The sequence below is a fragment of the Amblyomma maculatum genome, chromosome 9 (genome assembly GCF_055883805.1).
Source record: "Amblyomma maculatum isolate TAMU_Amacu chromosome 9, ASM5588380v1, whole genome shotgun sequence".
NCBI classification, from domain to species: domain Eukaryota; kingdom Metazoa; phylum Arthropoda; class Arachnida; order Ixodida; family Ixodidae; genus Amblyomma; species Amblyomma maculatum.
The window spans coordinates 73,170,372-73,242,460 of NC_139352.1; the positions used below are offsets into that span (position 1 = coordinate 73,170,372).

Sequence of the window (72,089 nt, forward strand, 5' to 3'; positions counted from 1 at the left end):
TACATAGTATCAGAAGTCTTTCACACCATAGACGGACGGTGTTTTAAAAATTTTTGAAATATTTCGTATACAGATAACAAGCGTGGAACCTTGCGCGTTCAGATACTCGCTTTTAAACTAAGCTGCTTGCATATACATCCCTCGTGCGATCAATCATAGAGTACAACATAACATGCTGGTTCACTCACACAAAGAATTTAATTACCAAACTTTAAAGCATCCAACGCAAGGTCATAAGGTTTGTCTACATGTAGGTATCGCCGACTTGACTCTCTCTCCGAATTTCTTAGACAGGCTGGTCTTAGCCCTATTAGTACCCGAGCAAAAAATACAGGACTGAAGTTTGTTTACTTTCTTCTAACTGGATCCCTTAAAATTGATCACAATAGTTACATTTCACTCTCACCACAAAGAAACGATTGAACATGACATTCCAAACGTCTAGTCCAGCATCGCGCACACAGCGATACATTCGTGTTCTGTTTCTTTCCCCTGGCGGTCCACGAATGGAATAATTTAGCTGATGAAGTGGTTAATTGCTCATGAATAGAAAGTTTCAGTTCACGGCTGGCAACTGTTTCTTGAGGACCCTATATATGTCTAGCCCGATGTTTGTACAAATATTGTGAAACATGTGCCTTAAGGGTGACTGTATTGTACCATATTCTATTGTATTTCATTGTATCATATTGTATTGCATTGTATTGTATTGTATTGTATTGTATTGTATTGTATTGTATTGTATTGTATTGTATTGTATGGTATCGCATCCTTCTCTTCTTTCTATTTCTTGTTCCACACTGCCATATAGAATTGTGTAAAAAGTTAGCAAGTGTGGACTGTCAAAATTTGTCATTTTGTGCTTTCATTTTATACCCCAAACCTGCAACAACGTCCGCAAGGAGGTTAACAGTATGTATCAAATAAATAAAATATAAAATTAGAGGAGGGGGGGGGGGGAGGGCGCAAAGTTGAGTTACCCATCAATATACCCGGGATTAACCCCCTCCCATTATATGCCTCCGGTAACTCCATGTAGTATTGCTCTCTAAACAAAATAATAAGGTAATTACTCGATATTACTAAGCTAAATCTACCCTAGCTGCCAACCTGCAGTGTCATTACGTGCGCCTTCCTCCTCTAATCACGTCCCCACGTAGCATTGTCACATTTTCATTGCTTTCGATATAGCAATATCTAGAGGATCAACCATTTCGTGAGCAATGCTGCTTCCATTGGAATCCACCAATCAAAGCTGATGCAGCACATTGTCGCCATTTCTGCAGGTTTATCACCAGGAACCTCCCTTGCCACAATGTTATCATGTGCCTACCGACCACAATATAACCGGGAGCTGAAAGCTCCGCTTCAGTGCACAGTTGACAGGACTTTACTTCAAAGGAGGTGGCTGCGTTGGTCTCGAGCGGGAAAGGTATGTGAAATACTTCGCTTTCGTAGTGATATTCAGTAAAATTCACTGAATATATTTAGCATTTTTGTAATTTGACACACGCGCAAGAGCATTCCATATGACTGAACTGTCGCGCCTGTTAGGGAATCACAAGGCTCCCAAGCATATTTTATAGGTTAAATTCTCCCTCACTTCAAAAACCGTGACTGCAGAGAGTCAAATGCATTTAAGGGAATACATATTGTGTAATGTTGGTTTAATTATCTATTATCTGCATAAAGAAAACTTTGATGACTAATTAATTACTCCGATACTTTGCATAGAGCAAGCCTTTAGAAAAACGTTATGATCTTCAAAAGCGCATGTAGCATATAAAAACAAAACAAATTAGGATCCGTATTTCACCTCAAACTTTTTCGTTTCGGAAAGCGTTTATTTCTTTCGAATTGTAGAGATGTGACTTCCGTTACAGTCTCAATTCAGCAATGGCGGCTGTCTGCGGCGAATACCATGAACTACAAAGGCTATTGTGGCGTTCAAATGAAAAAAATTTGCAAGGCCTATTGCATTCATCTATCTAGGGGTGCGTTCAGATAAAAACGGGGGTCGAAGCACTATGACCATTTTTTTTTTTTCAGTGAAATTTATACGATGGGCAATGTGTCGACACAAAAGAATGAACGTTAGTTTTGCAAGATTCGCTGCAGTTTTCTCGGAAAAAAAAATCGCATACCACAAAAGTCGCAAATTTGGAGCCCTGCAGCTTGAGTGAAACTGTGTTGTGCAAAATGTTTTGTTCCATAAATAGATGACTAAAAATAATTTTTTTTTGCCGCCATAGTTCTTACAGGAAAGAGCGACACGCCGCAAAAAATAAATATTCAATGAAACCCTCTGGCGTGATGCAATAAGGAGTTACCACTGAAACATTCTATTTTTGTATTAGGAAGATTATATTCTTTATTTATGAAAAACGCGTATCTACAAACCAGTAAAAGTTTCCTCCGCACCGCTTTCAAATTCGGCCAAATTGCAAAAAGATAAACATTGAACATCACCTTCAATTTTTCTAAAATTGCACTCAACAATTCTAAAGAGTTCATAATTATTAGACACAATAATGCTTTGCAATATTTTGCCTATTATTACAAAAATAGGGAGGAGGAGGAGAAAAGGAGGGCGGAAGGCAGGGATGTTAACCAGAAAGAATGAATTCCGGTTGGCTACCCTGCACTGTATGGATGCGAGAGTTGGACTGTGAAGAAGGCTGACCGCTGAAGAATTGACGCGTTTGAATTGTGGTGCTGCCGGAGACTCTTGAGAGTTCCTTGAACGGCCAGAAGATCAAATCAGTCGATACTGTCGACCATAAACCCTGACTGCTCATTGGAGGGTCAAATTCTAAAGTTAAAGCTCAGCTACTTTGGTCATCTGATGAGAAGAGAGGAGTCGCTGGAGAAAGATATGATGTTGGGAAAGGTTGAGGGTCACCGGAGAAGGGGTAGGCAGCGAACGCGATGGTTAGATGGCATCCTCGAGGCGCTGCAGATGAAGTTACGATGTTAGGAAGATAGTGAGAGACCGTAAAGCGTGGCGTGATATGGTCCATAGGGTCACGAAGAGTCGGACACGACTGAACGACTCAACTGAACTGAACCCTACACTGGGGACGGGGAATAGGGGATTAAAGGGGGAGGGTAGAAGAGAAGAGGAGGTGCTAAAGTCACAGTCTGTCAATCAGGCTAGTCTCTCTTAAAAACCGAAGTGCCTTGTAGGCTTTGAGCGCAGATGACGTTTGCGGCCATTGTCCCAAGATCTTCCCTTAGCGTCCAGACGATCCAATGCAGTACGTAGCGTATGTCGTTCAGTTGAAAAAACAGGGCAATAACAAAAGAGGTGCTCAATGGTTTCATCAACGCCACATAATTAAATAAAAGTTAGCCTGAAAAAAGTTAGTTTGCCCTACTTTCTAGCAGGATTCGATGATGTACGTGATGCCGCTGAAACTTTCTATATTTGCAGGTCCAATACTACATTTCAGATAAAATTTGTAGATGTAGATTGGCTATCGCTTTCTCCACATCGTTTCAAAACCTGCCCAAGATGTAGAAACATCGAAAGTTAGACAATTTTGATCACAATTTAAAGGCAAACTACGTCTTAGATTTTTATCACGATTGCCGCGAACAATCTTCTGTACTTCATAAATATCAGACAGCAAAACGGTAGTGCATTATGTAGTTTAAGATATAACAAAAACTTAAATCCCGGTTCATGACCTTGGTTTATAGTATTGCTTATCGCTCGCTCTTATCAGGGGAAACTCTCAAAAGTTTTAAATAGTGCCTATGAATACATTACAGTGATCCAATACTCAGTGATCAAAGTCATGTGTGCACTTTTTCAGTTTGTTTTCCGCTATAACGTGTCACTAAAAGCTTGTTTAGCTGCTGCCGGCGGAAACCAGTGAAGAATCGGGCTGCTTTACACTTTTACTTGATCCAAGAGTCAGCCTTGGAAAATTTGTTTATTTTAAGGCCGTTCATTCAGTGAAATGTCCACATATGCCAGTGTGCTGGCCAGCAAGCAGGAATTAGGAGATAATAGACTTCACAAACTAACAGAACATGCTGGTAATGCAAGAATATATTAAAACCGAAAACGCGACAAGGCGGAAAAAGTCAAAAAGTAAGCTCCATCTACGAGAGAAATGTACAATAAAAGCATACATTACGTTAGTAGCAGTAATACATCGGAGTATAAACTAGACATGGAAAGTAAAGGTCGAGCAGGGAGTTCAGAAATAGGTATCACGCCAAAAATTCCGTGTGAGGTGATCGCCGACTTGGTGTTGCGAGCAAACGCGCACTCGACTCGGTAATTTGGCTCCAACGCTACAGTAAAAACCTATTCAGCCTCCTGTTTTCCACCGACTGTGATGTCGTCATTCACAGGGCTCTTAACGGACCACGCGCACACGTTCAGTGAAGGGCCGAGATGCGAGACTCCCGATCGCTGCGAAAGCCTCCCTCTTTTTAGTGCGTAGCACTACTAGCTGCAATCACGGATTTCGCCGATGTCTGTCCGAAGCCGCTCACTCTCTCTCTCTCTTCGTGAACTAGAAGTGTAGAAAGAGAAGGTGGCGACGCACTTGTCGCGCGGCTCAGCATTTAGGAGGCGGTGCGGTCGCACAACTGCAGCACAAGCCACTCTCTCCCTCTCTCTGTCCATCGTCGCTGCTTGAACTTGAGGAGGAGGAAGGGAAAGTGGCGAACGCATTACGCGACTTAACACTGAAGGGGCGGAGTGGCCGCATAGATGCACATAGTGAGAGAGTAAGACAGTGAGAGAGGGGCGTGTCAATTGTGGACGAGGCAGCCGTCACTGGGCAGCGTTGCACAAGCGTGTGTTACGCCGGAGTGAGCAGTCGTGTGTCGCTCGCGCGTCCTCAAATTCGACATCTCTCCCCTCGCATCAGTCACTCCTCTGCCTTCAAGGACAGCAGACGTGCACGCGTGGTACTCCGTTGACCTCGGCTCCGTGCCGCTCGTCACGTCGTGAAACAGCGCGTGCTTACCTCCACGCCTGAGCATTTGATTAACTATGCAAATCAGCGGTAAGTTTTTCATCACGCTCCAACTTGAGTGTGGAGCACTGAGCTAACACGTGCATCGCTAGCACACGCCTCGACTATAAAATTGTGGCGCTGGTCTGCGACACAAAGCCACCATGCTGCAAAACGTTTTGCTTGCAATAGTACATAAGAGCACATTGCGAAAAGCGACTTCAGAATATATTGTCGTTAATTTTAATAGGCTAGAAATGAAATACTGTACTCGTATTTAGAAACTCGACTGAATATCATTGCACCTCACAATGCAAAATTTACGGGCTGGACAAATAGTTATACCGCCACTTGCCTTTTATCATGAAATTACACAAAAAAGCCAATTTATTCTGTTTTAAGCTCTCATTAGTTCAGTTCCGTTTATTTCCCTCATGTACAATGGCTGAGAGAAAGGAAAAAGGTCACGCACGCGGCTTGACAAAGTTCCCATCTCCAGTGCGATTCGACTTGGCGATAACAGATAAAATAAAAACAGACAAGAAAATACATAAAAAAAAACAATTATGTGCAATCTCTTCATAACAGATCATCACCATAATCTCAGTACTGTTACACTAAGACCAAAGGGGGGCAGATTAATCCCATCACTTAAATACTTTGAATATTTTACGGTTTTGAGCGCTTCGCCGTGTTGGCTTCAAGTCTGCCGAAAATTTGAGCAAGCAAAACAAAGACGTCTCGTACATCGCTTTGACCGTCTTCCGAACACGGCGGCTACATCATCCTGCGATGACCTGACCCCTTTGCACTAGCCCTCCAATCCCACGACCGTGACTCGGATCGTCCAGAGAGAACTTGAGGCCCTAACTCCTGCACCGCTCCCGTCTCCGCTCCCCGACACCGTGGCCATGATACAAGCCGTTGTCCGCCAGGAACTTGCAAATGTCGGCTCTCCTCCAGCCCCGTGTCGCCCCAGCCACCATCGCACCCTGTTCCTTTAGTGGCTGCTGCAACCACCAGCCCAGCCTCCCCACGTCGCTAAGTTGGTCACAATCCTGCAGAGTGACGCACCTCAGATGAAAGGCCAATCTGTTTTATTTGCTGTCGCGCCGGCCACACTTCGCGTTATTGCCGTAGCCATGCCTTCCCCACCCTGTGTGTGATTATGTGCGTGTGAAAGTGTGTGACACCGATTCTCTTTTTTTCTCATTTATTTCCCCTTCCCCTCCCACACTCTGTCACCCTCAACCCTCATCAGGAGTAGCATGCTAGGCTTACCACCAGGCAGACATCTCCTGTTGTCATTAAAATATATATATCTCTCTCCCCACCCTTCGCCCCTATTACAACGCTGACCGTCGGTATTATTATGGACCTCGACGCTTTTCTGCCCAACCAGCCGAGCCCCATCCCGCCTATGATGGACCTGGACACATTCCTCCTCAACCGGATCAGCCTCGCACCGAAACCGACCCAACTGCTCGTCGCCCTAGTCGATCTCAATCTCCCCGCGATCGTCGATCCCGTTCACCGGTACCTCGTCGCCGCTCCTCCCCATCATACACCTGCATCTACTCGGGAAACTAACGAATGCAGCGCCCGGGAGTGACGCTGCATTACCGACACGGACTGCCAACTCGGCACTGACCGCCGCACCTAGACGTAACATCATTGATATTCTAGTGGATGGAGTCCCAATTTCTGCACTTATTGACACTGGCGCCCACATTTCTGTCCTAAGTTCATCGCTCCGCCGACGCCTCAAGAAAGTCCTGACACCCGCTACCTCACCTACCATTCCGTGTTGCGGATGGCAACACAGCTACTGTTATTGGTATGTGTACTGCACGAATTAGCACTGCCGGCCGCAACATCCCTGTGTTATTTACAGTCCTCACCAGTTGCCCTCAAGATGTTATATTAGGCCTCGACTTTTTAACTGCACACTCTGCTCTTATTGACTGTTCTTCTGGACTGCTTCATCTAGACCTGCCGCTCTGTCCTGACGAACAAGCTCATCAAACTTCAACGCTCCGTCTTCGCTCCGCTGCATTTACTCGTCTGCCACCTGAAGCCGCTGTGTATGTGCTCATGTCACCTTTTCCCTCCCTTCCTGATGGCGACTACGTTGTTTCCCCCTTAACCGACGTTACTCTGCAGCCTAGCATAGCTCTCCCACATAATATCGTGCACGTAGCCAATAATCACACTTATATTCCCGTCCTGGACTTCAGCTGTTTTGTACAAGGTCTTCCTGAGGGTATTTCGCTCGCCGAACTGACCCCACTGTCTGACTTTAATGTGTCTGCACTTTTACCTGACACTACTGCTGGAGGATCGACACAACCTGCAGAGTCCCCGCCTACAGAGGCCCGCATATCAGGAATGGTAGCTCCTGACTTGTGTCCTGATCGTTCTCAAGTACTTACGCGCCTTCTGACTTCGTACAGTGACATATTTGATTTTGGTAACCGACGCTTGGGACAAACATCCCTCGTTGCTCATCGCATCGATACAGGAGACGCCAGACCAATTCACAGAAGACCTTAACGAGTCGCCATTTCTGAACGTCGCGTCATACAAGAAGTAGACAAGATGTTGGTAAGAAATATTATTGAGCCTTCGATCAGTCCTGGGCGTCACCTGTAGTGCTTGTTAAAAAGAAGGACGCTTACCCCCTTCCCAGGATAGATGATGCCCTCGACTGCTTGCACGGTGCCAGTTATTTCTCTTCGATTGATCTTCGTTCCGGTTATTAGCAGATCGCGGTCGACGAACGGGACCGAGAGAAGACCGTCTTCGTCACACCCGATGGCCTGTACCAATTTAAGGTGTTGCCTTTTGGCCTGTGTAATGCGCCTGCTACATTAGAGCGCATGATGGACTCTCTTTTACGTGGTTTCAAATGGACGACGTGCTTATGTTATCTCGATGACGTCATTGTCTTTTCTTCGAACTTCGAGAGCCATCTTCACCGCCTTGATGCCATTCTTGGAGTCTTCCGAAGAGCTGGCCTTCAGCTGAATTCAAAGAAGTGTAGCTTCGGCCGACGTGAACTCAAAGTGCTCGGACACCTGGTCGATGCCCACGGCGTTCAACCCGACCTCGACAAAATTCGCGCTGTAAGTGAATTTCCTACACCCCACTGTACCAGTGACGTTCGTAGTTTTCTTGGCATTTACTCGTATTTTCAGCGGTTTGTCCCCAACTTTGCGGACACGGCTCGTCCACTCACACTTGTTCTGAAGAACGACGTTCCGTTCTGCTGAGGCCAAGAACAATCTCAAGCCTTTTCTGCGCTCATCGCAGCCCTCACCAACTCACCCGTGCTGGCACACGTCAACCCCTCAGCACGAACGGCGGCACGCACCGACTCCAGTGGCCACGGTATTGGCACCATTCTCGCCCAACAGCAGACGGGCCGCACTCGCGTCATTGCTTATGCCAGTTGCCTCCTTTCAGCGGCTGAGCGGAATTATTCGATCACAGAACGTGAGTGTTTAGCCCTCGTGTGGGCCATTACAAAATTTCACCCTTACTTGTTTGACCGCCCGTTCTCCGTCATCACCGACCACCAAGCCTTATGTTGGCTTTCTACGCTGAAGGACCCTACTGGTCGTCTGGGGCGTTGGGCGCTGCGTCTTCAGGAATACTTTTTCTGTCGTTCACAAGTCCGACCGGCTACACACTGATGCCGATTGCCTGTCCCGCAACCCGGTAGATCCGCCGCCTGAAAGCGAGTGTGACGATGATACCTGTGTTGTCCATCTCTGACCTTTTAAACATTCGTCATGAGCAGCGTTTAGATCCCAAGCTTTGCGCCATTATCAACCGCCTCAGCACTGATCACCCTGACGCCACTCTTGCTTTGTTTGTGCTCCACAACGGCACTTTATATCGGCGAAATATGCGACCAGATAGATGGTACTGAGCTTCTGCTCGTAGTACCCGAACACCTGCGTGCCACCGTTCTTCAGGAGCTGCAGGACGCGTCCACAGCGGGTCATCTTGGCGTATCTCGTACTTACGACAGCGTCCGCCGGCGCTTCTTTTGGCCAGGCCTCTACCGCTCTGTTCGTCGTTACGTGGCTTCTTGTGAAAGGTGCCAGCGGCGGAAGAAGCTCTCGGTTGTGCCTGCTGGATACCTACAGCCGATCGACATCCCAATAGACCCATTTTACCGAGTTGGCCTTGATCTCCTCGGGCCTTTTCCTCTATCTGCTTCGGGGAATAAATGGATTGCGGTGGCTACGGACTATACCACGCGCTATGCCGTTACACGAGCGATACCCACCAGCTGTGCAACTGACGTGGCTGCGTTTCTCCTCCACGACGTTATCTTGCTCCACGGTGCTCCACGCCAGCTACTCACTGACCGTGGCCGTTGCTTTCTTGCTCGAGTAGTCGAAGTAATTCTCCGATACTGCTCCATTAAGCACTACTTCACCACCGCTTACCGCAAACGAACGGCCTCACCGAACACCTCAATCGCACACTCACGGACATGCTGTCAATGTATGTATCGGCTGATCACCGTGACTGGGATATTACTTTACCGTTTGTTACGTTTGCGTATAATTCATCCCTTCACGATACAATGGGCTACTCGCCCTTCTATTTTCTGTTCGGCCGTGACCCCTCTCTTCCGTTTGACAGCGTACTGCCTCACACCACTGATACCAGCTCCTATGTTCGTGACGCCATATCCTGAGCTGACGCCGCCCGTGTTGTTGCTCGCCGCCGACTAACTCCTTCCCAGAACTCCCAAAAACGGCGCCATGATTCTCGACATCGCGATGTCCACTACTCTCCGGACTCGCTCGTCTTACTCTGGACTCCCGCTCGTAGAATTGGACTCTGTGAGAAGCTCTTGCCGCGGTACACAGGCCCCTACCGTGTTTTACGGCCAGTCACTTCTGTGACATACGAAGTCAGCCCTGCGCACCCACGCCAACAGTTCGATATGCCACGTTCCGAAATCGTTCATGTCGCTCGCATAAAGCCCTACCACTCCAGATTTAGTTCCTCGACGTAGTACACACCAAGACGGTGCTTTTCGTGGCGGGGTAATGTTACGTATATGCCACCGAAGAGGACGACGATAGAAAATAGAGTGAGAGACGACGAAGCTGAAGAAACCGTTGGGACTTGCCTGAACACTTGCTGTGTTCTGCTCTGCTACGCTGTGAACACTTGCCCATCACCTGCTGTGGTTTCCTGTGCTAGCCTTCTGCCCCGTATCATTATTATAACGGCACTAATTACTCATTAGCGTCCACACAGGATCATGCACACAGACAGAATAGATTATTGGGCCAGGTCAAGGATCTCTCCGCGGCACAGATGTATCAGGCTGGACAAGGGAAAAGTTATAAATGAAATGTGCTTAATAACAACTAACACTGAGTTTGAGAAAAATACGATAATGAAAACGCCAGAGAGAAATCGGAGAGTACTAGGGGAAGAAATGTCGGCCGTCACCCATATCGGCCGCAGCCAGGAGACGACTCGACCGTTATACGGCGTTTGTTGAGGTTGTGGAACATTTCAGTAGCGTTTGGCGTGATGTGGCCAGTTAGGGATTTGCTCAGCTGCCGCCATATTGTACCATCGCGAACGCATTAATATCACCTACCGCCAAACTCTGCCGGCCACTACTACATCGCTCTTCCGTTGAAGTGCCCGACGTAAGGTGAGGTTGTCGTATATCCGCTTCAACATCCTGCACCTTCATACTGGCAAAGATAGACGCCGCACAAAAGGCTGTATATCATTTTGGCCCCGGGGAGTTTTCCGCGGAAATTTGATTTCGCAAAGCATGTGAGGGTTTAAGAAAGCATACTGATATACGGAGCACAAAGCGAGCCTTCTTGTGAATGAAGTCTGTAGAGCTAAGTAGACTCCAAGTGTTGCAGCCAGCAGAGGGCGCTGCGTAAGAGACCGCACGTTCTACATCAAAGGGCGAATATGTGCCCAGGCTGCCAGAATATTGAAAAATTATGGGCACCCCGAACAAGACAAATGCCTCGTCTGGACACCGGGACATCAAGGCGTGGAAGGGAACGAGTGCGCCCATGCCGCTGCCCGAGCTCTCCTCCCCCGGGACTCGACCCCTCCATCCTCCACACCGCCCTATCCCGGCCCTCTGGCGACGTATGCGGAGAGGTTACAGCACTGCAGACTCTCTCGCAGAAAATATCCACCCCCAGCCAAGGGGCTCTCCAAAGCGGAGGAAGTTAGATGGCGACGCCTACAGACAGGTACATATAACACACCAGCCCGTTTAAACACAATACACCCCGGGTTCTGCGACCCCAAATGCAAATATTGCGGGGAAAAGGCAGGCCTGCACCACATGGTGTGGACCTGCCCACACAATCCTCCAGATGATCCGAATGCAGTGCCAACAATTGAGGGGTGGGAGGCTGTCCTATCCAGCTCTGGACTAGAGGCCCAACGGGCCCTCGTGACACGTGCGCGGGTAGCAACGGCAGCCGCTGGATTCCCGGACTAGGGACCCCACCTACACATCCCCCTCCCTTAAATATACTTAATAAAGTTTTTCACTCATTGTGCTGATCCGTTGCGAACCGCCAAAAGATCTGTGGGTATCGGCTTCACACTGAAGCACGCACACACGCACGCACGTACGCACTCACACAGAGAGGTAGAGAGAGAGGGAGAAAACATGACTTCTTCGCTGAAGTGGGCGCCGCCTCAACCGCGTACGGGCGAGGTTTGTGCCGAGAAAGCGGTGCAGCACTGATTGCAACAAGCGCCAGTGTTAAGCTGCCGCCCGGCGATGCACGGCTACAAGGAACATAAGGCTGTAATTTTCGCTCTTGCAGGGAGAAAAAGAAAGCCAGCATGGGCGGGCGTTTCCACATAGCGACAGCGCTGCTCTCCCTGCTGATGAACGCAGCGTCTTTGGAGATTGACACTGCAGATGGCGGATACAAGAACCTACTGATTTCTATCCACAAGGACGTACCGTACAACGAGTCTATCGTCACAAACATTAAGGTAGAGAATGCAGGATTTCCCTTTCACTTTTCTGCCTCAGTTGCTGATGTCAAAGTGCCGGGCATTTCGTTGGATTTATTGAGGGAGTATCAAATGATTTGTATGATTGTAATGAAGGGACGTACAAGGATCAGTGTAACAAACTATATGAGAATTATTTAATTTCTGTGTAACGCAGTTGGTATCGATATGTAGCAATAGAAAAAGCCACGTTCATAGTGCTGCTCTTGAAAACTGTGCCGAAGAGTGGACGCTCTTTTGTCACTGGCATCCGCTGCCATATAATCCACAGAGAGCGCGGTGAAACCACTAAGAATAACCAACTAGGCCCAATTCTCGCCATTTTTCCACAGAGACCCTTCCTCAATAGACTTTCGCTCTCAGGAAACTGAAATGCTTGGGATGATATTCTTTCGCGAGCTTCTTGTTTCATAGCTTTCGCAATGAGCTGAGTACGAGTCATCAGTGTACGTTGGTATACTGAACTCGTGTGTCTTCCAACAGGCATGCGGAACGATAGAGCTAGGCGTTATCATATGCAGGAGCTCTTGCGGTCTTCGTCCGAGTTCCTGCACCATGCTACCAATGGGCGGGTGTACTTCAAGCACGTGATCATTCACTTTCCCAACACGTGGCCCAAGAGGACCAGTGCAAGACCCGTGTCTTCGAGCTCCTTCGACAAGAGTGACGTTCGTGTTGAAATCCCTGGGTCCTCTCTCGAGGACCGGCCCTTCACGAAGCAGCTGAGGCCCTGCGGCCAGCCAGGAGACTTTATACAAATCCCTCCCGCATTCTTTGCCGAACTTAAGGCATCGACTGTCACGAAGTACATCAATCCAGGTAAGATAATGAGTCAGTATCCGGCTGCAACGTGTCTATGCATAAGCACATATATACTGAATATTTCGGCTTCGCACTGAACTGATAGCTGTCGCTGAGTCTTTGGCAAGCACAACACAGATATTATATACCTTATAAGAGCCACCAGATACACCAACGGCAACATGGCTCGATAAGTGTTCAGTGTAGAAATGGCGCCTTGCCCCCCCCCCCCTCCCCCTCCTCCAGACCTTAATACTCTCCTGTGCATTGTTGTTGTTTGCTGTATGTGAGTTCAGTATAACGATCAGGACGACAGTTGAGATCAATAGAACACAGAAAGGAGGGTTAACTCATTCACTTATTCTGAGGCGTCTCACTCAATTTAAAGGATGTAGGCCTCGAAGTTTTCATGATATGAGGCACCTTATAGTCTAACACTCGACACCAACGAAGACCATACTTGTACAACTTTATTTTATGTGTTGTTTACTTGGACTCAAACAACTGGTGGTGAAACAGTGTGATGGGATATACGGCGTGATACGCATCATCTCGGTTGGTTTGTTCGATGAGATGAATTCGGTGCCTGATGTTGAGACCCAAAACATTTTGACCAAACCATTGCTTTTTAACTCCATGTGTTTAGCCCGCCCCTCAGTAGAGCTGTCACCCGAGGGCGCTTGAGGTACCTAAAAGTATATATAAAAGGAGGCCAGCAGGTCCTAGTAAATGAAGAATAATTTATATCTTGATTTATATTTGTATATTTAATGCTATCTAGTATTTCGCCTGCAATGCACAGCTAAATATTTTTGTTCTCACGTACAACTTTCTGGTGCCAATATAGAAACAAGTTATAGCAAGAGAAATCAGGTTTTTATTTTCCTATTTTACAGCTAGTAATTTCGAATTACACACAGATCCACAAAACGAAATGATAGTTAACAGAAAGACCGGTCACGAATTACTTATTGTCTCGTTTATCAGGATGGCGTTGGGGTGAAACTACCCCCACTACCCACAGCCACAACAACAGCGTGCTATGTTGAAGTTATTACAGCACACAATCAGAGGGAGTATATGTCTTTGCTTGGTATCTCAATTAATTAACCTCGAACTTGGAAAGCAGCTGCATGCTAAGTAAGAAAACAAACGTTATCTCTTTATCTGAAATGATACGCAAAAAATTGCTTGCGTCAGAATTTTTATAAAGTTTATAAAACGTCTTACATCACATAGTGGTCCACTAGTGAAGGTATACCCCGGCGCTTGGTGTCCTGACTCGACGCAGCGTATTGCAGTTCCTCGCAATCTGCACCGCTGGAAGTGCCGGGTGCCTCTCAAAAAATAAAACTCAACGTTACGTTTTGTTCGAGCATGAAGCGTAGTACAAAAACTGAGATGCAAAAATAATAAAATAGTGTTATGGATTGACCGCCCCGCCGTGGTGGCGCAGTAGTTATGGCGCTCGACTACTGTTCCCAAGGATGCGGGTTCGAATCCCGGCATCGGCGGCCGTTTTTCCATGGAGGCGAAAAGCATGTCAAGAATGAAAAGATCATGCATGATGATTCAACTAAGAAACTTTAAGCGTGCATATCTATTAGTTAAATGAAAACTTGGAAGAGGTGCTCCAAAGGTGTCAAAATTCACGGAAAGGAAAGCCAATATTTGATTATGCTAATTGATAAAATTCAGAGAACGCGACTGAACAATTTCCTGATTGAAATAATTTGAAAAAGCGGGGCTTGAAAAGAGTCACTACGCTCAGCATGAAAAGTCAATATTTTATGGGACTGCATAAGAAAACTTAGAGTGTAAGTTATTTGAAGAAAGGAGCTCAAAGGCATTCAGATGCTGAAAATGAAAAGGCAATTTTGTAGCGCCAATTAAAATTGAGTAACTGATCAAATAAATAATTAAAGAAATGAAAAACTAGCAAAACGAGGGTTGAGAGGTGTCAAATTGCTGATAATGAAACGCCTCTGCTTGATGATGTCAGTTAAGAAAAGTTACAGTGTGCAGATGATCAAATATTTACTTGATAAAAGAGGGCTAGATTCTCAGAATGTAAAAGAAATGCTTGATGACGTTAATTAACAAAATATATAGTGCTTAGTTGACCAAATCATAAAATGAAAAAAAAAAATTAAGCATGCGTTGAAATGGAAAGCCGCTTGCTGATGCTAAGTACCAGTGCAGAATTTTTTTATTAAATAAACATCGTTCGTGTGTGTTTGGGAAACGCTATCGCGTCATATTCATCAGCGGATCTTAAGCATGCCCTAATAATAATAATAATAATAATAATAATAATAATAATAATAATAATAATAATAATAATAATAATAATAATAATAATAATAATAATAATAATAATAATAATAATAATAATAATAATAATAATAATAATTGATTCACAGGAAGATAAAGGCGCAGTATCTGTCACACTTGCCAAGCTCCTTGAAATGCAGCGTAGTACAGCAAAAAAAAAAAAACGTTCCTCACCTCGTCTTTGTCACACGCCGTAGTAGATCCGCGTCTAAAAACAAGAAAAACTTAAACATATACGGTATGTGCTAATAACAGCATGCCCTGACAATATCTCTGGACACACGGCTTTTTTTGTGTGTGTTTCACTGCCATCAAAATGCAGCCACCACAGCAAGGTCGAGTCAATGAGCCACCATGACCGGTAGATAACAAAAAGAAATTTGGTTTTATTGCTGATGGTCCCGCAAGTTGTAGTTGGTTGCGGATTCATTGCATGGAAAATGTTTTCAAAACATATACGGTATGCGCTCAATAACAGCATGCCCTGACAATCTCTCGACACACGGCTTTTTTTTTTTTTGTTTTACTGCCATCAAAATGCAGCCACCACGGCAAGGTCGAGTCAATGAGCCACCATGACCGGTAGATAACAAAAAGGAATTTGGTTTTATTGCTGATGGTCCCGCAAGTTGAAGTTGGTTGCGGATTCATTGCATGGAAAATATTTTCAACCGTGATTAATTCACTGCAGCCCAAAGAGTGATTAGCGTCTGAAGTGCCCGAGATTAAAAATACCCCTGAATATACAGAGTTCGGAGGCAAGAGAGGCTACGAAAAAAATGAGACGCATTGTCATCGGTTGGTTATTCTTATCGTTGACACCTTTATTCCTTCCTTTTTCGTGTTGTAACTTATCGCAGTTAGTTAAAGGGCTGCATACTAGGTGTGGCTCTCTCCGACACCGCCTAAATGTTTTCTGTTTTACGCATTTGAAAGTCAATTGAAAGTCAGTTGAAAGTCAATCGACGATTTCGTGATCTTTTGTTTTCAGCGTACGTCTTCGTGCACGAATGGGCTCACTACCGGTATGGTGTATTCGACGAGTACGGTAGTCAAAACGACGACGCCTATCCTTTAACTTACTGTGATGATGGCAGGGTGAGTATTTTTGTTTTCACAATCAACGTAATATGACACAAATAGCGTTCGAAAAACCAATGTTACAAAGATATTTTAAAGTGGCTTTTTTCACTCAGTCTCAGTTCTTATAGCAACGAGAGCTAAGCTAGCAATTAGCCATGTGGTTAATCAAAATGTGAGCACTCTTGATGGTCTGTAAGCTAATGGGGTCACATACGGAGTGAAATTTAGGTATACTGCACTGCTCATAAAAATATAACTATTCTGTGTTTAAAGTAAAGGAGAAAAGGCGCCATTGGAGCCATAAGCAAATCACTGTTCAGAACACATAAGCACTCCAAACGCTGTTTTGCCTAGACGGAGTGGTCACAGGTGATGCAACAGTTTCGTCCAGGAATAAATAAAATATCAAATGACTTCTCTCATACGGCTTCGCATAATGTGTATGTCCACGCTGCGTTCCGAAATGCTTTGGAGTTCTCGTCTCCTCATTCACGTGAGAAAGTAAAAATTGAACACAAGTTTTTTATACCGCTACTCAGCACAATTGAAGTGCCATGCAGATAAATGCAAGAGGGACTTACTCTTTATTTATTTGTTAATTTTATTTCAGGTCAGGCTGAATTCTTGCTCGCAGAAAATTCGCTTTACAGCTACAACGGCCAGTGGTGAAAAATGCCAGATAAAATCAAACTGCCAATTCACCGAGACCTGCACGGTGAACATTCATGGGCCCAGACGGAGCGTGATCGAGTCCTCCATCATGTTCATGCCATACCAGAGCAACGTATGTATCTGTGCTACAGACAACCTCTTAAAATGAGTCGTTATGCGTTCAAAATTTTTAAATACTCCTGAGATAATATTCTTGCTCTAATTTACTTCCCAATCTATGCATATTGATTTCTCACTTAGCCAAGTAGAGAACCGGTGCACATTTACGCACTGCACTTCAGAACTGTTCACACAAAAGCGATCGAATGCTCATCTAAGACCCAAAGAAGGGAAAGTTTAGAGGAATGAAAAAAGCCCTTCTTTCTTGGTACGATAGCACCAAATGGAGGATGCGCCTGCTTCAAGGCATGAGAAATCAAATTTGATATTGCCTTCAGCGCCTCCTAAAACGTGCGTGCACCTTACACGAGCGTCAGCTTATATCCGCAGAGTCTTCGTTAAGCATTGCACTATTACGGTTGCTAAAAGCTGTCTACTCCATCCGCTGTCTTTAATATTGCAGACAAATTAGCTTAATTAACAAAACGAGGAGCATGTACGCCAGCTTGTTATTTTTCATTTCGCTTTGGGTTCAAAGTTAACCCTACTGAAAAAAATTGTATGAGGCAATAACCTCACATTTTCTCAAACAGTATCACTGAATTCACGTAACAAATCGCATACATGTCGCAGATAATTTGCGTAAGATCCCATAGCTTCCTGTACATTAATATAAAATATGGAAGATATTTCATGATAATGATGTGCACCGTATGAGAGTATGTGATTTGATGAGATTGTGTGAGGTTATTGCCCTGTAGAACTTTTCGTTTTTCAGTGGGAAATGTTTCAAGTTCAGAATTCAGGCGATAATCGGAGAAATCAAGGACAGAGTGCCTAAGTGATAGCGCGGCGCAAAAGTTTGGGACCTCTTAAAGACCCCGAAGAGTAAAATGCGATAACGGTTCTTTTATGCGAAGCATATTGCTGAAGGTAAACCACAGCCCTTCGTGACGGTTACACGCCGTGCAAATGTGGAATGCTACGTCACACCACGTGATACGCTGACATCACGACAGAGGAGAGACGGGGGACCGGCTCGCGCCGTCGGCTGCGGTTGCACGCCGTGCGGACCACGTGGTATGGTGACGTCACACCACGTGATATGCTTACGTCACGACAGAGGAGAGCTTTTGCTTTGCATACATATTCGCGTAGTGGCAATCGAGTATCGTTGGCCTGGGGGACGACATGTTCGTTGTGCGTGTCGGTAACACAGTTAGATTAGAGATGAACGAGTCATGTTATTACCTAGTTTTATGCGATGGGAAAACATTGTGCATTCCAAGTTTAAACCGTGTAAAAGCACGTGTAACCAAGGAAAGAAAAGTTTAGCCAAGTTTAACCATGGAAAGCCGAGTTTAGCAATCAATATGCTTCGCATCTGACCAGGCTTAACCAAGCTAAGCCTCAGCCATTTGAGATCCTTGGATGCCTTGCACACATACACAAGTAGTAATGCAGTATAAACGTTTGGGACAGCTTAAAGCCCCCGAAGAAATGAATGTGATAGCGGATTACTTTGTATGCGTTGCGCACAAGTACAAGACGGTAAAGCCGAAGACGTGCATACAATCCACAACCCGAGACAGTAGAAATTAACTGCAAAAGGTGACCAGTTGTAACATTTGATGATCGAGCAGTTTCATATGAACTTATGACCCTATATTATAGCTTTTTTTACTTGCTGATTTGTGAAGTGATTAGTACAACCTTGTGATTATCGTAAAAGGAAGAGCTGACATGTGCTCATTGCATTCATTTCCATCGCTCAAATAGCGCTCGCCTTGAGAGTGATCAGAGTTCACACATGTACGTTACGTGTTCAGAACTCAAGCCAGTATGAGATTAGATTGGTAAATTCAAGCAGCACATATTCAAATTTACCCCGAAAATATACCTTGGATAAATTTCGCCAATGTGATTTTGTTCGCAATTTGAGCGCATTCAAATTTTGGTGATGCATTGTTGAGCAGCATTCGACTATCCTATAAGAAGTTTTATGGAAAGTTGACTGTTAACCAGGAAATAAAAAAAAAACATATCACTCTGATCTGGAATTGTCCTGAAACAAATTTCCCAAAATAGATAGCGCTGCTGTAAAGTGCGCGTCTACTTTAAGTACAACTTTAAATCGAAAAATTTGCATTGAAATAATGGCTGCCTTGCATGCAGCGCGTAAGATATATGTAGTTTTGCTTCCTCGATTAAGCAGTGATTGATAGTGTGATTGGTTGACTGATTTATTAGTAGTATATCATTTCACAAGTTTGGAGACTGGAAACTAGAGTTCTTTTGTCCAGTCAAGGCAGCAGGGGCAAAACAAGTAATCCCTATAACATGTATTTTTGTCGAACGATATTTCAAACAATTATGTCACTAACAGGAGCGATAGTTCTTCATTATTTTGGGATGCGCCCCCCCCCCCCCCCTAGAAATATTACGGATGTTTACCCGACATAAGCCCATTCATAACTAGTGAAAGCACTTGCCGCGATAGCTGAGACGCTCGGCTGTTGAACCCAGGTTTGAATACGAGTTCAAACTCAGAAGGTTGCAATCCGCTGCGACGTTTTCATTTTAGTGTGAAAGCACTACGAGAGGTCAGTCACTGGTGAGTCACAGACTCCATCACTAGCTCACTGTTGGCTGGAAAACTTGAAACACCCGTCGGGGAGACTCGTGCGTTACAATTCCGCTATACCGGACTTAGTTTGAAGCACCCTCGAGAGGCCCCGTGGCTGTGATCTCACGAAACAGCTTAGCCAATCAGAGCGACGACACAAACAAGATTGGACGCGATTCGTGGTCGGTGGTGGTACGCGCACGTATGAATGCCTTTGCACTAATGTAGGCGGATGCTACGTTTTTTTTTTATTATTTTTCGCAGCGCAGATACATCTTGCGCATGTTTTACTGAGGACACCATATTAATTATTTTCCAGATCAGCCAGTTTTGCGACTCCAACCCGGGAAGTCGTCTGCACAACCGGTTCGCCCCCAACAAGCAGAATAGGATGTGCAACGGAAGGTCCACATGGGATGTCATTAGCGAAAACGAAGACTTCCAGAAGTATGCTTTTTTCTACGATCTGCCTAGAAAACCAGAATGACGCGTTTTGAATACGTGTGTAGTTATCTTTTACCGTGTATGCAATCATTAACTTCAATTTTTGTATCACTTCATCTACGACAAAAAACAACTGTTCGGCGATCATTCAGATGAACGAAAACTCACAGAGACACATATTTACATTATTTATTTTCAATCGTTGACAGTTGTTGATCGCTTTACTTTGAGGTTTATGTCAATGTTTCATGGCACTGTTTGCTTACCCGTCTGCGCGCGCATAAGCAGATATATTCGGGTCATCCGTCTAGATGGTAGATGTTTCTTTAAAATTATCTAAAATTGACGTACGCCCGGGCACGACGGATATACACCGAAACGTATGACACTTCTGGTCCAGTGAAGTAACAATGTTCGTCAAGCCAATAAGTATTACTTCAGCGGTTGTCGTCACTTCTTTTTAGTCAAGTGGTTCAATTTTACGACAGACGGTAGGTTTTTGCGTTCAGCCTTTTAATGCTCGCGAGTTAAGTTGTTCCGCGGGTAGAAACATTTGTCATTGAAAGATATCCCTAGTGAAAAAAGTCGTATGAGTCACAATAACCTCATGCAAATTTCTCGTACTAAACTCATACAAATGTCATACAATCTCCTGTATTTCTCATACGTTGAATGAGATTTGTATGATATGATATGAGATTTGTATGCGTTTAGTATGCGTTTAGTAGGAGAATTTGTATGAGGGTATTATGACTCATAGAGGTTTTTTCACTGGGGATACCACTATGCTGGCCTTCAGGATGCCCATTCATAAAATAAAGACACGGTGAAAGCGTTAATTCAAAGAGACAGCACCTTCTTAGCGCTGAATGCATTGTTATGGTACAGCACAGTTATTTCAAAAGAGATGGTCGCGAGATCCCTGCAAGGTAACATCATTATGCGTCTACCTTACGTGAAATACATGTTAACCAATGCAATGTTTCAAGCGCTGGTTGCGCTTTAAGAAATAATTTCCATATTATTACATGCCCTCTCAAAGGCCGATATCTTATTTATTTTCATTGATTACTTGCACAATTAAACATACTGTTGTATTTAGTTAGATACATGAATAATACTGTAAAACCGGAATTGAAAACAACGCCCATGCGTGTTTGCCTTCACGCATGCAGGGTTTCGAGATCCGACATGTCCAAGAGGATCCAGGTCTCCTTCGACGAGACCCAGCAAAAAGAAGTCCTGCCTCAACGGGTTGTGTTAGTCCTTGACGTCTCTCAGAGCATGACCGTAAGTTTGAATTTTTTTTTAAATCTTGAATTTATTTGGTTTATTCTGGTTACAGAAACAGAAGCAAAGGCAAAATGTCAGAAGCCTGACAAAGGCCTTTGCTCCGTATGCAGTTCGGGCACGCAAGGATCACACTCGTGCATAACCACAATTGCAAGCAGTACTTACTTTCATTCAAATATACAATGCACATGTTTATTTAATACATTAGGGATAATTTTGAATATTTGGAAATAAATAAAAACCTACGAGAATGCATGTCAGGAAATGTTCTCTGACAAGAAAAAAAAAATTACAAGGGTTCAACGCTGAACCAAATATTGAGCAAAAAGGGTTCTTCTTTTTTTTTTTTCTTCTTCCTCAGCCCACATATAAAGCCCCGCTTTAACTAACCCATACGAACGTGCCTTAGTGGCCCATAGGGGTAACGTGAGTGCCAGGGTCCTAGCAGGCTGATTCTGACATAACCGTTCCATGTGAAACGAGATACCCAAGTTGGCAGCTCCTGCCAGCCCATGTGTCACGTGGGGTGTGACGTCACAGCGTCACGTGGGTAAGACGTAACAGCGGCCGGGTCACGCGAAGGCTTGAAAGTGGAAGTAATATTGCGTTCGAAATTAAAAATATACAAGAAAAAAATAACTGCAAAGTGCATGACTGAATATGGATATCGGTTAGCAATATCACTGACAGTGAGCACAGTATATAATGATGCAATGAAGATATAATACAGACGTATAATTATGCCTTCACGTTTTTGTGGAAACAAAGGGTAGAAGAAACAACACTAAAACACCATATAGGTGAGCAAAACACCGGAAAGCAAATAAGATGGGCTCAATATTTTCTCGCAGTATTCAATTCTTGAGCAGCTTTTTGGGAATTGACTTCTTAAAATCTAGCAGGGTTTCAGTGCGAATTAGCAAACAAGGAATTTGATACGGTATGTGTTGCCTCACATAATTTGTCCTCACTATGGACATCTTCCTACGATGTGTTCAGAATCAAAGAAACCCATTTAATGCACCACTATAGTATTCACTACCGCACCTTCCATGGGAAAGTGAGTCCTGGTGACGTTATATCGCCTTCACTCGACACGATATACATTTGCGCGATCGATCTTTTTAGTCCTTCAGCACAGAGGTCCCATCCACCAAATTCGGCATTGTCTGTCTGGTACATGCAGGTGGCAGCTGGCAGGCAGCTAACATTGGCCGTGCCCGCCTATTACGATTAAGCTTGTCCGGTCATTGCAACAAATACATCGGTCATTTAGCTCGTTCAATAAGACCCCTCAGATCCCCCTCACTAGCATAACTCTGGCAGGTGGTTATTGATAGGTGATTACTGGCTAAACTATAAGGTAGCATTGCACCACGTATAGTTGGCATCAAAGAACAGGGGGCCGCTCTGAAGAGTAGAAGACGAGAGCAGATTGTAACGGTATGATGTCTTGTGTCTGAGTTGCCGATACCGACCGCGAAAGCAGCAGTCGTTTCGTTTCAACAGATTTGGTTTTAAGCAGGTAATTTCCTTTTACTCGGTTTTTTTTTTTCACATTTGCGTGAGAGCAAGGCAGGCTGAGCCAGGTGCCCATTTTCTCCTCTTCATAATTTCTTGAAACTGCCCTGCGATCTTGCATCTATACCCTGCACATGTAAGCAAGAAAGCAACGAGCCATATTAAGTAACTAACTAAAGCATATATTTATGGAAAAGAGATTGTAGAAGCAAGTGCTTTGTCAGAAAGCTCACTTTGTCTAGGCCACAAATAAATACTTCTCATAAACTGAGGTCCGGCGCTCAAACAACCTTGTTGCAAGTACAGCTGGCCACCCTTTAGCAGCATAACAGCATTTTCGAACAAAAATACTTCTACAGCTTTCTGAGACGAAGCAGAGTGGGAAACCGGGATGCAAACAGAATCACTTAACACGAATGGGCTTATTCTCGGTTTATTCGCCACTTCATTTTGGAACAGACCGCTGCATGGCCACTTGTTCGATACTTCGGTAATACTTGTAAAAAATGGTGGCCAGTCTTGTTATCCTTACCCCGACCATCATTCTTTCCCTGAACAGGACCACCATCGCATGGAGTTTCTTCAAGATGCAGCGGAACGCTACGTCAAGGAAATACCGGACGGCTCGAAGCGGCTGGCCATTATTTCTTTCAGCACAGAAGCCAAAGTTGAGCACCCCCTGATGCCTGTGAACGTCAACACGAGGCAGGGATTCGTAAACGCTGTCAGGAACCTGAAGACGGTGTTTTATACATGCATTGGCTGCGGCCTGAGGAAAGCTCTTGAGGTAACATACACGCTCCCTCCGGTATGCTTACCTTTTGTTATGGATCCTTAGTTACTTTGCAACAAATTTTTCCGTCTAAAACACTCTGGGGTAAGCTGTTGCGTTGTAAACATTGAAGTTAAGAAATTCGCACGTGATGCAGGAAACGATCACTACGGGATAGAAGACAGCTGAGTTGTGCCGGCGAATATTTGTGATTTTATGACCACCGGACCCACGTTTGTTGAACGAGTTAGCTGTACAAAGTTTGCTCAGCGGATATTTCTTTTTTTTTTCATTCGCATGAAATTCAGTAATGATCACTAGAACACCGTTGATTGCTTTATCGCGGGTGACATGGCCAATAGTAAAACCCTTTTATATTCTTGAACCTGTGGTTTTCACCGCTTATGGAACAAACCTCTTGAAACTAACACCCAAACTTGTGCCCCATTAAGTAAATTAGTATTCCCCTTTTCTTGCCTTGTAGTCAAGTGTCACATATGCCGCTTGTTTAAGGCATTCAAGATGCTTTCGAGCAATTATTTGGAAAGTGAGGCACACCCATGTGTATACGGAGCAGCCATCATTTTCTTTTTGCTCAGGTGCTCAATACTCACGACGAGACTCCAGAAGGGGGAATAATCGTGCTCATGAGTGACGGCGGGGAGAATAAAGCACCCTACATAAACGAAGTCAAGCCGGAGATAGTGGCTGCCAAGGTCGAAGTGAGTACGATGGCGCTGGGAGGAACGGCGGATAACAAGCTCGAGGAGCTGGCCATTGCAACAAGGGCGAAAGCATTCGCCTTCCAAGACCTCCAAGGCAACACGGCTCTTCAGATGGAGGGAGCTTTCGTGGCAGCGACCACCTCACAAAATGACGAAGCTTCCGGCAGGTACACGCAGGTACACACCACCACCCCGCTTCTCCCACCTTCCTCCCTTCCCCCTTCTCTCCTCGTGCTACAACTCCTATTCACTTCATCACCATTTCCCTTATCGCCTTCTTCCAATGCCGTGACTTGTGTATCATCAAGTTATGTTCTCATGCGGCTCCATTTTTTCAGCTAATCTTGTGTCAAATCAGCATGTTTAGACCACTTTTCTGCGTTTTCATATAAATTGCTTATTATTTTTGTGTAATGCCAATACTTGAAGATAAAAACAACGCTTGCATATCTCAGCGCTAATCTTCGTGCATTCATTAACAGGTCATGGAGGGCCAAGAGGCCTTTACAAGACAGCTGAAGAAAGAGTTCATACTGGAGAGTAGTTTGGGCAACAACACCGTGGTCCTCGTAGAACGCGTCGCAACCAGCAGCGAACCCATTACAGTGTGGCTCCAGGATCCTAGTGGAAATAAGTGCTATGCTTGCAATCAGGACGACAAAGGGGCATTTAAAACGATCTCTATTCCCAATCCTGCCAAGGTAAGGCTGCATAACACAGCAAAATAAAAAATCCTTCCCATTTGAATAAACAGCTCCAAGCTATATTTTAGCAAACGTTTAAAAAATACTAGTGCATATCGTTGGAACTGGATCAACCGAAAGTGAGCCTAGTTAGCTTTGACCTTGACTATGGTCGTCGTCGCGGTACTCACGGTCGTCATGGTCACTCATAGCAACTCACAGTATAACGAAGAACAGCAACACTACGCCTATTTGTTGCCATAGCAACGACGTGCGAAAACCGGAAGTCGCAAAAATATATCCGGCTAGGCTAGAAGGGCCAAAATTTAAAAATCGTTGACGATTCATAAATATCGTAGAATCCAAACCTGCGCGGTGCTCAGTGTCTTGCGCAAGTGCCTTATTGAGGGGGCCGTAATTAATTGTGCAACCAAATTATCCAACATGTTCTTAATCATTTTGAACGCTGAAGTAGAGAGAAGAGGTGAAAAGGTTTAAAAATATAAAAGATGGGTCTTTTCTTTAATTCTCCTCAGAAATTTTATTGTTCGCTATTTTCTTAAACTTAACGCGATCTTATCTCTGTATTGAAACATTATATAAATATGAGGATTAGCAGTTTGTTAGGAAAGTATGCTGAGAATATATTGTGGAACTATTGCTGCTGTACCACAAAACTTTTTTTTTAAATAAAGGCCTGCACAGTAGGTAAAATTTTGTTTCCTAGGCCGATTTTGAGAAATTATATAAGAACATACAAACTACCCAGTAAAGCGAAAATTAAATGAATTGAAATACAAAGGTGCATGTATTTAGTCAGACAAATTTCAGCTAAGTAACAATAATATATTTCGTGTAATTCATAACCAAAGGTGGCCAAAGCAAAGAAGATAAGTGCGGCACTCCATCTTTTGGTCATTACTTAATTCCCAATGTCTCGAATATTTTGTTGGCAGCAAAACCAATTGCAGATCTATTCTTTCCAGTCATCGGGCAACAATGTGTGAAGTTTAATTTTTTATTTATTTATTTACAAATACTGCAAGCCATTACGGCCCATGCAGGAGTGGTGCAAAAACTAGCTGCCAGCTTGATACATCATACACATTGCTCAAGACCATAAAACACCATAATAAATAATAATAAATAAACCATAATAAATATAAAAGGTCGACCGACTATGCTTTGTTCGTTCTTACGTGGAAACACCCAACTAATGAAAAGCTGTAGGCTCGTTCTCACATGTGTATATTCAATTACTGGTTTTTATACGCACGCAGCAGGAACATTTCCTTGAATATATATTGTTACGGGGCGGGGGGGCTGAACCACCCCGCACCTCCACCAAGGTGTTACGGGGTAGTTCAGCTTGTAGCAGAGGGCGGACACCGAAGGCAAGGCTTTCAAACAGACGTTCTCTGTAGGCACCAGCCGACGCTGTTTAACGTCGTCTTTCTCAAACTCACGAGAGTCTTCTTCTTCTTTCCTTATGCGTATGCACCGCCTAATGTGACAATATAAACATGCATCTAAACACAATGAAAACTTAGTTCCTAATATGCTGAGTCAGGCTGCGCTTTAAACAAGTCGGTATTAATTCATCTGATCGAAAGTTAAAAAGCACCCTACTGAAAAAATTGTATGTGGCAATAACTTCACATTTTCTCACACAATCTCACTCAATTCACATAAGAATCACATACATATCACATATAATTAAATAAGGTTTTATAGTTTCTTGTGCATTATCATAAATTATGTACAATATTTTGTGATAATGATCTGCTCCGCATAAGAGTCTATGCGATTAGATGAGATTTTACGAGGTTATAGTCCGGTAGGAGTTTTGATTTTTCAGTAGGGCAAGAGCAGTTGTATTGAGTTGCAAGTAAATAAAGCTTCCTTTTATAAACCTATCCCAAATATTCAGCTTACGTCGAGATAACTACGTGAACTGGCACTCTCGCCGCGGTTCAAGATCCACAGGATTCTCACACAGTTGGCTGTATCTCCTTTCAACCTCTTTCCCCATCCTCTTTGCAACGGTAAAGAAATGCTCTCTATCGTTGAGTTTCGGCGCTTAGGAGCTTTTAATACACAGTAACAAATATTTACACCTGTCATAGCATTTACACCCCACAAGTAAAATCTACAGATCGATTCTTGTATTGAGCTGAGTGAGGTTCAATGCCTTTTTTTCTTTTCTTTGTCATGCAAAAGTGTATTTTATTTAACGCTGCATTACGGCGACCGTCAAAAATATTTTTTTCCTTACATGGGTTGCAATATGCCATTGCGCTTTGCTAATTTCCAAACATCAGTAACTAATACATATGTCCCATAGCCACTTCGGAAACAAATTTGTAGTGATTATTTTACAACTTTCAATGTTTACCTAATGGCTTCGGAGCTGGCTCCTTGCACGCCACCCTTGTTTTTTGTACAGGTGGCATTTTCAGTACAAAGGGAAGGCAGACTCTTGTTTATGGACTGGTCAGAAAGTTTCCGGTGTGGTTTTCTGAGAGCCCAAAGCTCTTATTGACTCAATGATTTGATTACATGAGTACCGCGAGTTTTAGCTTGATTATGCTGCCTTCCTTTCCTTTCCTCTCTCTGTTGTATTCTTCCGTGATTTACCTGCTTATTTTTCTCAAAGGCTGGAACATGGGTGCTATACGTGGAGAGCTCTAGCTATGACGCAGTAGAGGTCAACATTCAAGTCAAGTCTCAAGCAAAGGATCCTAACGAACCCATTCGGGCTGAATGCCGAATGGCCAGCTTGAACGTGGCTAATGCAAGGCAAGCGATTATACTCACCGATGTCAAAAAGGGAAAGAAGGCCGTTCTCAATGCCGAAGTTACTGCAGAAGTCTTCAGACCAAAGGCTCCACACAAGGTTAAGGTTCAACTTTTTGACGATGGCCGAGGTACGAATTTACTACCCTTCTTTGTATTTTGTAGGACTTCGTACGTTTGGTATTACGAATGCGTTCATTTATTAGTTATTTTTTTAAATGACAGATGATGCATAATGATAGTATCTGTATCGTTAGGTGCGATCAGCAGTGTCCTGATCTTCATTGCATCAGCTCACACGTGCCAAGTATAAAAAAAAAAAACATCATGACGTAAAATACAACCACGTCTTCTGTGCAAAACTACAGCAATATTTGGAGTTATAAAATTGGTAAATTGGCAAATTGAAAGGCGGGGGCGAAAAGAGAGAGAGAGAAAGAGGTGCCATAGTGGAGACCTGCAGGACGATTTCGACCACCTGGAGATCTTTAACGCGCACTGACATCGCACAGCACACGGACGCCTTTGTGTTTCGCTTCCATCGAAACGCGGCCGCTGCTGTCGAGTTCGAACCACGTGACTGCGGTTCAGTAGCCGAACGTATTAACCACTGATCTATTGCGGGGGGCCTTAATGCTGGCCATCTTTGTAATGTTCCATGTTGGCGTTCTCTTGAAAAAAAAAAGTAATCAGGAAGCGAAAATAAACATTCGCAGTGTACAGCCTGGCAGAACTCGTTTAATTAACGAGCTTAAGCTCTCAATTGAGGCATTGAGCGCATTCAAAGTATGCTTCTTCCTTGAACCCTTCCTGTGTAGATCCAGATGTGGACGCAAACGATGGTACGTACAGCGGATACTTCACTGCTTTCAATGGCAGAGGGAGGTACGCCGTTACGGCTCACGTGTCCGGCCACAGTAAGACTCGGCTTGTGAACCCGAGGCCTGGTTCCGGCAGTTCGTTTGCCACCACCATAGCCCTGCTGTCGACAACTGCGGGTAAGTTCCTCAGATATATTTCAGGTATGGCAGGTATAAATTCGACGTCCAATTTGAGGGTGAACAATATTTAAAATCATTTAGGAAAATATGTCAGGTTAAATGTAGCCCCGCTATTCACTGTAGAATTGGTTGTCATTAACAATATGAAATGTTTTATGATATGCATAGTATGGATGATGAAAATATTATGGTCCTGCCTTGAATAGTCAGGCCCAGGATTCCGGGCCCCTCATACTTGTGAGGTAACTATGGTATAATATAACACAGTGTCATGCACATGTTGACCGGAATGGTATGAGCTTCCTAAGCGAGGCAAACAATGTTTTCTGCAATTGAAGCGAGTAGTTAAAGCTGTTATAAAAGAAAATGGTTTCCGTACGAGAAAATATGAAAATGAATACGCCTTATGGCAGTATAAATATACATGGTCTTATCCTCGGATTCATAGGAAAAGATTCCTTCTGATTTTTGTACCGTGCTCTCAGTGAGGAATTCACACCTTCCTTATGACGTCAGTTTGTTGTTTTTTTTTGGAATAGTTGTGTCGCAACTGTGGAATAGTGTGGAATACTTTTGTGAATATATTCATAAATATGGAATACGTTTGTGAATATATTCATAAATATGGTCGAACCGTCCGATGTGTGTGAAACTTTTCCTTAATTTTTCCAGCGTTTACCCCCTCCCCCTCTCTCTCTCTCTCTCTCTCTCTCTCTCTCTCTCTCTCTCTCTCTCTCTCTCTCTCTCTCTCTCTCTCTCTCACACACACACACACACACACACACAAATAACTTAGTCTTCAATAGGAAATCTATGCGGCGCGTTTTTCAAAATCGATAGCAAAGAACAAGAACCCGGTCACGGGAAGTTCTGACTGTTGTCGCAATGTTGAACATTTCGTGCAAAATAAGTTTAAAAACTGTTTCTCAGAAAGTGTCAAAACATCTATGTGTCAGAATTTGTGGCTTACCCAAAGTCCATGTCCTTGAAAGAGAGTGCGGCCCCTCTCTCTGCAGATAGTTCCCTATTTATTCCCGCTGATTGTTTGCTACCGCCGAAACCGCTTCATGCTTCGCCGTTCCCACACGCATTCTCCCTTCATAGTATTTTCTGCGAGCGAAACCATGCTTGGCATTCTATTCCTGTGACAGCGACCCTTGCATAATGAAACGATGGCTATATAATGCAAATATAAGTGGCAGCTGTCGGCACGTATATACATAAAAGCCCTGTCAGTCAACTTGAATATAAGGTATAGCGAAGAAAAGAGCAGAGAGCAATCAGAGAAAGGAACAAATTTAACGAAGCAAATACCATCATTGTGGATAGGAAAAGCCGAAGAACCAATTTGGATTAGCCCTAAGGGAGATTGGTCACTTCAAAAGGCTGTGCATATAGCCCATATGATTAAAATCCTTCTTCTTTATCGCTTTCTGACGTTGCCACCGTGTTTAGCTTTCCAAACATAAAATCAATCCGAAAAACTGCCACGTTTTCTGGTTCGTATATATGATCGAAGTTTGCCCACATTGACACAACACGTCCTCCCTATAGTACAAGATCTCTTTCCCAAATCAGAATAGGCCATTATATAATTCGCTGTACAGCCGTATGTTAAGGTAACAAGTCAGGAAATGAAATTAAAGTTTTCGGGAATTAATTAATGAAACGTGAAGGCTAACCAAGAGGGTTCTACTTACGTTGAGGACAACGCAGAGGGCTATGGAACGAAAAATGGTAGGGATAACATTAAGAGATAGGAAGCGTGCAGAGTGGGTCAGAGAAATAACTCAAGTTACTGACAATCTAGTGGAAATCAAGAAGAAATGGGCATGGGGAGGACATGTAGTGCGAAGAGAGGATAACCGATGGTCGCTTAGGGTAACAAACTGGATTCCAAGGGAAGGAAAGCGTAGCAGGGGACGGCAGAAACTTAGGTGGGCGGATGAGGTTAAAAAACTCGCAGAGGTCCAGTGGATGCAGAGCACAGAACCGGGTTAATTGGAGAAATATGGGAGAGGCCTTCGCCCTGCAGTGAGTATAGTCAGGCTGATGAAGATGAAAGAGAGCAGAGTGATTTAAACCCCAATTTCTGCTCAAAAGGTTGTTTTCAGAAGACAGGAAAGGTTGTTTTCCGGGTATGGATAGTTCGTTATTTTCTGTCGACACATTAACACAGTGCTAGGAACAAAGACATCTCCTGTCTTGAATGGCTTCTCCTCGTGTCTGCGTTTTACGGTCCTCAGTAAATTTATTTCAGTAATTTCAAACTGAAAATAGTGCGACATGTTCTTGGTTGCTCAACGTAATGCTAAATGCATATTTCCTCTCCGTTTGAGAAAGCTTCTTCGATAGCCCCCAATTTCTCCCCCTACCGTCTCTTTTTAGTTTCTTGAGGTAGGTTTCAACTACTTAAATCCGTTATCGAGTGAAAGCTGTAAACGGTATCAACTATATAAATGTGAAAGAGCGCAAACCTCAGAAATATTTATACGTTGTCGCGTGCACAAGCGCATGTGTACACGTGCTACACTTTGTGTACTTCGAACCTTCACTGTTCTAACATTAGCTGCAATACTTTCGATATAGATCCCGACCTTGATGCGGACTACGACTATAATATGGACGACTTCATCGTCGTCAACGCAACTACCGAAACAGGAAACGCCACCTCGGCAGGCGAGCAAGATGTGGACCCTTTCCAGAGGGCAGCATCAGGAGGTTCCTTCCAGGTGACGGAGGAACTGCTGGAAGCACAGGTCCCTCCCGGAGACATCCGGGACCTCTCCGTGTCCGAAATGCTTCCAGAACAGAATGACAGACTCCTGGTGAAGCTGACTTGGACCTGGCCCGGAGCTCACTTGATGACCGGGAACGGTAAGCATTGAGTAAAAGGATGAATGAAAGTAACGAAACTTTATTAAGCATGTCGGTAGTTTTGACTTCTGCTCGTAATTTTGTGGAACTGGAGTCGCCCAGAAATATGCGCCATTCTTGAAGCGATACTTTTTTTTTTGACATTGTTGTGCTGAAACCTTGATGGGGAAAACTGAACGAAGAAACAAGAAGCTTGAACAGTGCGCTTTTCTGGCGATATTTCTACATGTGAACGCTTCTTAATCTACTTTCAAGCCACAAGGCGGCCTCCCATCAGTGCCTCTTTGCTTCCTATACTGTCAACGCTGAAACGGTCGAAGTTTCAAGGGTGATCTAAATATACATATTTTGCATTTTTAACGCACATAATCAGATTCTTTTATGTTTCTTGGAAGCTGCCACTCGACGGTATTCTAGGGATGGGTTTTATAAACTGGGAAATAGCAAGTAATAAAACTTTATTTTCCTGTTATGCTGGAGGAACTGAAAGGGATCTACGACGAAATAAATTATGTCTATAATGTGGCTCCAGGGAGTCAGCGAGAGAACATTTCTTAGAACCAATGCTCACACCGAAACGACTTTATTTCGAGCCGAGCAGTAGCAACCATTAGAAATCAAACATTGTATTACTGCAGCAGTTCTCACTTCTCCAAATCAAAATAAGAACCCAGTGCAGGGGAATCAGTGATAATAAGTCTTTGTAATATTACCTGATGCGGTATGTCTTTAATAATCCCTACACAGGAAGCCTGGACATTTCCACTTGCGAAGCGCCTCATTGTGTTTCAAAACGAATGCCAAATAAGATAAAAATATACTACGAGGCAATTTTTTTATCATACTTTGTAGTCTGCAGCCATCTTTGCATGTGTTTCACGGTTCCTGATAAACATGGCGGAACTATGGCCCGCCAATTAAACCTCAAATTCATGATTCATCGTTATGACTTCCAATATCTTATTTTCCAGCATCGTCGATAGAGATCCGCGCGAGCAGAGACGACGCCATGTTGAAAGTCAGCTTCGAAAACCAAGTGAAAATCACAGCAGCCGACGTTGTCGAAGGCAACCTCAACCCACTCCCATCCGGCGTCAAGCACGTAGTTACTGTGTCTCTACCAAAAACCTTCGCCATGCCAAGAGCTGATGGTGCCGTTAACTGGCGCGCTTTCATGGCAGCCCGCGTCTTTAACAGTGATGGACTGAATTCCTCAACGTCCAACGTTGTGGCAGTGTCCTACACTCCTCCAGACGTGACGACCACCGTGGCTACGACCACCACAGTAGCTACGACAACCCAGGCAACGACGACACAGGCAACGACGACACAGGCAACGACGACACAGGCAACGACGACACAGGCAACAACGACACAGGCAACGACGACACAGGCGACGACAACTGTGGCGACCACGACAGAGGAGATTACAACACAAACGACTACAACAGCAGCTGTCACTACAACAGAATTTGTCACAACGGAAGCTGCCACTACTATGGCGTCTTCTACACCTGCTGATAGTGTCCAGGGCCAGCAGTCGTCAGGTCCTTTTACAAAACTATGGGTTTGGATCCTTATTGGCGGTATCGCGGTAGTGATTGTGATCGCCATCGTTATTGGAGTGCTAATGAAAATGAGCGCAAGAAACACTAGAGTATACAACTTCCTGGTCGGTAGACAACACGTTGGTGAACACATGCCTGCATGAATCTCTGTACATCATCTGCAAAAGTGACGTGTGAAAATATGTTCAGGAGCAGTGAACGGAACTATAACCGTGTTTTGAAAGTATGACGTGATCGATATTGCACGTATAGTAATGTTGAATAAAATGCTACTTGTTCTTGGTTAGTATGAAAGTGGCCGAATCGTCGCGGTACTGAGAGCTGAAGCTACGCTAAGAACGATTCTCCGTTCCAGTCCAAAATTAACGACGTGTCAACATGAGCTCGAAAGCTGATTTGTGCCATACTTGAGATAATGTTGTGAAAATTATTGTCAAAATATAAATCTTTTCTTTCTCCTACTAGTTGCAAACTGAAGCCAAGGAAACATCTATTCACCCGAACAACGCTTCCATTCTTTTCTTGTCGCAGTTCAGAGATGGCAGTGAGGTAGAAAAGTAGACTAGAGGATTACAAATGTATCCATGCAAATGTGTTGCAGGAAATATCTAAGTCTTGCAATGCTGGCGCAAAAAAAAAAAAAAATGACACGGAGTCGGTACTAAGTATATATAAAAAAATTATTTAATACAATATAACAATGAACTTCAATGCCAAGGTAGAGACGAACACTGAAGATTACACAACAAGAGCAAAGGTGCCTCAATTGCTAGCTTTTATCACAGGAAAACATTGTGAATAGTTTGCAGAACAAAAATTATTTAGGCGTTATGGACATCGTGTTCCGCAAATGGGAAAACCTAAAACGGGACTAAGACGGAACAATCTCCTAAATAATCAAAAGTACACTAGAAAGCGTAGCATTGGTAACACTATATTTCACCTAGTGCAGACACAAAGCACGATAGTAAAATAAATAGAAGAGTAAGAATTTAGAACTTTTTGCCAGTCATCTGAGGCGATGAATGACAGCTGATAATATGCAATGACAATGATAATAAGTAATAATGATAATATGCAGTATGGGGCTGTTTCCCCTGTGTGCAGATAGTATGGGGCTTTAAACCTAGTCATGTGCAAGTACGCACCTTTTGTTCGGGGTCCTTTAGTTTCTGTATGAAGAAACTAAGAATAAACTTCAAACTTCAATTTCAGATGATAGGCAACAGCTGTATCATTGCGATGGTCACCTAGGGGATAAAAACTTTAAGCCTAATGAGACCAAGCAATACGGCATTGAAAGTAAAATGACAAATAAATTTAAAGCAGAATGAGAGCAGATTATATCAGGAAAGAAATCCACGTTAATAATATTTTGAGCAATGTCACGAAGGAAAAACAAATGGTCATGCAAGGCGATGACAAGATAGCAGCAGAGGTCTGCGGTGCTAAAGGTTTGGAAGGGCGAGGCTCCTGTAACTTCCATTGCCGTGCTGATGATGAAAGTGACAAATAAAGTGTCATATAATATACATGCAATGAACATGAAAAGTTGCTAAATATAATCTAAACTGTGATGCACGTATTGTTTCTAAAGCATTCAGGTAGAACCGATTAGACCCGTGATGTTTGCGGTGAAATTTTACGTTCTTCCAACTAGCTCTGAGGCCGAATTGTATGCATTGGCAAGGTATCCAGCGATTGAAAAACAGCAAGAGTTGACAAATAGGCCTTGCCTTATAGCTATCACACGAAAGCGTTACCGCTGTGTAGACAGGCCTCCCTTGCGAGTACTCTCCAGAGAGCACGAACCATGCACCCAACACTGGCACAGTCCGGAAATGTCCGGCCTATATGAGACCAGTGCATTGCCAATATACTCCAATATTGGGATTGTGATTCGTGCTGCCTGGGTAGATCCTGCTTTGATTCGTGCTTAATCGCAAATTGCTTAATTTTGCATCTTAGTACGACATATAACCATCCCAGGCAGCACACATCATGGGCCAAATATTGGTACTGGGTTCACATTTCCCGGACAGACATAGTACCTTAGATTTGCCAAGATAGTCCAATATTGAGCCGGTAGTTCGTGCTACCTGGGGTCCTGTCCGCAGGGCAGTGTGACTTGCGATCCGAGGGTGCTGGTAAGTTTGATTCTGACCTCACCTCTTCATCTTGAAGCCGCTACCCCGGCTGGCAGCTGCTGCTATCTCGGTTCAGTGACGCCGCACTACCATCAGAACGATCAGTGCCTTGCCACGTTACATGCCATAGACATATGCTCATGATTTTTCACTATCAACCTTGACGCTGGAAGCACTGATGCCGGAATTACTGGAGAACGGGACTTTAATCCCGTCGAGCTCAAACAGCTTGAAGACAGGACACACGACAAGCACTCCTTCAGAAATTGTCGGACAAGTCAGGCTGCGAGCTCACTTTACCGTGGTCACTGTAGTCGGGGAGGGGGTGTTACTGTGGAAAAGTGTGAAGTTAATGAGGTGTAAAGTATGTCGTACCTCGTCAGTGTAGACGAGAACAATTCAGATGATTTTGCCTCACGATAACGAGGACATTCAACAATATCATGACGTCTTTAGTTTCATGAGTCATACGACAAAGGTGATCGAGTTCTAACAATAGTAGATTAGCATGAAATACTAGCAATAAATCACGTCACAAAATTATAACATACGGTCATGAAAATTATGACTTGCAAAATATGACGTCATTAGTGTCATTACATACAATCATATGAAATTATATGATCGTATCGTATACTAATCATATGAAAAGAATCAGTGCTAAAAGTAATAGTGCATGTCCTAACAAGTAATCGATGACGTCACCAATTCTTTATTCTCATGATAACCATGACTGGGAACATGGTGACAATAATGTCAGTACTATTTTGACAGAGTCAATGATGCAGCTGAGTTCCGAAAATATTTTAGTGGTGTGTCATTAATAAGAATTACGATGACATCATCCAGTCACATGACAGTGACAGGACCAGAATGATTTGCAAAAAAGGTGACGGCGTCATCACCACAGCACGAATACACGACCAGCATGACTTTCGAAATGGAATAACGTCATCACGTCAAGTGACACATGTGAAAGCCACGGCACGCAACCAGGATGACTTTCGAAAAATGGCGTCATCAAGTATGACAGTCATATGATACGAATGAGGCACAAAATAATGACGTCAAGACTCACGTGACAGTCGTGTGAAAAATTCACATAGCCAGGATGACCTGTAAAGTGTGATGACATCATCAAGCGACGTGACTGAAAGATAGTGACAGGAAAAGGCAAAGGTGAACAAAGGAAAGAAGCGCCTATAGTCACACAAAACGCGTCCAGTATAAAGAAGCCTGTGCGTAACAGCAACAGCCGCAACGCTCGGAATTTCGCATTTCTAGAGTGCATGTTTTGTATTGCTCTCAGTTTTTTTCATTAACGTGTTTATCTCTACAACGTATCCTGGCCAGTTCCCCGACTTTGGCTTGGGAAATTGCAACTTATTTTTTTATTTAAATTACTGTAAGCCCTTACGGGCTGTTACAGGCTGGGAAAAAAATAGACAATACAGAATAAAGGCACGCATATTACTACAAGAAATACAATTCCAGTTTTTTCTCGCAAGCCTCAGCTGAGCTGCTGTTATGAAAAATGTAGGGGTTCAGGTTATTAAATTGAGCAGTGGTTTTCGGACAGAACGAGTACTTAAGAGGTCAATTCTAGGTGTGTTCGGCATAATGGCGTATTAGTTGTTAGTACGGGCTGATAACCTTCCTGGGGGTCAGATATACAAAGCTAGAGTATAAGTTAAAATTATTTTCATTGAGCATATAAAGAAACTTGAGGCGCGCTATTTTCCTACGTGTAGCTTCAAGGTACTTGAGCTTAGATACGTAGAGCAGTGACTGGCTGTGTTTTGGCGTAAGCGGAAAATATAAACCTTAAGGCTAACCTTTGCACCCTCTCGAGTTTATTGATCTGGTACTGGCAATGTACCCGATCAATACCAGATTAAGCAACAAAACCGGCTCCCTCCTTTCATTTTTTATAGTATCCCTGCACGTGCCACAGTAATCCGCAGAAGAAAGTCCCTGAACCGATTTGTAATTTTTTAAATCCTTTCTTCGATTACTATTCCTATCACCTCAAAATTTGTCCTAATTATTTTAGCAACACTAATTCCAAATTGATCAGCTATCTATAACACAGTCTAAACCGACATCATGAATTCTGTTCTTACATCTGCAATGAACTCTAGCCAATCTCCCATTATGGGTATGTGCCATATAACCTAGGGAGAAGAAGAAGATTTGTAGTTGCGACAATGTGGACTATGCGGTTGAGAGGTGTTCCAGTAGGCGTCAATCATATGTCTGTCTCAATTAACGGCAAGATATACTCATTTGATTCCTTTGACGCGGACATGGACGTCAGCAATCGCGAGTCAATCGATGTCTACATGTTCAACCCTGGATCCTGCCGCTGGGACCTCCTTCAAACACAGTTCCTCCCCGGCGGCGCCCCGACGGGCGTCTCCTGCCGCGCGGTGATAGCCCACGAAGACTGCGCCTATCTCTGGGGCACAAGGAGTGACCCTGAAGTCCGTAACATCCTTTATCGCTTTGACACCAAGTCCATGACATGGAGTCGTCCAAATGTGTCCGGCCAGAGGCCAGAAGTGCGCTGCGGCCACACGGCGTGTTTGGTGGGCCATCGAGTGTATATCTTTGGTGGACACCCGCCTAACACCACGCCCCTACCGAACATAGACTTCCTCGACCTCAATACCCTACGGTGGCATCGGGTTCCAACGAGTGGAGACTTCCCGCGGAGGCGTGTGTTCCACTCGGCGTGTGCCATAGGCAACCATATGTACATCTGGGGCGGACACACTGCAGATCTTTTCCAAGTCTACGACAGGTCTCTCTTCTTTCTGGACACCGCCACTTTGACCTGGGTACGTCCGCGCGTCGATGGACAGGCCCCGCCAGCCCGCGAAAACCATTCTGCGTTCGTGTACAAAGATGAGCTGTACATATTTGGTGGAATGGATTACGACCTGCTGAGATACTTTGGTGACCTCCACAAGTATGATCCCAAAACGTCCTCCTGGAGCCGAGTGGTACCCAGGAGGTCAGGCCCGTCTGCGAGGAAGTACTTTGGCTGCTGCGTAATTGCTGACAGGGCCTTCGTCTTCAGCGGCGTGGGCCTGACAACCATTGCGGGATACCGGCAGGAGTTGCATGACGAAGAGCAGGAACTGACGGATCTGCATGTACTAGACTTTTCTCCGACGTTACAGACCATGTGCATCATGGTTGTCATAGACGCCCGCCTGAACATTGACCACTTGCCGCCGTCGATTAAGAGGCAAGTTGCTGCCATGACCGCACATAGCGGCTCACCGCTGACTTCGTAAGCCGACGCCCAGACGCTGACGTCACATTGAAAGAAGTGATTCGATGAAGTTATAGGTGGTAGTGATGACGATCACGCTCGATCGTAGCGTTGCTGCTTCAAAATCGAATGTTACTTTCGATCAAAGTCCTGACTCGTCCCGGGCTCAGTTGCACAGACCGGTAGCGGTCATACGTATATTGCACACATTTTAGTATGTTTCAGTTTGTGCTTCGATTCATTAAAACGTACGATAATTTATTGCGAATATGGGAGGTCGTATAATTTATTTCCTCACGATGTGCATGATAGCGTTTGCAGCTCTGTACAAGGACGAACTTTTAGCTCGGTTGAAGTTAGAAATATTGCTCTTCTTTGCATATTTAAGTACTGCTATCTCTAGAATACCGATTGGGCAAAGAGCCTTTTTAAGTGGCAACATCATACGTTGTGCAGAGTCCCCAGCAGTGCGAAATGTACCAGTTGTGTCAGCCAACATTGATATGTATTCTGTGTCTCAAGAGGTGACTTCGAAACCATAATATTGACCGCTCTGCTCACTAGTCGAAACTTTCTCGATGTCTATAGACTATACGAATAATAACAGGAGGGTTGAAATAATACCCTTAATTTTGCAATTAAAGTTAAAACAAAATTTCATGCCAAGTTGTAATTTTGTGCCAAGTATAAAACCACAGTAGAAAACATTTAATTGACTGGGCAGCTTATGCCTGAAAAATAATAAAAGTTCTTATCCGAATTGACACTGCATGAAACTGAGATTAAAGGACTGGAAAGAAGGATGCCGACCCTTGACCTTTGGGAGGAGTCTGAGCTAAACATTTTTAAGGAGCAACTAAACGACCTTGAATGGAGGAGCCGTAAACAAAACCTAGAGATCCACGGCGTTAGGCAAACAGATGACGTAACCTTAGTTAAAAAGTACATGAAGTGGCTAAGACACTGAAAGCCCCTGTTTTAAGCAGTGATGACATCCTCACCCTTCATCGCCTACCAGCTAAAACTGGAACGACACTAGGCATTATTGCTCGGTTTTCAAAGCAACAAACAAGATAACAATGGAATTATTGTTCGGTTTAAAAAAAAAAAAGAAAGCAATGGCTTCAGAAAAAAACACCCCAGAAATTCCACTTCTTTAATCTCCATTTAAACTCCCATATATGTCAAAGGATGTGCTCTTCGAGGCAAAGAAATGGATGGGCTAAAGCAAAAAATATCTCAAGTTTATCTTGCATGGAAACAGTTGCATCCATTTTCGGTGTGCAGCTGGGGATACAGCTTGGCTTATTCGGTGTTTGAGTAATCTCGACAGTGTCGAAGTTGGTGAACCTTAATTTGACATCTTTTATTGTTTCAGACGAGCATATAAACCATAATAGTACTAATGGGTTCATTAGAACCGGTTTTGCTAGCCCTTTTCAAGTTTTCCATGCTAATATGCCTTCTGCTAGAAACAAAATCTTAATCGTAAATACGAGAGAGAAGGAGCTGCCATGCTGTTAAAACGTCATGTAAATCCTGAACTGATCCCATCTTTTATACAGTCAACTCGGGATTTGGAAGGGCTGTCTGTAGTACTTTCTAACAGAAGTGTTTTCACTACAGTTTACCTACCGCCAGAGGGCAACCTGAAGATGTTCTTTGAATTCATTGAAGCGTTGCGTTCGCAAACAAATACACCTTCCTGATCGGGATGGCTGACAGCCCTACTTGTGAACGATGTGGCGTTGATGAAACGACTGAGCATCTCCTTTGTGATTGCCCTGTTTTTGACTCTGAACAACATACGCTGTGCACTGCATTAATCGTCTGGACGCTCACCCCTTAACGGAAGGGAAGATCTTGGGACCATGGCCACAAAAGTCATCTGCGCTCAAAGCCGGCAAGGCACTTTCAAAACAAATAAACAAACCAAAGGCTCATCGACAAACGGTAGGGCAGTAAGGTATTGTACAGAGTGCGGTATCAAATTTAGTCTTTTTTTATGTTATTTGGATAACATCGCTGACTAGACCGTGGCGATGTGATCGTGTTTTTCATAATAATTTCCACATAGTTATCTACAAAGAACATTCTTTCAATGTATTAAATGCCATGTTCAATAAAAAAAAAAGGTCCTGTAGCCCAATGAATTAATGCTGCATATTCAAACGCAGAAACATACGTTCCAATTAACTTTTTAGGACCGTTTTTCCTGGGCCTTTTTACAATTCACAATAAACAAATCAATAATTAAGATATTTTCTGAAGATGATTTTCTAAATCTAAATAGCCGTAAATCCAGCCATGAATACAGCCGGGCGGCGACACCCAATGTTTGGGAACGGCAACGCTCACACAAATACCTTCACCGTAATCATTTCCAGCCTTCAGCGGGCGTGTGTTCCCTTTAGGTTACATTTACAGACACTCCTCGGCTGCTGAACAGTTCCCTTTTTAACTCGCTGTCAGACACCCAGTGAGGAAACAGAGGAGGTTGCGTGACCCTACCGTTGATAGATCGAAATTACGCTTGTAACTTGGCGAAAAAGCCACGCGAGATCAGGGGTCAAAGAGAATTGCTCGGAATGCGAAACAGAAGAACTCTGGGCCGCTCATTCATGGCTCTCTTTTCTCTGCTTCTGAGAAATTTTCTTGGGCTCGCGGGACACAATAAAGAGTGTTTTGTAACTGCCTATCACGCATCTCAAATTTTTTGCTTGAATATATAGGAAAAACGCTTAAGTAGCTGCGCTCAAATCTGTCACTATGAAGCGTCGTATTTGGTTTTATAATATTTTCTTTTTGAGTGAAAATGCCAAGAAAGAGCGTCTGACAGAGTTTGTATCCGCACATGGCAACAAATCCATCGAACTGTGTTTTGCCTTATTCTAAGTTCCAACCTCCTTCTCGCCTCCTTTCATGAGTTAAAAAAAGAACACACCAGCGCATAAATTTGGCTCACTTCAAGTGCGACGCCTTCCGACATAATGAGAATGATGGAGAGGATACTGCGAGTGCGCATATTCACAGCGCGCTCACTGACGCACGTCGTCGACATCTATTCCATTAGCAGCACAGCATCTCGTACGCGCTGAACCGATGCAGACATAGCTAGGGTGTGTGGTCAGCATGCTGTGGCTGGACGCGACAAGTTCGTGGTTTATGTCGTGTATAAGTAACTGAAAAATATTTATTTACAGAAGTTTTGTGCAGGGAAGGTGTGGGATTGGATTGGTAAAACGTTTATTCGGGGCCAGCAGTAGAACGCGCGCTCGCGCACGCGCGCTCCGGACGGGGCCTACGTCGTCCTCTGGGCACCGGCCGCGCGGCCTGGGTCCCCGCTCGCCGTGGCCGGCTCGCTGGTTCCCTGCCGGGCCAACGCCTTGATGACCTGCTGGACGGCCCAGAATTGTTCCTCTTGACTGTCGCTCCCTGCGGCTGCTCCCAGTCGCGGCGGGATCCTCCCAGACTTAGCTTCTTCCTGGTACTTGCTACAATTCCACAGCATGTGTGCGAAGCCGGCCGTCTCCGTTCGGCAGACTCTGCATTTGTCTGTCGGGTGCGTCTCGGAATACATTCTATGCATCAGCGACGGGCTGGGGAGCGAGCCCGTCTGTAGCTGTCTGAATAAAACGGCTTGCTCTCGACTGAGCCCCGAGCAAGGGAGTGGAAGAGTTCTGCGAGCTAGGCGGAACACCTTGATTATTTCGTTGTAGTCGGTCATTCGGTCTTTGGTGCTGAACCACAGTGGCCAGTCGACCGAGGCGCGGTCCGTTAGCGCGCGCCTCGGCGTGTGCCGTCTCGTTGTGGTTGGCGTTGCGGTCTGACGCCTCGCCCGCGTGCGCCGGGAACCACTTGATTCTCACTTGTCTGCTGCCATCGTCGTTCTTGGTTGCCTGCAGTATGCGCACAGCTTCTTTCGCTATCCTGCCTTTGGCGTAATTTCTCACCGCCTGCCTCGAGTGGCATAGCACTGTGTGGCAGTCGCGGTCGGCGATGGCTAGGGCGATGGCCACCTCCTCCGTTTGCTCTGCCTTGGTGCATCTCGTGCTGGCGGTCGTGCGAACGGTGCCGGTCGCGTCGACGACGACCGTCGTGAACCCGTATATCTTGGCGTACTCAGCCGCGTCAACGTAGCGTGCGTGTGTGTCGGCCGCGTGCTGGTCTATCAAAGCCTTGGCTCTCGCTGCTCTCCTCCCTTTGTTATACTCCGGGTGCATGTTCTTCGGTACCGAGTCCACTCTGATGTTGCACCTGATCTCATCGGGGACGGGGAACTGCGTCTGCTCCCTGCCTAGATATCCAATTCCCAGGTTGTCCAGGATTTTCCGGCCGGCCTTGGTCGTAGACAGTCTTTCGAGCTGTGCGGCACGTTGGGCCTCCGCTATCTCCTCCAGCATGTTGTGCACCCCTAGCTGCAGGAGGCGTTTGGTGCTCGTTGTTTCGAACAGTCCCAGTGCCGTCTTGTAGGCTCTGCGGATGAGTATATCTATCTTGTTTGTCTCGCTCTTGTTCCACTTGTGGTAGGCCGCCACGTACGCTACGTGACATATGACGAACGAGTGGATCAGTCTGATCAGGCTCTCTTCCCTCATTCCACTTTTCTTGTTCGTGACTCGTTTGAGTAGTCTCCTGGCTTTCGCCGCTTTCGCAATGAGCCGGGTGACGGTCTCGCCGTTTCTGCCGTGCATCTCGATCGTCATCCCCAACACTCTGATCTTGTTGACTCTTGGGATCGCGTTTCCCTCTCTGGTCTTGACTTTGATTGCCTCGTACTCTCTCGGGCTGCTCTTGGGTTTACGGTGCCTGACGGGCGGGTAGACGAGGAGTTCCGACTTGCTCGGCGAGCATCTGAGCCCCGTTCCGTAGAGTTGGTCTTCGATCGCATCAATGGCCGCCTGTAGGGTGGATTCGATGTGGGCATCGCTGCCCCCTTCCACCCACAGCGTTATGTCGTCCGCGTATATCGTATGTCGGACTTCCTTGATGTTCCTGAGCCTTTCGGCCACTCCTATAATCACGAGATTGAAAAGCACCGGCGAGATGACCGATCCCTGAGGTGTGCCTGTGCTTCCCAGCTTCTTCTCCTGTGCTTGGAGGTCCCCCGCTCTGAGCTCGGCCGTTCTGTCCGTGAGGAAGTCTTTGATGTAATTGTATGATCTCTCTCCCGTGTTGAGTTTCGAGACTTGGGATAGGATCGCTAAGTGCTTCAACTTGTCGAAGGCGCTCTGTAGGTCGAGTCCCAGTACTGCTTTGTTGTCGCCAGTGTTGCCGTCGATGATCTGGTGCTTGAGTTGTATCATGGCGTCTTGGGTACTTAGATGCTGCCTGAAGCCAATGATCGTTTCCGGGTAGAGATCTTCTTTCTCGAGGTATTCTTGCCACCTGTTGAGCAGGACATGCTCCAACACCTTGCCCACGCAAGATGTGAGCGATATGGGTCGGAGGTTATCCGTGTCGGATGGCTTGCCCGGCTTGGGGATCTGGATGATCTCGGTCTTCTTCCACTGCGTCGGCAGCGTTCCCGTTTTCCAGCATTTGCTGTAATAGCTCGTGGGGCTTTCTATGGATTTGTCGTCGATGTTCTTAAGCGCCTTGTTGGTGATGCGGTCCAGCCCGGCCGCCGACCTGCTGTTGAGGTCCTGCAGTGCCGTGCGAACTTCTACGTCTATATCTCTGTCGAGACGGTCGTTGGGCAGCCCCCCGTACGGCCCACGGCACTCCGTGTGCGTAGTCGGCACGTATCTGTCGCTGATGCGTTTCGTCACCATATCGGCGCCGTGTTTAGTGACTTCTCGACGGATGAGTTTCGCCAGTCGGTCCCTTTGGTGTGACTTAGTCTTGGTTTCGTCGAGCAGATGCTTCAGCAAGTTCCATGTTTTCCCGTTGTGCATCTGGCCGTCGGCAGCGTTGCATATCTCGTTCCACTGTTGCGCACATAGCTTGCGACAGTGGTCCTCGATTGCTCTGTTGAGTTCTGCGACTTTCTTTCGTAGCCTACGATTAAGGCGTTGTTTCCATCTGTTGAGAATGGACTGATTGGCCTCGATAAGGTGGGCCAGTCGGCTATCCATTATGTTCGTTTCGACGTCTGTTACTTTGTCCTTGGTTGAGTTTCGAACACATTGGAGGATCTTGTTGGTCCACGCGTCGATGTCGTCGATTTCGGTCTCTTGTTTTTTGAGGGGCCGCCCCTTATAGACACATGGTAGGCTCCACGCCGGCCCGCGGCCCGGGTCCGCTGGGCCATCAGGTCAAAAGAACCGAGCATGGAGGCTGCCTCCCAGTTCTCCCTAGAAGGATTGAGTAAGGTAGATTCTGAGTATTCTTAGATGTCCACACTATGTGGAAATTGTCCGAGAACTTTTTCCTCATTATGCGGACACTTCACCGTGCAAGTTTGGTTTGGTAAAACTTTATTTCCCACAGTAGGGGTGCTGAAGGACACTTGGCTAGGCGCCAGGTGTAGAGCGCAGCTCCCACGTCGGCACAGAGAGCCCGAAGCTCTCCGCCACCGCGCGGCCCTCGTTTTACTCACCGCGCAAGTGAGTCAAAGTAATTTAAGACTGCCGGACACTAAAATTCTGGCTTAAAAGCAAATACGAATGCGCTCCTAAGCATTTGTGAGACATTTACAGAGCTAGAATAGACGATATGGCTGGATTAGTAGAGTTGAGTGATCTCTTTAAAAGTACAGGCCAGATAGGGTTCGGCGTCCGGATCGGTGGGGGACGAGAGCGGTTGCCAGGGAAGCGAGCACGCGGGCGGCGGCCGATCTCGTTTTCTTTTGGATTGGCTTTTTGCAAAATCGATGGGTTCATTACGGCCGAATAATCTTTATCAAATGTCACCTTGCTGTCCTACAGCTGCTGGGCTTGAAGAGGATTAACTCTTCTGTTTTGAAGTTAGAAACATTCGCAATTGCATGACGATTTTTGTTTCTAATCGATTGCGTGCGGGAAACGGAGTCAGGAAGGCAGTAGGTAAGAATAGTATATTTATTTTTTCTTAGTTTCCTGCCATGATCACAGTGTGTGAGTGTGAGTGTGTGTGTGTGTGTGTGTGTGTGTGTGTGTGTGTGTGTGTGTGTGTGTGTGTGTGTGTGTGTGTGTGTGTGTGTGTGTGTGTGTGTGTGTGTGTGTGTGTGTGTGTGTGTGTGTGTGTGTGTGTGTGTGTGTGTGTGTGTGTGTGTGTGTGTGTGTGTGTGTGTGTGTGTGTGTGTGTGTGTGTGTGTGTGTGTGTGTGTGTGTGTGTGTGTGTGTGTGTGTGTGTGTGTGTGTGTGTGTGTGTGTGTGTTGGGAAAGGAAGGCACAGTATCTCTCTTACTTCTTCCACCTTGACTAGCAGATGGATGCTAAACTGGAAATGTAATATGACACCACCCTGTGAACGCTGCACAAAAAAAAAATGTTGCGTCACAAATTTTACACAAAATGGTGTGATATCGGTTTTTTACCCCTTTTGTCTGACACGTTTGGAAAATGTCCAGCTTCTTCCAGGTCACGGCGACGCCTTTTTGGACGGCGCAGCCTGTATACATTCTCAGGTAATAAAATGTCAGCTTCAAGCACCACCCTTCGTTGTCGCCTGCCTCCATTCCGTGTCTGTTGTGCGTATCTTCTCGCAATGTCTAATCAACAGGCCTACACTGCTACTCTCCTATGTAACATAGAATGACGTTGCTTGCTCGTGTGAAGTGATAAGCAAACTTAAATTGTACCATAGTTCGACTTTCTGCATTACAATCCAAGCAGGCTTCCCTCGAAATTGAAAAAAAATCGTGTAGCCTTTTAGATCTTAGCGGCATGCAATGATTTTGTTAAGATTTGTGCCCTATAGTACCTATGAAGCTTTAAACACGTGACGTGCTCACAATTTCTTGCCTCTGCAGACGTGCAGGAACACTCAGCCTACGTGCACTCAAAAAGACATGAACAAATTTTGATGCCTCTCCGCCCTTAACACTCAAACGGGCTCATCCCACCTTGATTTTTTTCCTGCTGCCCTCATTACAAACAATCCTCTGGTCCAGCAAATCCATCGCCTGTCGCAGAGATACTTAATAATAAAGAAAGGCGGCGAACATATGTCGTTCCACACAATATGGTTTCTACACTTATGTCTGCATGCCGTGAAGCTATCGGCAGCAGGAAAGGAGAGGGGATATACATAATTTTAACGACCACACTGTCGACGACAATGCAGCCGACACCACCTACACTTCGTAGAAAAGGCTCTCTGACGCTAAGCGCTCCCTCAAGCTCGGTGAAAGCAGCAATCAGGGCTCATAGTTACGAAGAAAACCTGAATATAGACACCGACTCTCCTGTCGAGCAATCTAAGGAGAAGACAAAATGGGCCTCGATACGTTTTGCCCGATGATATCCAGTTCTTCAACGGTTCTTGATTTTACATCGAACATTACAAAGCATTTAGGTAAAGCCACGCTCTCGTATTGAGTAAAGAAACGCTGTTCAATCACTTAATGAGAGACTTACTACTGAAGCATTCTTGTGGTCTCAATATTAGATCGAATGCAGCCTACCTAGAGTTCGCGAAAATTGCTAATAATGACTATCAAGTAATGCTACGACCTGTGATAAAACTGCGCTCACAAATAACTTCCATTTGGAAAATGCCTGCAATTTTTGTGTGCAAACGGAGCTCATTTCAATATATTCTTATTACTGGTGTTGTTTGGGGCAAAAGGCATTCGCAGTAAGTAAAATACGCAAAGCATTAGTCACATGCGACACCAGCATGGGGCACTCAGGACGTCAATGCACAGGCTGCCGCGATGGACTCGGCCAGGGAGCACAAGCCAGACATGATCACATACTTCGTCCGTGTCGTCGTCGCTCGCTCGGCTCCTATTACGGTCCCCGGGCGCAGAAGCACCGTCATGGTGCTTATTAGCGAGCACCAGAGCACCTAATGTGTTAGGGCATGAGCCGCGAGACGTGGGCGATATCGAGCTCTGCGGGACGGGAAGTGGAGTCCGGGAAGGGAGGCATGATCTCTTGACGGCTGCGACTAGGCGAAGCATACGTTACTGGCCACCACAGCGGAATATAAACTTTTATGGGAGCCCAACGCAGCAAGAAGGCGCCCAAAGCAGCTCAACGGACCCAGGTACAGAGGCAACGAAGCAGTGGCTCATATTTAACCAGCCGAAGGATGAGACACAGGGCAGAAGAGGACAGGACAAGGCTGTCCTCTTCTTCCCTGTGTCTCGTCCTTTGGCTGATTAAATATGAACCCTTACCAACTTGCCAAGTCGTTAACCTTGTTGAAGCAGTAGCTGTTGCAATGCTCCTATCAAGAAACTTGGGAGGCTTGCAGGCGGGATTATGGGAGCTGGCCGGCATGGGCAATGGCTCCACCGGTGTATTCAAAATGCGCTGGACAAGATGCGCGAAGCGATTGTGCCAAAAGACAGCTGAGACTCATGGCCATACAGGAGGTAAAACGGGGATTAGCCGGCAGTACCGCGTGGTGGAATGAGTCTTATGCAAAGGTTTGTTTTGGTTTATGGGGTTTAATGTCTCAAAACAACTCAGGCTATGAGAGACGCCACAGTGGAGGACTCCGGAAATTTCGACCACCTGGGGTTCTTTAACGTGCATCGACATCGCACAGCACACGGGCACCTTGCTCTTCGCCTCCAACGAAAAGCTGCCGCCGAGGCCGGGATTCGATCGCACGTCCTTAGGAACAGTAGTCGAGCGCCGTAACAACTGCACCACCCCGGCGGGGTATATTGCACTAAAGGGAAAAATATTCAAATTAATCCATGGTATATGGTGGAAAAAAGAATGCTAGTAGATTCCTATGCGAACAAAATCAACGAGTGTATTGCAGTGTGATAGTGTAAGATCTTTAAAATGGTATTTGGTTCATGTAGAAAAAATAGTCCCCTTTAAGGTAGATCTCCGGTCAATGTGCAATTCGCTGTAGAAGACAGTTGTCCCGCCTAATATTGAATAAATACTTTCTAAACATTGCGACCTTAATTTGGCAAATTAAGGTCGCAATGTTCAGAAAATAGAAATAGAATATTTTTTCATACATAGAGGTGGATCACTCAAGGAACTAATTTTGCATTTCCGACACCTTTTGCACAGCCGAGGGAAATGGGGCCACGCGTACCCAGTAAAATAGGCAAACGAAAAAAAGGGCTAACTAAGCATATACGCCACGTGAAGCATGTGTGGTCTTGAATGTGGTTTTTAAACGCTACTCGATAATATTCCGAACCGCCCACTAGCGCATTGGTTATTACTCCCTGAACAAGACCACGCTGTGTTGTATTACTTGGCGTCAACAACTAAGTGTTGTAATCTCATTTAATCTGATATCGACAGTGCATGTGCAAAGCACGATATATCCACCTGGTTGTAATTACAACGGCTACATTTCGAATATAACAGATCACGGCTCTCAATTACAGCCCCAGGAAACTATGTAGTAATTATAGAGCAGTAATAAATAAATTGCTCTACTTTTCTCCGGGCTTTATTGTCCTAACTCTAATTCACTTAATCTGGAATAAACTAGTGCGGCTTCTTTCAATTTTTTGCATGGAACTAATTTTCAACAGGAGCTGTTTAAAATAATCGTCGTCACTGATTTCAAACGTTCATGTGTTTAGACTGCCGCTCTGTATGTACACACTGAACAGTCTCTGCATTCAAGTGCTAGATGGTAGGGCGGAGTTATACCCGAACGCCTTCTCATCCATACGAATGCCATACTCAAGCGCCTTGCCCATATTGTCACGGTATTGGCGACTAGGGCTAGGTTATCAGAGCCGGTGCAGGTGGAATTACACGGTCTAAGCTTTAGGTACGTCCTGCGAGTCCGGAGCCGATTCACCTCGTCCTTTTTCTCCGAGCGCCACTTCAACGTTGTTCGCTCCGAGCGCCCCCTGGCAATATGAACTCTTTACGCATCCCCTCGCAGCTGCGCAACGTTCCGATGTCATTTTCTACTTCCTCTTCGACCCGCCGCGGTGGCTCAGTGGTTAGCGCACTCGGCAGCTGAACACAGGCACGCAAAATCAAATCCCGACCACGGCGGCTGCTTTTCGATGGAAGCAAGAAGCAAGACACACGTGTACTATGCGATGTCAGTGCACGTTAAAAAACCCCAGTGATCGAAATTTCCGGATCCCTCCAATAGGGCTTCTCTCGCAGCCTGGATTGCTTTGAGACGTTAAACACTACAAACGAAACCAACTAAGTATTCTCTATAAAGTACTGCACTTCGTTGATGGCTCTGTAAAATTACACCATAAACAGATGGAAAAAAAATGGTGTCGGTGTATTTTTTGGATCATCGGAAGCGGTTTTTCATGTAAAAACACAACAAGGGCATTGCGGTTCTTCAGCCAAAAGCTGGTACTCCTAACGTCATTCTTTACTAGGCACTCATTCGACCTTAAATCAAGTACGACGTCCGTGGAGGGCACAACATGCCAGGCAGCGACGCCTGGCATGTTCTGAAAAGTTACGGCTTGAAAAGTAATAAACTGGGCAGAAAATTACCCAAGAAAGTGTAATTATAATCACAAGTAATCGATTACTTACAACTCTGGTTTCCGCACATGAAACCCGCAATATCGAAACACTAAAAACGATCAGAAAGAAAGCTGTAAAAAAAAAAATTCTAATTGCTACAATAGTTTCGAGCCACCCACGGAACTTTTACAGCGTGCAGGACTTCATACTCTGGCAAGTCGGACACAGCTGCAGCGCGGAAAATTTCTTTAAGATTCCTTTATTTTATTTTTCACAACTCGTTCTCTCTAAATTTCGCAATAAGAAGCACCCGCGAAACCAGGTATGCACACTCAGATATGACACAAGAATATCTTTGCGATAGTAACTTGTCCTGGCACTGTTATTTTCCAAGAACTGTATGCAAATACAATGAATTTCATCCATGTATTTTCGCTCATGCAGCCAACATTGCAGATGTTTTTCTTTTTATTTTTTTTTTCAGCTTGCTGAAAAGGCCTGTGGGTTTCTTGTATTCATCGTTGACACTGCTTCTACATGTGCATTTTTTGTATTCATTTGCCAACCCACTCTTGTGATGACATTTTCGAGGTTGGCGGCATAGCAAACGAAATAAAACAGATAAAAAGTAAGCACAATGGATACGCGTATAATTGATGGGTTCACGTCCGGAGATGAGAGAGATGACGTCGAAATGGGATTCCGCTCAGAGTAATGCTAATGAGTGCACTAACAAGAACACTTACTTATGCTTGTGATAATATAACAAGCGCTTTTTATTCATCCAAGTAAGAAAAATGTAAGCTAATAAGCAACAGTCTCTGCAGCATTACTAGACAAAGTATGGAATCTCGAGTCTGAGAGTAATGAGGAACATCATTTTTCAATGATGAGCTGCAATGACAGTAGCAAGCAGAGATCATCAAGCCTTATTCTGATCTATACTCATTAGAATAAAACAGCAATGACGCTTGAAAAAAGCCCCTTATAAGTCGTTTTCTGTAAGCATATAAAAAGTGAACAAAAAGACATGGTAGCTCTAAGATCAGGCTTTAATCTTCATCAAGCTGTTGCTAGGACAGAACGGTATAATGAAGCACAATTCCTTGCACTGGCTTTCTATTAGGTTGCCCAAATTTACATAACTTGAAATGACTACAGACTTGGTATACCAAATCTTAATATCACGTATAAAAAAATGACTTGCTTGAAAACAAAAAAAAAAAGGCGGGGAGGGGGCATTAATCTAGAGCTTGGCGCGCACGAACTCCAGGGGGCAAATCCGACATGTAAATATACAGTAATGGGCGTACTGTACAACACTAAAACAAGCGATTATATTTTTTTCAGATACAAAGCTTACGGGAATTATTTTAGTTGACTTATCGTGCCTGTGAATTCAACGTGTCTTAAACCAATGCAAACCATAGCCACCGGTTACACAAGAACACAGATATAATATGCAAGAAGTTCCTCAAATTCTAAACACGGGCTTCGTTTGAATGGAGGCGAAACGAAGAGGTGTCCGAGTGCTGTGCGATGCCAGTGCACATTAAAGATCCTCAGATGAGCCCTCCACCACGACACCCCTTTCTCTTTTTTTCTTTCCGCTTTCACTCCCTCTCCTGCCCCCCTTACGGCACGTGTGACATATACTCGCCATTGCTTTCCTGTGAACCGAATATTATTTTTACTACCATGATACGGGGGAGGGGGGGGGGGGGCTTCTATACATGCCTATGATTACTTCAAACACCTCTTAAAACAGAGAAAGATACAGCGTGTGTGTGTGTGTGTGTGTGTGTGTGTGTGTGTGTGTGTGTGTGTGCGTGTGTGTGTGTGTGTGTGTGCGTGCGTGCGTGCGTGCGTGCGTGCGTGCGTGTGCGTGCGTGTGTGTGTGTGTGTGTGTGTGTGTGTGTGTGTGTGTGTGTGTGTGTGTGTGTGTGTGTGTGTGTGTGTGTGTGTGTGTGTGTGTGTGTGTGTGTGTGTGTGTGTGTGTGTGTGTGTGTGTGTGTGTGTGTGTGTGTGTGTGTGTGTGTGTGTGTGTGTGTGTGTGTGTGTTGGGAAAGGAAGGCCCAGTATCTCTCTTACTTCTTCCACCTTGACTAGCAGATGGATGCTAAACTGGAAATGTAATATGACACCACCCTGTGAACGCTGCACAAAAAAAAATGTTGCGTCACAAATTTTACACAAAATGGTGTGATATCGGTTTTTTACCCCTTTTGTCTGACACGTTTGGAAAATGTCCAGCTTCTTTCAGGTCACGGCGACGCCTTTTTGGACGGCGCAGCCTGTATACATTCTCAGGTAATAAAATGTCAGCTTCAAGCACCACTCTTCGTTGTCGCCTGCCTCCATTCCGTGTCTGTTGTGCGTATCTTCTCGCAATGTCTCATCAAGTGGCCTACACTGCTACTCTCCTATGTAACATAGAATGACGTTGCTTGCTCGTGTGAAGTGATAAGCAAACTTAAATTGTACCATAGTTCGATTTTCTGCATTACAATCCAAGCAGGCTTCCCTCGAAATTAAAAAAAATCGTGTAGCCTTTTAGATTTTAGCGGCATGCAATGATTTTGTTAAGATTTGTGCCCTACAGTACCTATGAATCTTTAAACACGTGACGTGCTCACAATTTCTTGCCTCTGCAGACGTGCAGGAACACTCAGCCTACGTGCACTCAAAAAGACATGAACAAATTTTGATGCCTCTCCGCCCTTAACACCCAAACGGGCTCATCCCACCTTGATTTTTTTCCTGCTGCCCTCATTACAAACAATCCTCTGGTCCAGCAAATCCATCGCCTGTCGCAGAGATACTTAATAATAAAGAAAGGCGGCGAACATATGTCGTTCCACACAATATGGTTTCTACACTTATGTCTGCATGCCGTGAAGCTATCGGCAGCAGGAAAGGAGAGGGGATATACATAATTTTAACGACCACACTGTCGACGACAATGCAGCCGACACCACCTACACTTCGTAGAAAAGGCTCTCTGACACTAAGCGCTCCCTCAAGCTCGGTGAAAGCAGCAATCAGGGCTCATAGTTACGAAGAAAACCTGAATATAGACACCGACTCTCCTGTCGAGCAATCTAAGGAGAAGACAAAATGGGCCTCGATACGTTTTGCCCGATGATATCCAGTTCTTCAACGGTTCTTGATTTTACATCGAACATTACAAAGCATTTAGGTGTTTTCTGTGGACTGATTTATTTATAGGAAGGGAAAGGCGCAGTAACAGTCTCACTTGTTTTCTGTGGACTGATTTATTTATAGGAAGGGAAAGGCGCATAACTGTCTCAGTTGTTTTCTGTGGACTGATTTATTTATAGGAAGGGAAAGGCGCAGTAACTGTCTCACTTGTTTTCTGTGGACTGATTTATTTATAGGAAGGGAAAGGCGCAGTAACAGTCTCACTTGTTTTCTGTGGACTGATTTATTTATAGGAAGGGAAAGGCGCAGTAACAGTCTCACTTGTTTTGTGTGGACTCATTTATTTATAGGAAGGGAAAGGCGCAGTAACAGTCTCACTTGTTTTCTGTGGACTGATTTATTTATAGGAAGGGAAAGGCGCAGTAACTGTCTCACTTGTTTTCTGTGGACTGATTTATTTATAGGAAGGGAAAGGCGCATAACTGTCTCAGTTGTTTTCTGTGGACTGATTTATTTATAGGAAGGGAAAGGCGCAGTAACAGTCTCACTTGTTTTGTGTGGACTGATTTATTTATAGGAAGGGAAAGGCGCAGTAACAGTCTCACTTGTTTTCTGTGGACTGATTTATTTATAGGAAGGGAAAGGCGCAGTAACTGTCTCACTTGTTTTCTGTGGACTGATTTATTTATAGGAAGGGAAAGGCGCAGTAACAGTCTCACTTGTTTTCTGTGGACTGATTTATTTATAGGAAGGGAAAGGCGCAGTAACTGTCTCACTTGTTTTCTGTGGACTGATTTATTTATAGGAAGGGAAAGGCGCAGTAACAGTCTCACTTGTTTTCTGTGGACTGATTTATTTATAGGAAGGGAAAGGCGCAGTAACAGTCTCACTTGTTTTCTGTGGACTGATTTATTTATAGGAAGGGAAAGGCGCAGTAACAGTCTCACTTGTTTTCTGTGGACTGATTTATTTATAGGAAGGGAAAGACGCAATAACAGTCTCACTTGTTTTCTGTGGACTGATTTATTTATAGGAAGGGAAAGGCGCATAACTGTCTCAGTTGTTTTCTGTGGACTGATTTATTTAAAGGAAGGGAAAGGCGCATAACTGTCTCAGTTGTTTTCTGTGGACTGATTTATTTATAGGAAGGGAAAGGCGCAGTAACAGTCTCACTTGTTTTGTGTGGACTGATTTATTTATAGGAAGGGAAAGGCGCAGTAACTGTCTCACTTGTTTTCTGTGGACTGATTTATTTATAGGAAGGGAAAGGCGCAGTAACAGTCTCACTTGTTTTCTGTGGACTGATTTATTTATAGGAAGGGAAAGGCGCAGTAACAGTCTCACTTGTTTTCTGTGGACTGATTTATTTATAGGAAGGGAAAGGCGCAGTAACTCTCTCACTTGTTTTCTGTGGACTGATTTATTTATAGGAAGGGAAATGCGCAGTAACTCTCTCACTTGTTTTCTGTGGACTGATTTATTTATAGGAAGGGAAAGGCGCAGTAACAGTCTCACTTGTTTTCTGTGGACTGATTTATTTATAGGAAGGGAAAGCGGCAGTAACAGTCTCACTTGTTTTCTGTGGACTGATTTATTTATAGGAAGTGAAAGGCGCAGTAACTGTCTCAGTTGTTTTCTGTGGACTGATTTATTTATAGGAAGTGAAAGGCGCAGTAACTCTCTCACTTGTTTTCTGTGGACTGATTTATTTATAGGAAGGGAAAGGCGCAGTAACAGTCTCACTTGTTTTCTGTGGACTGATTTATTTATAGGAAGGGAAAGGCGCATAACTGTCTCAGTTGTTTTCTGTGGACTGATTTATTTATAGGAAGGGAAAGGCGCATAACTGTCTCAGTTGTTTTCTGTGGACTGATTTATTTATAGGAAGGGAAAGGCGCATAACTGTCTCAGTTGTTTTCTGTGGACTGATTTATTTATAGGAAGGGAAAGGCGCAGTAACAGTCTCACTTGTTTTCTGTGGACTGATTTATTTATAGGAAGGGAAAGGCGCAGTAACAGTCTCACTTGTTTTCTGTGGACTGATTTATTTATAGGAAGGGAAAGACGCAATAACAGTCTCACTTGTTTTCTGTGGACTGATTTATTTATAGGAAGGGAAAGGCGCATAACTGTCTCAGTTGTTTTCTGTGGACTGATTTATTTATAGGAAGTGAAAGGCGCAGTAACTGTCTCAGTTGTTTTCTGTGGACTGATTTATTTATAGGAAGTGAAAGGCGCAGTAACAGTCTCACTTGTTTTCTGTGGACTGATTTATTTATAGGAAGGGAAAGGCGCAGTAACAGTCTCACTTGTTTTCTGTGGACTGATTTATTTATAGGAAGGGAAAGGCGCAGTAACTGTCTCACTTGTTTTCTGTGGACTGATTTATTTATAGGAAGGGAAAGGCGCAGTAACAGTCTCACTTGTTTTCTGTGGACTGATTTATTTATAGGAAGGGAAAGGCGCAGTAACAGTCTCACTTGTTTTCTGTGGACTGATTTATTTATAGGAAGGGAAATGCGCAGTAACTCTCTCACTTGTTTTCTGTGGACTGATTTATTTATAGGAAGGGAAAGGCGCATAACTGTCTCAGTTGTTTTCTGTGGACTGATTTATTTATAGGAAGTGAAAGGCGCAGTAACAGTCTCACTTGTTTTTTGTGGACTGATTTATTTATAGGAAGGGAAAGGCGCAGTAACAGTCTCACTTGTTTTGTGTGGACTGATTTATTTATAGGAAGGGAAAGGCGCAGTAACTCTCTCACTTGTTTTCTGTGGACTGATTTATTTATAGGAAGGGAAAGGCGCAGTAACAGTCTCACTTGTTTTCTGTGGACTGATTTATTTATAGGAAGGGAAAGGCGCAGTAACAGTCTCACTTGTTTTCTGTGGACTGATTTATTTATAGGAAGGGAAATGCGCAGTAACTCTCTCGCTTGTTTTCTGTGGACTGATTTATTTATAGGAAGGGAAAGGCGCATAACTGTGTCAGTTGTTTTCTGTGGACTGATTTATTTATAGGAAGTGAAAGGCGCAGTAACAGTCTCACTTGTTTTCTGTGGACTGATTTATTTATAGGAAGGGAAAGGCGCAGTAACAGTCTCACTTGTTTTGTGTGGACTGATTTATTTATAGGAAGGGAAATGCGCAGTAACTCTCTCACTTGTTTTCTGTGGACTGATTTATTTATAGGAAGGGAAAGGCGCATAACTGTCTCAGTTGTTTTCTGTGGACTGATTTATTTATAGGAAGTGAAAGGCGCAGTAACAGTCTCACTTGTTTTTTGTGGACTGATTTATTTATAGGAAGGGAAAGGCGCAGTAACTGTTCTCACTTGTTTTCTGTGGACTGATTTATTTATAGGAAGGGAAAGGCGCAGTAACTGTCTCACTTGTTTTCTGTGGACTGATTTATTTATAGGAATTGAAAGGCGCAGTAACTGTCTCACTTGTTTTCTGTGGACTGATTTATTTATAGGAAGGGGAAAGGCGCAGTAGCAGTCTCACGTTTTCTGTGGACTGATTTATTTATAGGAAGGGAAAGGCGCAGTAACAGTCTTACTTGTTTTCTGTGGACTGATTTATTTATAGGAAGGGAAAGGCGCAGTAACTGTCTCACTTGTTTTCTGTGGACTGATTTATTTATAGGAAGGGAAAGGCGCAGTAACTGTCTCACTTGTTTTCTGTGGACTGATTTATTTATAGGAAGGGAAAGGCGCAGTAACAGTCTCACTTGTTTTCTGTGGACTGATTTATTTATAGGAAGGGAAAGGCGCAGTAACAGTCTCACTTGTTTTCTGTGGACCGATTTATTTATAGGAAGGGAAAGGCGCAGTAACTGTCTCACTTGGTTTCTGTGGACTGATTTATTTATAGGAAGGGAAAGGCGCAGTAACAGTCTCACTTGTTTTCTGTGGACTGATTTATTTATAGGAAGGGAAAGGCGCAGTAACAGTCTCACTTGTTTTCTGTGGACTGATTTATTTATAGACCAACACCGTGTTTACAAACAAAGAGGGCGCTCGCGGCGTTGCAGCCGACTAGTGGTGAAAAATAGGGTTAGCGTCCATAGGAATACATGGAACCGAAATATTTCTAAGCACTTTTCTCTTTTCACAGGGTACCTGTGATGTCGTTTTTCAGTACAAAGCAACTATGAACATCCTAGGACAGAAGACATAAGTATGAAATCTCATTAACGAGGCGAAGTATTTTTAAAATACCGCGAAACATGTTGCGGTGCGAGTTGGGAGGGCGACCCGTAGAAATACATGCAAACACAACTTACCGGAACATTTTTCTCATTTCGCAGAGCATCAGAAGTGGCGACCGCTCGTTAAACGTTGACCAGCGCTTTGAAGAAGTGTGTGATAAAGTATGGTGCGTTATTACGGAGGCAGTCTACTTTTAAAACTCCCCGAATAACCTACGTTATGAATCCAGATACCGCCAAAAGGCAAGCGGGGTGTAGCGAATCGCGCATTTTTGCTTACAGTGTGACATGCTGCCGCATAGGGTAAATAAGCTTGATATAATACTGTCACTCAGTGATACGTCTTAGACAGAATTACATTTAAAAAGCAGTTGTCAAACGCCATACGACAATATGAACCGAACGAGATTCGCGCATTGCTGCAGACGACAGCGCAGCTGGCGATACCCAACGCTGCCGCCTCCAGCTGCGAAGCGTCTGCTGGCGACAGCGCCGGTGATGCATGGTCGTCTGCAACTGTGCGCGGTGAGTTTATCGTGCTGTGAACTGTCCCGCAAGTCGTCAGACTTGCAGTACTTGCAAGGGAAAGTAGTGTGCCATGCAACATGATGTCAGGGCGTGATACAAGACGTTCACCAAAAAATGAGAAGGGTTCAACGCTGCTGAACCGAGTAAATTGTTGCGGTACGTTGTGTTTGCATGTGTTTCTATGGGTCGCCCTCCCAGCTCGCACACGCATACGTTTCGCGGTGTTTTAAAAATACTTCGCCTCGGTAATGAAATTTCATACTATCGTGATCTGTTCTAGGATGTTCATGGTTGCTCTGTACCGAATAACGACATCACAGATGACCCGTGAAATTAGAAAACTGCTTTGGAATATTTCGCTTCCATGTATTCCTATGGGCGCTAAGCCTATTTTTCACCCCCAGTCGGCACAGCGCCACCGCTTCGTGCTTACGTCACAGATCGGTGTTGGTCTATAGGAAGGGAAAGGCGCAGTAACAGTCTCACTTGTTTTCTGTGGACTGATTTATTTATAGGAAGGGAAAGGCGCATCATCATGTAGCCTGGCAGAATGCTTTCTTTAACTTCATATAGTACAGAGGGTAGCGCTGGTAAACGTCTTATGTGTATCATTTGTTCTATTCTTCATCCAGTCTTTGAACTGACTTATTCACATCGATCCATACGAACCTGACAGAGTGATCTAGGGGTAGCGTAGGAGCGAGGTTCCAAGAAAAATGGATACTGAATCCTATTCTTACATCTCAAATGAGCTAGCTAAGTTGACCGCCGCAGCCAATTTAGCCTTGGTGGCCCAGCTATCTTACAAACACCCCGAAATAGTCAGCGTCCTGCTATGTCACCTGGTAGATATCAACTGCCGGATGCATGTTCCTAATTTTTCGCTCTCAACTCCGGCAATACTGTTGCCTGATTTTTCTAGAGAACGTGGTTTTAATAATGGCTGCGTGTCACAAACCCCCGCCTTTACGGTCAAAAGAGGCGCGGGATCCCCTTTACGGTTACCCGTCGTCCCTTTATAAGGTTTGAGAACACATTTAAAAGTTGGGCCGGTCAACCCGTGAAGTCCGTGTGTCGGTGTGTGACTGAGGAATAAGTTCAAACAGGTCACTTTCTTTTACAAACGATTGAATGTTTATAAATAGTAGTCCGGATTACACTGCATAATAACAGAATACAATGAAAGAAAAAAAAATAAGACGCCCAGTTAAACGGCAAGAGGAAAAAAAATACCCGACAATGAACAAAACGCTGCGATAAAAAGAAGACTAATAAAGATAACAAAGCAAGTATTCTATATATAATGAGTATGGTTAAAAGTCCCATAGAAAACACAGCGTAAAATATTACTAAGTGAGGTAAAAGTTTACAAAAGCGAAAATAATGTTCGATTGAACAACAGTCTGTGGCGAAATGGAATTCTAACGGCTTTCTTGTTAGTTGAGGCGTCGAAGGCTGGGTAGCTCGATAGCGGCGGCCGTACAGGTGAAGAGACGATGCGTCGATCACGGGCCCCAGGAAACAAAATACGCTTTCCCGGAGCACCGCGAGAGTGGCCGGAAGTCTGAGCCGTGTGCAGCAGCAACGCTCAGGGTTTCGCATTTCTCCACTGCAGATTCTGCTGTGCCTGCAGTTGGTTGATTACCTCCCTTTACACAGTTTATAAACATTCCCACCCATTTGTGCACGCAAATCGCGACATTTCCCGCTCGTTCACGTTCAAACATTTCCAATTTCCCGCCACTAGAAGTTATGCCTCCTTCACCGGAATTCGAGTACCACGTGACCTAATTTGGACACCGCCATTGAATCTTCCCAAGCGCACTGGAGCGGGCGTTCTGCGGTCGGTTATTTTATACACTCGGCTTGTGCGCAGCGCGCGAGTCAAGGACAGGCGGTCGCTGCCCCTGCCGGCGTGCTGAAATCTTGCCCAGAGGAGCGGCCGGGTCCTGTGAGTTTCGCTCTATATCTGAGGTAGAAGCTCCCACAACTTCCGCTAAATAATAGGCGAGGCAGCTTGTGACACTGGGTTTGGGCGAGTTGGTTAGCCATGTTGATCGTCAAAGCGCATTAAAGAACACGGACAACCGCAAAAGACGGACACACTAGCGCTTACTTCCAACTGATTTTATTTCATAAGAGAAGCAGAATTTTATACTCTTAAAGTCACGTGCGTACACTTGCAAGGTCAAGACCTCAGAGTGAAGGAAAACCTTATCGACCTGCACATGTAAATGACTCAAGATATACCATCTCTTTCTCCGACAACATAATCGACGGACCACTTACAAAGTCATGGCCAGTGGTTTTAATGTTGTTTATCTGATTAGAGCAAAATAAGCAGCAGAGTTTGAGAAAATCTACTTTCGGAGGGGAAGCTCCACTACGCCATGTTTCGCCAAGGTCACTGGGTATAATTCTACCTCCAGTGAGGCGCGAGGAGCCGGCGACACTCGCTTCTTTTGCTGCTGCTTCGCTTCTTCCTTCGTTCTATATTTCGTACACCTGGTGTTGTTCTTCACACGCCTAGCAAACCGTATTCGTACCGGTACATATTGTCACAAACCAGACGAAGCGCAGTCGTAGGCGTCAAGGGGGGCCGTAGAACGGCCGACTTTTAATCGCCCTGACCAGAGCCAGCTTGAGCACACCTCACGCGAGCGCGACCAAGTCACGACTTAGCTCAAGCAAAGGTCCGTGGCAATATCTCCACATGCATACAACAGGGCCTGACACAATGCAAAACAGACTTACAGTCCCCTGCTCAGTCTGTCCCTCCCTCTCCACCGCTGCCCATCTGGCACGCCTCCTGGGACCTACCCCTTCAAAATTTCCTCGACGTCTTAATGTCGTCCAGACCCGGCTGTGGTGTCCTTCGAGGTCCGCAAACAGTCCAGACAGCCCTACAGAAGCTGAACCTTAGAAAATAAAATAATATAATAATAATTGGTTCACAGGAAAGGAAAGGCGCAGTATCTGTCACACTTGCTATGTGGACACCTGAACCGCGCCGTAAGGGAAGGGACGAAGTTGGGAGTAGAAGTGTCTGAACATGCTTAATCGAGCTTCTACTTCGTAAACTAGGTTCAGGAGAGTGGAACCCCAGCCATTTTTTTTTTTCATCTTTAGCAGTGAAAAATACTATGCCACCGAGTAATGTTTTACTTCATCCAGGTGCATCGCGATTTTTAGTGCCACCATAAAGGGGGGAACTCTGGAACGCAAAGTAATATGAAACGGCAAGAGTTACAACGGAGGGACTAAAGTGTGCGGTTGATGTCCTGGGTCCTAAACTCTTACTAACGCGACAGCGTTAAGGAGCTCGTGTCGCAGAAAAGCCGGTGTCGTCGGCGTCGGCGGCGTTGGCCGTGAGCGATAAATCCCGGCATGCACTTCATAAATAAAAAGCAAGTTCCAAGATGGGCTGGGTGGGAATCGAACCAGGGTCTCCGGAGAGTGAGACGGAGATGCTACCACTCAGCCACGAGTTCGATGCTTGAAACCGGTACAAAAGCGCTTCTAGTGAATGCGGTGTTGCCTTAGAAACGTGCCGTAGAACGTTATACTGCGGTGTATATCGGTAATTATGAGCATGTTACTTACAGAAGTCGCAGTTACACGAGTAGCGAAGTACGTTTCCGCTACATTTCTTCTGCGCTCTACGCACATGCAGAGCCATCTTGCGGCAAACACAGAAGAACCCCTCCTCGCAATGTGCGGCGCTGCCTCGACACGTGGCGCGCCACTCACCCCTTACGTTTCGCCGTGCACCCTCACGGGTTGTAGAATCAAGCGTCTTTCCTTTCTTTAGATCTCTATCTTCGCTAACCCGTTTCTCCCCTTCGGGCCGCGCGGGTACCGGTGCGAGGATGCCCCAATACCCTTGCGTTTAATAAGTTTTCTCGATCTCTCCCCTTTCAACATCCAGCGTGCGTCACTCAAACAGTGGTGTTTAGGCGACGCGGCTCCTCTTTCCGCTCACAGCGCGATTGCTAGGTGCAGCGTCTGATGCCGGACGCCTCTGACGTGATCGCTGTGCCGTAGCGCTTCTGCTTGGAAAGCGTCCCCTGCGATGTGTGCCGAGCTGCTTCCGAGGAATCATGCTTCTGCGTGGTGCTCCCAAGCGAGATGCCCCACCATGATCGCGTCCGCCTTCATGGCGCATCGCTGCCCGGCTTTCTCCCTCCGAGACACCGAGTTCTTTGGTTCGTTCCGCTTGCTCAGGCGCACGTTTCGTTGCCGCGCCGAACGCTACGTTGCTCGGCGCTCACCGCGTGATTCGTGAGTGCAAAGTCCGACGCGGGGCGCCTCATCAGTGATTGCTGCGCCGTAGCGCATTGTCTTACACTCCTTGGCAGGTCGACGGGTGTTGTATTGCAGGGCCTTGCGCGCACGCTCTTGAGACACGTGTGATGGAAGCGGCGCCGTCTACCAGTGCCGGTAGCGCTGGGCGGTGCGAACGAGGTGCAATAACGCTATCGCGTTCCACTCTTGAGGGCGAAGCTTAAGCGTCCTCCAAATTTTTTTTCCCGCGCTTGTTATGAATCGTGCCTTCGCCATTTCGTAACTTATAAATGCAAAATTATTCGATGTTCTACGCATGAATCTTGATACGTTAGAGAGTGCAATAATGTAAATTTTTGTTTGCATACATGAAATATTTCTTATGTATTTATGTAAACTTTTTCGCGTAAATATGCGTGCTACCGTCTTTCATAACTACAAAAACATTAAACTGAGCAGGAGACAAGACATAGGAAAGCAGCAAACGGGACGAGCTCTGAGCTCGTCCCGTTTGCTGCTTTCCTATGTCTTATCTCCTGCTCAGTTTTATGTTTTGTAATCATGTCGTACTAATTAGCCCTTCATCGCTCACTCATGTCTTTCATAATTACTGGCATGTATTTGGTTGTATAGTAGTTCTCTTTAAGGTATGTTTAATAAACGTTTTCAAGAAAATATAAATGATACATCTTAAATCTTGTTCCTTCTGAAAAAGAACTACCAGCATTAATGCACCGAGCTAAGTTTATGAGCGTGGTGACAAAAAAAAAAATTTCACTTTCTCTTTAGTATTTATAACGTCTCGAGAATGCCTTCGTGACGTTCTTATATACTGCTACTCAGCAACTTCACCAGCTAGTATAAAATAGAATGTAGTCTAAAATAACCGTAAAAAGTTTTGTTAGAGCAACACAAGGAAAACATTTCTACAAACCAGAGAAATGCACATTTGAAACATTATTATTTTCCCCTTTCATATCTTTCACCAGTCCGGGAATCTAGTGTTTATTCGTTTATTACTTATTTATTTATTATTATTTACTTATTATTTATGATACGGTATTTAGGAAACTTTTCACTACAACTGTTTAAAGTAAACAACCCTCTACAGCACTTTTTCACCACCGCTTTTACCTTGAGTAAAAAAACACGAGTAGCCAGAGATCAGAAGTTGATATGACTCAGAATAAAAAATTAAGAAAACCCCACCCTTGCCTCCAATCCTTATTTATTCATTCATTACTTGTTTCTTAAAAACTTGCATAAATTGTTTACAGCATTTATTTTGGCGTGAAGTTATGACTGAAGCAAAAACTGCGGTAAATCATTTGGTATTCATTATATTTTATTGCCTATACTTCTGCTCCAGTCCTCCTACAATTCGTAATAACTTGCGATTTCGAGCCTCGATTTTAAAGTGGAGCTCCATGAAGTCGGTACGAACGGGAACCTGGATTTACAGAAAATATACCGCGCTATTTTTGTCGGATTGTAGTGTTTTGCGGTAACGCTATAATGGGGACCAGAGAACTAATAACCATTTTTGCATTCAAATATCGATGTTAACAACATATTGAAACCAAGCAATCATAAAACACTTTCATAAAAAGGACCAACTTATAAATAATATTAACAATAATAATAAGTGGTTAATAGGAAAGGAAAGGCGCAGTATCTGTCGCGCGTCCTGTGGAAACCTGACCACGCCGTAGGGGAAGGGAGGAAGGTAGGTGTGAAAGTGTAAACAGAGAAAGAGGTTGCCGTAGTGGTGGGCTACGAAGTAATTTCGACCACTTGGGGATCTTTAACGTGCACTGATATCGCAGAGCACACGGACGCCTCTTCGTTTCGCCCCCATCGAAACGCAGCCGTCGGCAGTCTGGATCGAGCCCGGGTACTCCGGCACAGTAGTCGGGCGTCTTAACCCCTGTAACACCGCCGAGGGGCAAAAGGACCAACTTCAGCTTGGTGTTTAGGGACACTTCACAAAACCTGGGGCACCTTTATTTCAACCATAGCTTGAAGCGTTCATCGGTGCCAGTGATTCCAGCAAACAAGCTCTGCGACACAGTATTTTTATCACAGAACGTGTATTATACAATGTGACATGAAGGATATTTTCGATTCGGCATTGACTGCGCCAATTTCGCGCCTCAAAAACTCCTTGTTAGCAATAACACAAGAGGATTTACGCAAATGTTCCTGTAGCAGCCATTGAAGTCGCAAAAATACCTAACGCATGAAATGTCACGGCTGAAAAGACATGGCTTTGAAGAAAGCATTCTCATGTACTCCCGTACACAGCCCCAACCTCGTCACATGCGCGTATAAAAATTTAACAAGAACAAGATGAACAGTTTTGTGAAGATTTTTTTCGAAAAGTTTGAGTTGATGGATGTTGTCGCACTTAAATGTATTCCATTACTTGTCAGAATAAAACATGAGGGACCATAAACTTGTGCTGCTCTCAAGGTGAAATCACCACACAAAAAAGCAGTAGATGCACGTATTAAACGTATATAAGCGACATTCGACTGGTCTTATGCAGGTCTGCGGCTTTGAGACAAGAAACTATATTCAAGAAGTAACACTAATATAATGTCGTTGTTTTTAGGATCTCTTCTGTTCTTTCATACTATTTCCACATATGCCTATCCTTCGAGAGTGAACGTGAGTTTATTTAGTGCTGCTGTAATTTAATTCACTGTTAGCGATGCTGAACACGTTGGTCTCTTTAAGGCTTCTTTGCTTTATGGGTATGGACTCAAGCGTATGTGAGCACATGGGGCAATTGCTAATGGTGTGTTTGTTTTGTGATCTTCACGTACGTGTCTTTTTTGAATTTAACCTTCTCACCTCGGACATATTGCCAATGGGTTCTGACAGCAGCACTTCAATATGGGTTTTTTCATGTCTACGGGGTACTGTGCACACGTGCTACACTGCTGAAAGCACTTTAACTCATTCAACTTGTAAACCCTAAAAACGCTATACAGCGTACATTGCCTTACGCAAGAATTACTACTACAATAGGCGCGAGCGCCACAATTGGAACGAACGGTGCTAACGTCAACCTAGGGGAGTAAGTGAGATCACGTGGTTCCTCCTACTGCTGCTGAAGCAGCCATTCGATTGAATTTGTGCGTTTTAAAAGCTAATAGTCGCGTTTCTGAAATAGTCGTATCTGAAAATAACTACTGTTCTCGTTGATAATGAGTGCCAGCTTTGCACTCTTTGATCTTGCATCGTTGCTGAGGTTACTGAAGTTTATTTAAGCTTCAGTAACCTCCTGATTCCTGTGTAACCGGGCGTGCGCGATGGAAACCCGGCGCAAGCTCCCATTGTTTCCCGAAATATAAGCTCACGGAATCTTCCTTATTCAAGATTTTAGAGAGCAAAGAAGCGAGTGATATTCTCATGCACTCATCAGACATTTCAGCGAGCAAGATTTCGTCTATGCATGAGTTGGCGCTGAACAATTTGGTGAGTAGCGGCAGAAGAAACAGCACGCAAATTTAATTTGCGCTTATCACATGTAAAGCTAGCGAGGACGTTTTTCTGGCAGGATGGAAAAGATACTCGCTTCTTCATGAAGCACTACGCTCCCGAAGCAACGAAGGATGGTGCAAAAGCCAGAAGGTCTCATTCTTCTGAATGAAGGCGCTGACACAGAAGATTCAGTGAAGTGAACTAGAAAACTATTTGCCACCACGGGCAGCGATGTGCATGATGAGTTACCTCAGGCAGCATCTGCAGTGCTGTAATAATTTGAACAGAACCGGGTTTACTGGAGAAATATGGGAGAGGCCTTTGCCCTGCAGTGGGTATAGCCAGGATGATGATGGTGATGATGATGGTGGATAATTTGAAAAGACAAAATGCGTGAATAAACGAGATGTAGTGCATGGCTTATTGTGATGTACTGAAGTAAGCACCAACAAAACTCATTTGCGCGGGAAATTAAAATGAATATAGGTCTAAATAATGCCAATGACGGTAGTCAGTGCGCAAGAATTTGCTGCGCACAATTCTTCACACTTGCAATAAAAATTAACCCACGTCTTTCTTACTGTCCAATTTGTTCGCTCTACTACGTTCAAAGGAGCAGGTGAACGGTGCCACTTCCGCCGGCGCATCTATCAGGCACCTGGCAGCTCCACTGCTCTTGCAGAGGAATCTTATTGCCTGGATTTAATGACCGCTTATTTCTAACTGGTTGTGGAGCTGCTTCAGTTTTTGTAGTGAAAGCTACACTGCGCTAGGTTTCAAGCCATCGGTGTGGTACCGTGGTACCGTGGCACCGTGGCACCGTGCACGTGGCTGTAGCCTAGCAACGGTCAGGTGGCATATAGACCGAGACCTGGGCCAGGAGTTGGAGGAGGAAATAAAAAGAAAAAGGGAAAGAAGAAAACAAAGGACAAAAGAAGAAGAAGAAGACATATAACTCGGTAGTTTGTAGAGGCGAACGACAACAGCGAGTTGCTAGGACAGAAGGTTCGTTCGAACGGTGTGACAGCGGCACATTAAACCCAGGTGTCCGCAGAAAACTTCCCTGCAACACTCACAGCTTTCACTCTGGCACTAGGTTCAAGCCATGCTTAACCCCCCCCCCCCCCCCCCGCCTTCCCAAATTTTTACATAACTGCAACAGCAATAGTGCAGCCGGTGCGCGTCGTCATCGCAGTAGCTAAAATTCTCCAACATCGGCAACGCGCTTATTCGGTGAAGTGCTTTCCTGCCGAATGAGTGGGTCTAACTCCGCCAATTAAGCTTGTCAGAACCAGACCGAGGTTTACATTAAATAAATAGATGAATGTCGTACTAACCTTCAACTAAACTGTCTACGGAAACATCCTACAGCATGCAGTTCAACGCAGGTTATCCCACTTACGGCGTCACATAGCTTTGCCAAGAGGTGGCGTCACAGTATGTCCTCACGCCCAATTATATCCCAACGCTGAATATGGCTTGATGAGGGTAACCACTAAGACATGTAGCGTCAGTATTAACTTATAAATTATCCAAGTTTATTCATATGCTTTCTAAGTAACTTTCTCACTGAGCCCTCTCCCTGGCGCCGTACCTCTTCGCTATTCTACAGCAAATAGCCTAAAGTACGACGCTGAACTGGCATTTTTGCTCACTTCTCCTTACGAGACATTGCTGAGAGGAACTTCCGCGCCAACCGTTCTCTCTATTCTTTTCTGGACGCTATATTCCTGTATTCAATAGCTTGGTTTAACCCAGTGAATTCGCATCCCAATAATCTCGCGCACAGGTCGATACCAACGTTTTTTGATATGATAAATGATACCGTCACAGAAAACTTGAAGCGGAAACTACCTAGAGAAATTCAGAGCGAGCGTTTGCAGATCGGCTAGAAGTATGCAAGATTTTGTCGAAATTGTATGACAATTTCAGGGACATTTATTTAAAAAAAATAAATAGTCATTGAATGCCAGAAGAAACTGCAAACCTTTTCTTAGCCTAAGTGTTTCCGTCCCTTAGACGGTGAAAACTATTTCACCACAAAAAAATTATGGGTTCAAACCTTAAACTCGTTTAACTTCACTTGCTCAGCGAATATTTTAGTCTCAAACTACATTGAAAACATCACCTTGTCCTGCATAACTTTACAACAAAGGCGACGACGTGGTAAGTCGACGACAATAATCAACCAAAGTAGCCCAATGTGGGCTATGGTGTAGGGCCCGTGCTGGGCCCCTGGGGACAGCCCATACGGGCCCCAGGCGGGATTTGCAACTCGGGCCCAGAGGGGCCACGCGTGGGCTGCACAATTTTGCCACGATCGGTCCCAATTGGTACCTGTGTTGGCAGCCCAAATCGGGCTGCCCGCATTCGGCCCTGATAACTTAATGTAGGCAGCATACCAAAATCACTAATTGTCCTTGCTTTTGTAGAGGCGATGTGCCGCCCCAAAGATCAACGTTTTAATTGTCATGTCTATCAACCACCCAAATACCCTAATTGTACCGGTTCGGGCTTTATGGAGGCCAACCCGATTTGGGCTGGCCCACGTGTTGCATGATGGGTTGAATCTGGCGTTTTCGGGGCTGCCCAAGTTTCATTAACCCTCAAATGTGAAACATTTTTCACTATTTATTTACCTTGTATCCTATACTCAGCAACATAAGAGAAATTTATTCCCAACGCTATAATAATGTGGCCTGGCCCACGTTGCCCCCTAAATGTTGGTCTGAAAATTTATTTCGGTGCTGTGTGTCGAATAATAATATTGTTGTTGCGACTGCAAGGCAAAGGCTCTTTATTTTTCTTTAATTTTGCATGCCTCAGCATAGAATATATGTAAGGAAAAGGAAAAAAATGCGCGGGCTTGCTCCTGGCTCCGTAGCTGAACCACCTCCGCTGCCTCGTGCGGACAGAAAGGAAACTAGATAAGAAAGAAAAATGGTTTGGTTTGGTTTATGGGGTTTAAAGTCCCAAAGCGACTCAGGCTATGAGAGACGCCGTAGTGGAGGACTCCGGAAATTTCGACCACCTGGGGTCTTTAACGTGCACTGAAGAGGGAAAGAAAAACGCGCGTCGCAACAGCTGTTGTCCACCACCAAAGCGGTGGCGGGTACAATGACCGCCTACAACAGATAAAAAAAAATCTGGTAACAGGCTAGCCCCCGCCGCAATTAAGCGGTAGTGACCTATCAATTCCAGCCCCGTAGCGCCTGTAGCAGCCCCCCCCTCCCCCTCAGGTTGCTGGGACTGTAGGAAGAAAGCAAAGAAACTGCATGGGCCTGCTACTGACGCTGTAGCGGAGCCACCTCCGCTGCCTCGTGGGGACAGGAGAAAATAGAAAGACATAGTAAGATAAAGAAGGAGAGAGAATGACGTACGTCCTACCGTCTATGTCGGTGCTCTACTCGGCTGCTCCCGGACGCCGATGGTGGCGGCACCCCAACCGGGTAGCGTATATCCGATCCCAACAAACGGATGCGGCGCGAGGGGGAAAACGAAGATGGAGAGGGAGAAGAGGCCGTCGGCTGGCTGTTACAAGCTGCGGCCGGCACCCCCATTCCACGCTAGCGACCCGTGGGCCTCGGCCAACACCCTCTCGGCGCCCGTGTTGTGGTGGCAGCAGTGGCAGTGCGCGATACGCGTTGTTGCGTGGATGTGTGCGCACGCTCTTGTGCTATACTTGTGCCGCGAGTTTTCTCCAAAGACCGCATGAGGCTAGTCATCTTGTCTTGCCCCGGATGAACTAAATGCGATTTGTGCATTGATTCAATCGCTGGCGCAAGGCCGCTCCACGAAGCCCTTCGTGGCTGCGACGCAGGTTTGTTACATACCGCTTACATGCAAATCGGCCCCGAAATGCGATCTATTTTATGAGGTAACCCAAGCCTTGTATTTCGGCAAGATCCCCACTAAGGTACGACTGTATTACTTACGCCCTCCGGTGAAGAAAAGACCTGCATTTAAAAAAAAGCAAACCGTCCGCAGCTGTGCTTTCTGAACGCCTCTACTGCGTGCAGACACGTTCCGCCGTGCAGCAGTGAGAGTGATTTGTGCATTTCGCAAGGCGACAATGAAATGAAAGTGCGGAGACCAAAAGCACTTGGCTGCTTTCGGGATGACGTGTTTTGTTCTACTGACAGTAATGTGCGGCTTCTGCAAGCTCTAAATGAAACAGCTGTGATTGAAGTTTGGTTATGTGTGAAGCACGAAGTTTGTTACTCGTCCGCTTTCATGAATGACATGCACTCCCTTTTTTATTTGATCTTGGAAACCAATTCCAAAATTTGGAGATCGCCCGCACTATCATCAGAGGAAGTGACCTTTACAGTATGAAACATTGTTTTTGTATGCTACTTTTTCGATAAATGACAGCCATGTGGCACTTTTCAGAACAATCTTGTTTGCGTTATGCCCCGTCGCCATCTGCTGCCTCTGACTGCACTCGCGAGTTTTGTTTCGTTAATTTGCATGGTTACTAAACAGCGTTTTGTTGCTCTTTTGGTGTGGTATAAGGGGTTCAACTTCTAAAAGCAAGTTTCTTTTTTTTTGCAAAGTAAGTGATGACAATTTGTTGCTACAATATATTAATCCATTTCTCTCCGCCACCAGCCCAAAGTGCCATGTCCGGTGAAGGTATATGTCTATACTGATCAGTTAAGCGAGACAGAATGCATGAAACAAAGTCAGTGACTGTTTTCACATAGAGGAATAGAGAAGAAGTAATTAATTTGTAGCCAATGTGCATGAAGCAAAAAAGGTACTATCATTGGCATGTTTTAACCTTTGCAGCATATCTGCGCTCTTGCTGCCCATGCAGCCACTAGTTGCTACTGTTACGATATGGAGAAACTGTCCCGATGAACTAGAATTCTGGCAGGGATTGTCCACAATCACTATAATATTTGGCTTCTGCTGTGCCTTGGTTGTATAGTCCTTCCCCCTAGCAATAGCAACACACTTTCACCACTAGTACATCAAGTGAAAGTTGCTGGTTTGCATCATGCACCTTGCAGCAGCAACCTTGTGCCACTCTTAGGATAAATTAAATTTGAAGGGAATAAACACTGCATGTGATGAATAAGACACCAGTGGAGTGCACATCAATAGAGTGCCCGGATGTACAGGCGCCCAAATCTTTAACTGGCGTGCGCGAGCGGCGACTTTTCTGTGCGTCAGCGCCCTATGACAGAGCGAAGTTGGAAACAGGATGAGGCTAAGCGCATGCTCACAAAGCACGCTCAGCTGGACGCGTCGTCTGCCAGGCTGTTCCGTCCAGCTGAGCGTGCTTTGTGAGCATGCGCTTAGCCTCATCCTGTTTCCAACTTTGCTCCGTCATAGGGCGCTGACGCACAGAAATGTCGCCGCTCGCGCACGCCAGTTAAAGATTTGGGCGCCTGTACCATTCACAGTAGCATACTGCACCAGTTTAAACTGTCAAAAAGTGTGAGAAGCTCATAGCCAGCTTTATTATAAGTGGAACATATTTCAGCTCCATCATGTAATGAGTTGCAAGACGAGAAGCGAAACTTTTCCATAGACGTATCATCAATAGTGGTATTTAGTTAGAAATGTTGCAGTAAAGTGTTCACTTGGCACAAATGGTCTGAGGCTAAGGTTGATGGAAACTGCCTAGCCGGTGTCATCGTCCAGAAGAGCCAGACTTTTTCCATGGCCACAGTGGAAAATGTGAAGTGCTTCCGAGCTTCTCCTTTCCTACTTTTTTTACCCTCCGTCTTTGTTTATACATAAGTTATTTTTCATTTTCAATTCAGTTTCATTGCTTCATTAACATAAACTTGTATTTTTCACATTGAGAAAAACATCCATGAGCAATTTCATTGCTTTAAAATATGGACCTCTGTTAAGAACTTATTCCTGCTTCATTTCTTCACATGCACCAAGCAAAAACCATTAAGCTCTGGTGTCGTAATTTCTGGATGCATAAACAATACTGCCCTACACTGTCACTATCTGCAAAAAAATCTGTTATTGTGTCCTGTAAAGCTGGAAAAAAGGTACAAAATTCTTGTGATGCTCAAGTTGGCAGACAATCCCTGCATATTGTCAATTTCAGTCGTACTCCATGTCTGTCATCTTAAAGTAGAAGGGTATGAAAAGTGAACCAGATATGATTAACGCAGCCTTT

At 44.8% G+C, this 72,089-nt stretch overlaps 2 protein-coding genes and 1 pseudogene across 2 annotated transcripts; 2 read left to right on the top strand and 1 right to left on the bottom strand.

Annotated features, from left to right (window-relative positions):
• The first annotated feature begins 1,379 nt into the window (after positions 1-1,379).
• LOC146179420 (calcium-activated chloride channel regulator 2-like) lies at positions 1,380-33,779 on the top strand. The gene is made up of 14 exons (XM_084579056.1): positions 1,380-1,432; positions 11,828-12,002; positions 12,545-12,842; positions 16,150-16,256; positions 16,852-17,025; positions 19,958-20,085; positions 21,258-21,372; positions 23,456-23,683; positions 24,268-24,570; positions 24,876-25,094; positions 27,733-28,003; positions 28,691-28,870; positions 31,463-31,750; positions 32,722-33,779. Exons 2-14 carry the CDS (start codon positions 11,847-11,849, stop codon positions 33,459-33,461), a joined length of 3,207 nt encoding a protein of 1,068 aa, XP_084435182.1. The 5' UTR covers positions 1,380-1,432; positions 11,828-11,846; the 3' UTR covers positions 33,462-33,779.
• Positions 33,780-37,771: 3,992 nt separating this feature from the next.
• On the top strand, positions 37,772-38,767 carry LOC146179421 (kelch domain-containing protein 3-like). The gene has a single exon (XM_084580190.1). The coding sequence runs from the start codon at positions 37,772-37,774 to the stop codon at positions 38,765-38,767; it is 996 nt and encodes a 331-aa protein (XP_084436316.1).
• Positions 38,768-42,046: 3,279 nt separating this feature from the next.
• On the bottom strand, positions 42,047-48,116 carry LOC146179422 (uncharacterized; annotated as a pseudogene).
• Between the last annotated feature and the right edge of the window lie 23,973 nt (positions 48,117-72,089).

Bases quoted from the DNA above. Each gene is read 5' to 3' on its own strand.
- LOC146179420 (XM_084579056.1), top strand. From the start codon at position 11,847: ATGGGCGGGCGTTTCCACATAGCGACAGCGCTGCTCTCCCTGCTGATG. The intron at 17,026-19,957 runs GTATGTATCTGT...ATTATTTTCCAG, and splicing joins TCATGCCATACCAGAGCAAC to ATCAGCCAGTTTTGCGACTC. The intron at 20,086-21,257 runs GTATGCTTTTTT...TCACGCATGCAG, and splicing joins GAAAACGAAGACTTCCAGAA to GGTTTCGAGATCCGACATGT.
- LOC146179421 (XM_084580190.1), top strand. From the start codon at position 37,772: ATGGACGTCAGCAATCGCGAGTCAATCGATGTCTACATGTTCAACCCT.